At 53.0% G+C, this 58586-nt stretch overlaps 3 protein-coding genes and 1 pseudogene across 8 annotated transcripts; 2 read left to right on the top strand and 2 right to left on the bottom strand.

Moving 5' to 3' along the window:
* Positions 1–5162: 5162 nt before the first annotated feature.
* Positions 5163–18197, top strand: Nudt18 (nudix hydrolase 18). Of its 2 annotated transcripts, XM_042667240.1 has the most exons (5): positions 5163–5387; positions 6287–6500; positions 6668–7269; positions 8686–8689; positions 18187–18197. In XM_042667240.1, the coding sequence occupies exons 1-3, from the start codon at positions 5226–5228 to the stop codon at positions 7261–7263; spliced, it is 972 nt and encodes a 323-aa protein (XP_042523174.1). In that variant the 5' UTR covers positions 5163–5225; the 3' UTR covers positions 7264–7269; positions 8686–8689; positions 18187–18197. The 2 variants fall into 2 exon arrangements, with proteins under 2 accessions (XP_042523174.1, XP_042523173.1); XM_042667239.1 differs by lacking the exons at positions 8686–8689; positions 18187–18197 and having other exon boundaries at positions 6668–7645.
* Fhip2b (FHF complex subunit HOOK interacting protein 2B) lies at positions 9551–24403 on the bottom strand. The gene is made up of 17 exons (XM_042667234.1): positions 24308–24403; positions 19488–19566; positions 17077–17249; positions 15915–16019; positions 15703–15825; positions 14733–14960; positions 14431–14627; positions 14073–14181; positions 13786–13862; positions 13247–13436; positions 12625–12770; positions 12403–12531; positions 12217–12307; positions 11943–12086; positions 11477–11617; positions 11207–11307; positions 9551–11103 (listed from the first exon to the last, which is right to left on the bottom strand). Exons 1-17 carry the CDS (start codon positions 24350–24352, stop codon positions 10965–10967), a joined length of 2217 nt encoding a protein of 738 aa, XP_042523168.1. The 5' UTR covers positions 24353–24403; the 3' UTR covers positions 9551–10964.
* On the bottom strand, positions 23258–56401 carry Dmtn (dematin actin binding protein). Of its 5 annotated transcripts, none has more exons than XR_006145354.1 (16): positions 44925–45075; positions 44639–44713; positions 44107–44262; positions 43341–43385; positions 42905–43004; positions 42542–42598; positions 42175–42327; positions 40499–40623; positions 39911–40016; positions 31941–32005; positions 31754–31802; positions 31623–31630; positions 31397–31462; positions 31037–31117; positions 30729–30898; positions 23258–23273 (listed from the first exon to the last, which is right to left on the bottom strand). XR_006145354.1 is itself a non-coding variant. In XM_042667235.1 (16 exons), exons 2-16 carry the CDS (start codon positions 44940–44942, stop codon positions 30785–30787), a joined length of 1218 nt encoding a protein of 405 aa, XP_042523169.1. In that variant the 5' UTR covers positions 44943–45075; positions 56240–56401; the 3' UTR covers positions 29758–30784. The 5 variants fall into 5 exon arrangements, 4 of the variants coding, with proteins under 4 accessions (XP_042523169.1, XP_042523171.1, XP_042523170.1 ...); XM_042667235.1 differs by lacking the exon at positions 23258–23273 and adding an exon at positions 56240–56401 and having other exon boundaries at positions 29758–30898; XM_042667237.1 differs by lacking the exons at positions 23258–23273; positions 44639–44713 and having other exon boundaries at positions 29758–30898.
* LOC122096649 lies at positions 37268–37344 on the top strand (annotated as a pseudogene).
* Positions 56402–58586: the final 2185 nt, after the last annotated feature.

Genomic DNA, 58586 nt, shown 5'->3' on the forward strand with positions numbered 1-58586 from the left:
TACTCATCCCTTCCCCCAACTCAACCTCTCAGGATTTGACTGTTTATTATTTTTGTGGTTGTTGCTGTTGTTGGTTGTGGATCTTGAACTCATGGCCTGGGTGCTGTCCCTAAGCTCTTTTTGCTCAAGGCTAGTGCTCTACCACTTAAGCCACAGTGCCACTTTCATTCTTCTGGTGGTTAATTGGAGATTTCCTGCCTGGGCTTCAAACTGCAATCCTTAGATCTCAGCCTCCTGAGTAGCTAGGATTATAGGCATGAGCCACTGGCACCCAGCTCTTAGTACTTTTGTGAGTTACCTTCTAATGTTTTCTCCAGGGATCTGTTGTGCACATGGTTAGTATATCTTGTATGTGGTTTCTTCCTTAATTTTGTCCCATCATCATTTTCTATCTTGTTAGCTATCCCTAACATTTAAAATAGCTGCTTAGCCTGGCACCATGGGCCATGCCTGTAATCCTAGCTAGGATTACTCAGGAAGCTGAGATCTGCCAGTCCAGGCAAGAAAGCCTATGAGACTCTTAAGTCTATAGTTAACCAACAAAACCAGAAGTGGAACTGTGGCTCAAGTGGTAAGTACCAATCTTGAGTAAACAACAACAACAAACAACTAAAGGATGGTTCGCAGGTCCTGAGTTCAAGCTTCAGTCCTGGAACACACACACACACACACAGATAAAATTGCTACTTGTATACCATTAAATGGCTATTCCGTGATTTAAATAACCATCACTTGTTTAAAAAACTTTATCAGACTTCATTAACAGTTTATTTTCACTTTTTCTCAGAGCTGAAAAAATAAGAGAACATATGTTTTATCATGCTATTCTTTTTATTTACTTGATTTAATCCCTTACATGGAAATGTGCTCAATCCCTTATGACTATTTTGATATAAGTTATGATAAGTTTTGATATAAGTTATGGCTATTTTGAGGTAGATAGAAGTTATTTCCATCTTACAGAAGTTACAGGCAATCTGGGGTTAAATAAGTCACTCAAGGCCACACAATAATTTCAGGGGCAGAACTGGGATTTGAACCAAGTTTTCTGACTTAAGCCACCTTGTTAATATTAAGGTCTTAGCGCTGCATGGAATTTAAATGGGCTTGCCTTCTTCTCTGTCCTAATTCATGCACTTTATAGCTGGTCATATTCCAAGTAGCACTCAGTAAAGGATACATTTCTACCTACACTTCACCTTCTACAGCCGTGTCCCAATGTCACCCCAGAACCCCAAATTCAAGATCCTTCCTGGTCAAGCTGTGGCTCTGAATTTTGTCCACTAGGGTGACCTCTTACCTCCCCCCCCCCCCAAAGACCTCATCTCTTCTGCCCCATTCCCCCCTCCCATGACAGGCCACAGCTCTCTTGAGGGTGTATTTGGTCTGGCCCTTTATAAACAATAGGTAGATCAATGTCCATTTGTTCCAGGACTAGGCCAAGAATGGAGCCAGTCCTGGTGGGATTAACCCTGAAACTCAGGCTGGCACTCAGCAGCCCTGTTACTCACGGAGGCCCTTGGGCCTCTACTTCTGCCAGGGTCAGCCACTCACTGCTCCCTTCTGCCCCTCTCTCTGGCACAGATACCACACAGTGTCATGAGCTAAAAAGCTGGCAGTGAGCTCAGCTCTGCACATCCAAGGCCTTGCTTTTCTATTTTTCTTAAACAAATCTCACTCTTCTTAATTTTGGAGAAATGTTAGATTTACATTTGAGTCATAAATACAGCATAAAAGATGCCCAGTTACCCTTCACTCAGCTTCTCCTAGAGGGATTACAGAAACATGGCGCCTTTATCAAAACTAAGACTAACATTGACATCCCATAATGAAACAAAAGAGTCTTCATCGGAAATCTTTCTGTTAATGTTCCATTTCCTTTTTTTTTTTTTTTTTTAATTGTTCATGGAGCTTGAACTCAAGGCCTGGGCGCTGTCCCTCAGCTTTTCAGCACAAGTCTAGTGCTCTACTACTTGAGCCACAGTGCCACTTCCGGTTTTCTGGTGGTTTATCGGAGATAAAAGTCTCACAGACTTTCCTGCCCAGGCTGACTTTGAACCCTGATCCTCAGATCTCAGCCTCCTGAGTAGCTAGGATTACAGACGTGAGCTACTGGCACCCGGCTCCCTGAGCTCTTTCAAGGTTAGCATGCTACCACTTTGAACCAACAACCCCACTTCTGGTTTTCTGGTGGTTAATTAGAGGTAAGAGTCTCATGGACTTTCCTATCCAGGCTGGTTTTAAACCATGATCCTCAGAGCTCAGCCTCCTGAGTAGCTAGGGTTACAGGTGTGAGCTGCCAGTATGAAGCTTTAATGTTTCATTTTCTACTCCAGTGCTTTCATTTGACATGGCCTAGATGATAGATGATCAAGGTCACAGAGGATGCTATCCTCCTCCTGTAGTTCAGGCCCTTGCCCTACTTTGTCAAGGGACAGGGTTTGCTGCTCTGTACATTGCCCGAGCATCACACACAACCTTCCCCACCCTGCTTGTCCATCCCTATTCTCATGTCTCCAAAGCTGCCTGCCCCAGGCTTCCCCATTCATGTGCTCACATGTACATGTGTCTGTGCATGCTCCCAGACGGCTCAGGTTCTGCTCGGTGGGTGCTGGGAGAGCTGTGCACAGCATGATACAGACACTCAGTCCAGAAGTATTTTTCATCCTAGGACACACTTGAATGTTTCTAGTTCATTCTCCTCTCCCTCAATGTCCCTCTTCCGTCTTGGCTGACTGCTGTTCCCTCACCCTAAAGGCTTCTAAGAAACTCATTCTAAGCCAGGTGCGCGTGACTCGTGTCTGCAATCCTAGCCACTCAGGAGGCTGAGATCTCAGGATCATAGTTCTGAGCCAGCTCAAGCAGGAACGTTCGTGAGACTCGTCTCAATTTAACCACCAAAAGCCTGGAAATGAAGATGGACTCAAGTTGGTAAAGTGCCGCCCTTGAGCAAAAAAGCTAAGAGACAGCACCCAGACCCTGAGACCGGTCCCCAGGCGCCAGCCAGCGCACACCGAACCACCTGCTTGCTGTGTCCCTCGGCACTCTGGGAAGGGCCAGGGAGAGTCCTTGAGGACCTTCTGCATGTGCTTTATGGGAGGCTTTTTTGTGTGCTGTTGCCTCAAGTGTGGCTCCACGATGGGAATGATTAGGCCCACTTGACCGAAGGCGGCTCTTCCCCAGCGACAGTGGGGAAAGGAGCTGCGGTTTGTGGCAGCCTTGCTCTTCCAGGCAGTTAGGTTGTCTGGTGTTTATCTTAGGACGCCTCTAAAGCTCTCAGAGCCCAGCCGAGACATGACCTCACCGTCTCAAATCATCCCTAGGAGGCAGAAAGGAGTCTAGGACCAACGCTGCCCCCACTTCACAGATGGGAAAACTGAGGGATAAAAACACACTCACATACAGCAAAGACTCTGACAAGCTGCCAATCAGCCCGACTTCAGTGGTTTGGAGGAAAGTGTTTCCATGGGGGGGTTGGGGTCAGCGGCATTGTGGATCACTGGTATGCCCCAAAGCCTCTCCCAGGTCTTGTCTCCAGGGTCCTTGCTCAACACCAGCATGTGAAATGAGCCCAGGGGGCCAGTCCAATGGGCCTAGGATTACTGAAAGCAAAGTCCAGTTCCACTACAGCATCTTTCATAAGGGGAGGTCTCCATGTGGTAGCAACAAGTTACTGTGGCCAAGAGGCTCAGGCTGGAGGGTTGGCAACTGTACCCAGTGTTGGACAATTCAGTCAGCTCCTCCCCTCATGTCTTGGCTGTCCAACAGCTCTGTAAAAGGAGGGCTGTTGTGACCCTCCATGACAGATGAAGAACTGGGGTCACAACTTACCCAGGGGCACAGAACAAGCCAGTCAGCAGTTGGCTAGATGTCTAGCTTGAGGTCTAAAGCCTTGTCAGTACCACCAAGCCACTGTCCCCGTGACGGCAGGCACAGAGCCAGCAGGAGGGAGAGGAAAGGGATAGCTTGGGTAGGGCGAGGAGTCCAGACTTGGCCTGCTTCAAAGATTCCTCCCAGCTGGCTCTGCCTAGCTTTCCTCAGAGGAGGCTAGAGGAAGCTCTGAGGAGGAAAGGTCAGGCTCAGAGAGAAGCAGGAGCTGGCCAGACAAACCCACACCCTGTTTCCCATACTCCAGGCCCTACGTGCTGGGCAGGAGGGCACTGCTTCTGCCCTCCAAGGCTCTAGTCTGCAGCAGAGAGGCCTTGAGACGTTATGGGAAATGTAGTGAGCAGGGGGACTCTGATGGCAGCTAGGCCACTGATTCCCAGGCCCTCTCTCAGCTCCAAATCCCTCCTCCCAGCCCTTGCCCTGCCCCACCTTCCCATCAGCCTGGACCTCCCTCCCCTCACATATCTCCTCAGACCAGTCATTTAGCACTTAGCCTCTCCCCTTGAGTTCACTTTTTAGGTCTATGTCCAGCTCTCCAAACAGATCAGAATCTCCAAGATAGAAGTCTATGGGAAAGGAGGTTCTAGTAACTCACGCCTGTAATTCCAGCCCTTCTGGAGGTTGAGATCTGAGGATCTAGGTTTGAAGCCAGCTGTGGCAGAAAGAGTTCCAGTTAACCAGCAAAAAGTCAGAAGTGGAGGTGCTCAAGTGGTAGAGCACCAACCTTGAGCGGAAAAGAGCCAAACAGGAGTGCCAGGCGCTGAGCTCAAACCCCAGGACTGGCCGCACAAAGAAGCCCGCGCTCTGGCTACGTGGTGACATTCAGGACAGTTTAATGCAGCAAGAAACTGACTTGGGAAGTGATCATCTCCGGTAATTCCCGACTTTATGGCACATGGTAGGTAAACAGTGTCCAAGGGACCGGCCTAGGCCGGTGTGACGTCACCGTGCAGTGACGCCACCGACGCTCTGCACCCCGCCATCTAAATGACGTCACCGTCAGAACCTGTGCGGGCAAGTGCGCCCTTGGGGGAATTAGTAAGAAAGCTGGCGGCCCGAGGCGTCCAGAGAGCTGGAGAACGGAAAAGACAGCAAAACTGGCAGGTCCCGGTGGCCGGTGCGCGGCGCCCCGCCTCTTACCGGGCTGGCTCCACCCCCCCCTGTGATTGACGCGCAGGCCTGGATGACGCGCAGCCTATCAGCAGCCGGGGCTCGCCGGGCACTTCCGCGTTAGCGCCGGCCGGAGGCCGCAGGGGCGGGGCGAGGGCGTGGCCTACGCCGTCCCGCATCCCCGCAGGGTCCGCAGGGTCTCCGCTCGCCGCCTCCAGGGGCGTCTGATGGCCTCGGAAAGCCCGGCGGGGGCTCTGGCGGCCGTGCTGGGGGGCCAGGGGCTACTCGTGCACAGGTATGACTCAGAGCCCGCCGGCCACCCGCCGGTGCCGGTGAGGCTGCGGAAGAACGTCTGCTACGTGGTGGTGGCCGTGTTCCTCAACGAGCAGGTGAGCCTCCACCCGCCGGCCTCCGCCCGCCGGCCTCCGCCCGCCAGGCCTGGGGCGCGCGCCGCCGCTCAGCCCCCGAGGGGACCGGCGAGCAAACAGCCAACGGCAGGCCGCACTCGCATCCCCAGTGTTGCAAAGCACTCTGACATTGGCGTCCGGAAAAACGGGAGGAGGCGGAGGGCGGCCGAGGCCTGAGAGGGCATCCGTCCCATCCGCTAGGCCTGAGCTCCCCAAGGGGAGGGCTGAGCTATGCCTCCCTAGTCCAGTTCGGTGCCCCAGCCTAGAAGTCGCTGCAATGGCTACCCAGGGCTTCTCAGACCTCGCTTGGTTCCCCAGATAGTAATGGGAAGCTTACGCTCCAGCTGGCCCCGGGCCCCTTCCCCGCCCCCCTCCCCCCCAGCACCTGTTGGTGCCCCTCACTGTAGGAGTCAGTGTGATAGCAACTCTAAGGACCAGGGTAATCGGGTGGTGTGGGCGGTGGGAGTGAGTTTCAAAGCTCTGACGCCAGAGTGGAGACCACCATAAGCAGTTTGTAAGCCCCACAGGGAGTGAAGCTACACCACCACCTACACAGAAGTGGGTCTGTGAACAGGTGGCACCCCCTCCGGTCTCTGCCCCTGTCAGTTCCTAGGGATCTCAGGTCATTTCCTACAACAGAAATCTCTCTGAACCCAAAGAGGGAGGTAGGCAGGAGCTAGTTGCAGCCTCTGGCCACCCAGGGACCCACTTCCTGGACATCCTGAAGGTGTCCATCAGGAAGGGAGTCTTGGGCCCTTGCTTTTGAAAACAGGGCCCCCAGGGCAAAGCAGGCTGCTTGTGGGACTGCTCTCCTGGAGCGCTCAGCCTGGCGGTGGTGGAGGCATGAAGACTTTCTCTCTGCTCTCCACCCCCCCCCTCAGGATGAGGTGCTATTGATCCAGGAAGCCAAGAGGGAGTGCCGGGGGTCCTGGTACCTCCCAGCAGGGAGGATGGAACCTGGGGAGACCATCGTGGAGGCAATGCGGCGGGAAGTGAAGGAGGAGGCTGGACTGCACTGTGACCCTGTGACTCTGCTGTCTGTGGAGGAGCGGGGTCCCTCCTGGATCCGCTTTGTGTTCCTCGCTCGCCCCACAGGTACAGCCCAACTGGTGGCATGCGAACAGGGGTCCATTGCCACGTTCCCCCTGGTTTGTCCTCTGGTGAGCGGAGTCCCCCCCTCTGCAGGCGGCCTCCGCACTAACCCGCCTAGATGCATATTTAGGCATTTCTCTTAACACACAAACACCTTCCACCTCCTTTAGGTGGAACTCTCAAGACTTCCAAGGAAGCAGATGCAGAGTCCCTGCAGGCTGGCTGGTACCCTCGGCTGTCCCTGCCCGCTCCACTGCGGGCCCGTGACGTCCTGTATGTGGTAGAGTTAGCCGCTCAGTACCTGCAGCAGGCCAGCCATCCCCTTGTTCTGCCCCAGGAGCTCCCGTGCAGTCTGGTCTGCCAGCGGCTCGTAGCCACCTTCACCAGTGTCCAGACAGTGTGGGTGTTGGTGGGTACATCGGGGGTACCTCACTTACCCATCACCGCCTGTGGCTTTACCCCCATGGAGCAGAGGGGAGGCATTAAGGTAGCCATCCTGCGCTTGCTACAGGAGTGTCTGACGTTGCACAATTTGGCAGTAGAGACCAAGGGCTTGCTGGGACTGCAGCATCTGGGCAGAGAGAATATAGACGGCATCTGCATGAATGTGCTGGTGACCGTGGCTTTTCGGAACCCAGGAATGGAAGATGAGCCGCCAAAGGTTCGGAGTGAGAACTACTTTTGGTGGAAGGTGATGGAGGAAGATCTACAGAAACAGCTCCTACAGAGACTCCAGGACTCCTCTGTTGTCCCAGTGAGCAGATAGGGTGATGTGGGCAGTGATTGCAGCAGCCCTGGTCTCCTTGCCGGGCAGGCGGGCAGGCAGGCAGGCGGCTACCCAAGTCAGGGATCTTAATGCACTGGATGCAGGGGTGCCACTCCAGGTTCCCAGGAGACAGACCCACACTGCATCCGATTGGACAGTGCCTTCTACCCAGCATATGGGCCAGAGCTCAAGGACTGAATTGCCCTGAGGACACATGATGTTTGTTTCTCCTCAAGGGAGAGGGGAGCTTTCTAAAATGCAGATGGATTTCCCTTATTTTCTGTATCTGTATTCTTCATAAAGGCTGCATGCTGAGCCTTTGGGGCATTTAGAACTTGGCGGAGGGTTTTCCTTACTGAGTAAACAGTGCTGTTTACAACCATTTCTTGCCTAAATGCCTATAGGGAGCAGGCTGTCTTGGAGAACTGCTGTCCCCTGGTCTTGCCCACAGCCACCCAGACACCGCTGGGGAACAGTGTCCCGGTGCCCCTATGTGTACAGATGCTCTTGCATGGCCACTGGGCTGTGGGTGCAAGTGACCCATGCTCTCCACGGTGATCTCGGCCCACCAGTGCTCGTGCCAGCTCTCCTGTCCTGCTGGGATGGGCCCCCTTAGGGGGGGGTCTTTCCCAGGAAAGACCTTGCTAGGGGCTGAGTGGTGGGGAACACTAAGTGTAGCCTTCTGCCCACATTTCCTTCCCCTTGAGCTTCCTAGGGCTTTCATCCTACTGGTTTCCTATCCTGCCTTCTGCCTTTGACAATTTTAATCCAAACCAGATGGCACCCTCCCGCCCCCCCCCCTTTTTTCCCCAGTTCCCTCAGCCCAGTGGAATCATGGCAGAATTATTTTTTGGGGGAAGGGTCAGTCATGGGGCTTCAACTCTGGGCCTGGGCGCTGTCCCTCAGCTTTTCAGCTCAAGGCTAGTACTCTACCACTTGAGCCACAGCACCAATTCTGGTTTTCTGGTAGTTAATTGGAGATAAGTCTCACGGACTTTCCTACCGGGACTGGCTTTGAACCATGATCCTCAGATCTCAGTCTCCTGAGTAGCTAGGATTATAGGCGTGAGCCACCAGCACCCGGCTAGGATTTTTTTTTTAAGTAAAAGAATTAGGGGGAAAAAAATGAAGTTGACGGCCAAACAAAAATATATGATGTGCTGATCACGGCCTCTAAGGTGACTGAGCATCCTCTGAGTGTCACTATAGACTGAGGAGCCAGGTAGGAGTTCTTGGCCCCTCTGAGGACATTCTTTCTTAGTGTCTGGGGAAACCTGTCACACACACACACCCCTCCCAATTCCCAGCCCACACCACTTAGATGATACTACCACTATTTAGCCTGTTGGGCCTTATTCTGGAGTTCATTCTGATAAATATTTTATATGATCAGAGGCACATAGGCCTTGTGCCTTTGTGTAGCCTGGTAGTTTTCAATACTGGGCACACATTAGAATCACCCAGAGAGCTACTGGACCACACAGTCCTGCCTGTGTCGGCCAAACTGCTGGAGGAGACGGGGCATTTTCCAAAGCTCCCTGGGTGAATTGTGTACGCAGGTGAAAGGAGGCCATTGGAGGGACCCTCTCCAACTTCTCAGCCTGCCTTACCCTGGTAGATCCTCAGAGTACCCTTTCCCCCTCCGCATACATTTTTTTCTTTACTGGTCATGGGGCTTGACTCAGGGCCTGGGCGCTGTCCCTGAGCTCTCTTGCTCAAAACTACTGCTCTATCACTTTGAGCCACAGCTCGACTTCCGGTTTTCTGGTGGTTAATTGGAGATAAGAGACTCCCAGACTTTCTTGCTTGGGGTGGCTTTGAACCACAATCCTCAGATCTCAGCCTCCTAAGTAGCTAGGATTACAGGCGTGAGCCACCACCACCTGGCCACACATTATTTCTTATGGTGCTTGGGATAAAGCCAAGGTCGTTGCCCATGCTGAACAAGTGCCTTACTGCAAAGTGCTCTCTCCTCTACATCTATGGACAAGGTTAGGTAGCAGGCCCACTGTTCTCTGCTGAAAGTTATGCAGCACGCAGACATTGCCACTTAGCCTTGCCCTTCAGGGTGGCTCTGTGACAGCTGGGCTGAGTCCTAGGTGAGCCAGGAATCTGGTTCCCAGGTTGGGGAGAAGAGTATTGGGTTTGTACTGCCAGAGCCCACTCCTCTTTCTAGGTCTGGACATTGAGTTTCTTGGGGTAGAAGATGAGTCAAAAGCAGCAGAGACATCTTAGTTTCTGAGTATCAGAGAAATCTCAGGCAGGGGTCAGGCAGAGCCACGGTGTCCACACAATCACACATTTATTGCTGTGCTGTCTGGGGACACCATACAAATGCCAAAGTGCTTTGATTACAGAGGCGAGGGTCTATGATGCCCAGATACCCCTGAATATTTTAAGAACGTTAAGAGTCCAGATTCAGTTTATCCTCCAGATCGGCTCCCATCACCTACCAGCACCCGGATGCGCGCACGCGCGCACACGTGTGTGCTTCACAGCAGCATGAAGTCCTCCCCCGCTGGGAGGAATGTGGGAGAGGTAGAGGTCATTGAGTTTCCTCCTCTTTCATGTCACCTCTTGGCAACCTGTGCCCAGCTTGTAGAAGCGGCATGGGCAGGAAAAGGAAGCGAAAGGGGCTCTGGCCTGCTCCTCCTTGCCCAGGAGCCCAGCCAGCAACTGCAGTCCCGCTGTGAGGTAATGCCTGGCGCCGCCCAAGTGTTCTTGCAGGTCGAGACAGATTCGGGCGGGGTGGGGTGGCAGCCCCAGCCGCGGAGGGCACACAGGGAGAACACCACCAGAACAAGCCTCCCGTGTCGTGGCTCCTCCCCACCAGACCTCAGGGGTCTAGAGTTAGGGGGTGTCCTGCCTCATCTGCACCCCAAGAGCTAATGCCCTCCTAGGAGGGCTCTCCATCGGGAACCCTGGGGTCTAGGCAGGATCTGGAGGGGAAAGTCCACCTCCTCTGGTCTCTGACCTCTCTGCCCAGGTGTTGTAGACCTGCTGAGACGGGTTCAGAAGGCGCCAGAGAGGAACCAGCTGGAGCTGGAGCCTGGCATCCAGCTCCCAGGCCCTCGCCCGCCCTGGCTGCAGCTGCGCCAAGGTTCTCATTAGCAGCTGCCCCCGCCTGGGCGCGGAACACGCTTTGGGCATTTGCCATGAGGCGGTTGGGAATCTTGCAAGTCTCCAGGAAGGCTGAGTAGGAAAGGGGGGCTTTGTCTGCAGCCTCTCCATGCTGCCACTTAAACCAAGAAGACGGGAGAGGAACCTGTCACACTTCAGCAGCTTCCCGGGTACCTAGTGTGACACAGACAACTCTGTGGCCCCTCTCTCTCTCGGGCTGGGGTTCTGGCCAGCCTTGGAGCCAACATCTCATTCTCTGTTGCCCCTGGATTGGTATAGGTCAGGGCCCCGCCCACACACAGTCAATACAGGGGGATGGTCATACAACACGCGAGGGTCGGGTCTGGGGCTCATTAGCCATCACCTGGCTGTTCCAAGACTTCAAGGGCACCTTGCCTCCTGGAAAGCCAGCTCTTTTGTCTCTTGACATGTCCCTGAAGCCCAGGCCTGGGTGGGAGTAGGCCAAGGTGGTCTGGAGTCAGGCACCAAAGCCCCCAATCCAGAGGCCAGCAGGGCCAGGCAGGAGGCCGCTCTGGGGCAGAGGTGCAGACAAGAGTCTCCCCGCCCGTGCTGCTCCGGGCTCAGACTTGCCCTTCCGGGGGTGGGGAGAGGTTCAGGTGAGGACCATGTGGGGGAAACTTGACAAACGCGATGGCAGCCAGCTCCTTGCAGAATTCCTCCAGCACAACCACGCCCTGGAGGAGGGTCTGGTGGTCCAGCCTGAGGGGGGGACACAGAAAAGCGGGGCTGGGCATCCGTGGGCCCATGGCCACAGGACTTGACTCAAGTGGCCAGACACCTTCCCGTCCCCTCAATTACTTACTGTTCCCCAGGCACCTGGCCCATGAGCTGCTTTCGTACCAGGAGCAGTTTGCCCGGGAACTGGGGTACCCTGTGAATTCTCTGCATCAAGTCCCCAATCACCTACAGCAGGAATCAGAGAGGACTGAGATGAAGACCAGCTCGGGACTTTCCTGGCTCTGTCATGCCTTGGGAGGTGGGGGGCGGGAGACCTGTGCTTTCCCTGGCACTGGCAAGTGTGCCCCACCCCCCAGCCTTGACCCCTCCCCTCCTTGGCCCACCAGATCCTCACCCTGACCAGCACAGAGAACAAGCTCCTGCAGCCAGGGGCCAGGTTGATGTAGGGATCCAGAAGGTACTCGTGGATATGGGGGTGGGGGAAGAGGGCGAGCCGGGACAGGACGGAGGTCACTTGCAGGTTCAGGCTGTATGGCTGTAGGGAACAAGATGGACCATGGTGAGGGGTGGTTGGCAGGGGTGGTGAGCATTTCTGCACTCCCCCAGCCAGGCGCCTGGCTGGTGTGAATGTGTGCGGGGGTGGGAGATTCACGTGATGTGTGTATGTGTCATGGATTCCCTGGGGCTGAGGGCCAGAGCGTGTTAGGGCGTGTGGAGCAGAGGCGAGATGGGGCTTCCTGCCCGGGGAAAGGTGAAGGGTGGGGGCTAGGGGAGAAGGCTGGGGTGCTGGGAAGCCCATGAGGGGTGACTCTGGAAAGACCCAACCTGGAATCTTCCTAGGGCCCAGTCCTGCAGGCTACCTGATCCAAAATCCGGGACATGCGGTCAAACAGCACTTGGAGGAAGTGACCCTCAAAGAAAGGCCGTTCCGGCTCATGGGGGTCCAAGGGTGCAGGGCCCAGGGGCCAGCCCCAAGGGGCAACGCGGGAGCTACATTCCTGGAACTGAAGCAGAGTTGGGGGAAGGCAGGGTGACTCTCCGGGACATGGGTTCAGGGCCACGTAGGCAGACTGAAGGGTTTTCACTCCCAGAGCTTGCAAGAACAAGGAGAGGAACATAGGAGTCGCCACTTACCAGTCCATAGGCATCATGGACGTACGTGTCATACCCAGTCTCTTCTAGGAAGGCTGAGGTCTTGGCTTCCTCGGGGACCAGGCAGAGGAAGCTGAGAGACAGGAGCCTCAGTGTAGAGTTGCTTCCTAGGCTCCACCCACTCCCCCTGGACCCCAAAGATAACACACACATGCCTGACCTCCTCACCTGTTGACAATCTCTGTAACGGCTGTTTTACCATCAGAGCTGGTGGTGGGAGCTGGGCGAGGCTTTGCGGAGGGCTGAAGGCCAGAATCGAGGAAGCCATCTGTGAAGTAGGGGTCTTCCTCCAGGTCCCTGTAGCCCGGGGACCAGCATGCATGAATGAATGGACGGATGTGCACAGGTGTGGGCCCAGGGCAGCCCCAGGCTCCTCTCAGTTATACTTACAAGGTGTCCTCATAGCTCTCAGGCTCGGGTGAGCTCCGAGCCACATACAGGCGGCCCTCGAGGTTGCACAGGACCAAAGCACGGACAATCTGCTCGTGGGGCTTCTGGAGTAGCTCTTCAAAGAGCCGCAGCGTAGCGATGCTGATCTGGGGCGAGAGGGGTCAGCAGGATCTGGGCTAGCAGTTCCCTCCCAGCTCCCGGGTGCCTAGGAACTACGGATCCTGTGAGTCTGAGAGTCAGCTCTCTTGGCCAGGGACTTTCAAAGGGTGGGGAAGTGGGGGGAAGGAGGCAGGTAGCAGGAAGTCTGGATAGTCCTACTGGCTTCTCTGTGATTCCATTTCCGCATTAAAAACAAAACAAAACTGGACTGCTTCCTCTAGGTCTCTGAACGCTGCAGTCTCTAAGTCAAATAAGTGAGAAAGCAGTTTGCAAAATACACAGGGCCACAAAGCGCATGCGATCATAGAGCATTACTATGACCAGAACAGTCTGGCCACTTGCTTTGAGAGGCCCAAGGTCTCAGAGGTGGAAACACCTGGGCAAGCTAGCAAAAGTGTGAAGAAGTGCTCAGGAAATGTCTGGGGGAGGTAGGCAAGCAGAGATGAGGGTCCTCCTGCCTCACCTCATCAGAGAGATGGTCACAGTGTGCAATGAGGTGGGCACACAGGGTACGAGGGCTATCTTCCGTATCTGCAGGCTGAGAGTCGGTGCCTAGGAGGAAGACCACCGCCTCCTGAAGCAGCCCAGGGGAGCAGAGCTGGCGCAGCATGGCCGTGAGCAGGGCAGTGGAGGTCAGGATGCTCTGCTCAGATCTGTGGAGAGAGAAGGCACTTTAGCCAGGCTAGCAATGTGCCAAGCCAAGGAGAGAGTGAAGAGGAACACAGAGCAAACCGATGTAGGGGTGCGGAACCCTTCACGCCTGTCCATTCATCTTTGGTGCCTCCCACTCCTACTGAGAACATCATTTAGCCCAAGTGGCTCGGAGCCACATCGTGCACATGGGGGAAAGGCCTGGCTAACACCGGCCAGTGGAGTCCACAGATGTAACTCTGATCAAGCTGCTCCCCAGCCTTTGGGCTGGAAAGGGACTTGAGGCAGTGGTGGAATGGGTGAGCCTGGTGCAGACCAAGGTTATGGACAGGGAACTAGACAGACACTTACACGTGCAGGAGCTGGGGCTGCAGAATCCCCACAAACAGCTTCTCAACCACGGCTTTGGCTAAAGCAGCTGCAACCACCTGGAAGCCAGAGCCAGACTGCAGTGAGTTTACACCTCTCACAATCAACCTAAAGACCCACTACGTTTTCACACAGCACCAAACACGCCAGAGGGGCCTGGTGAGTCCTGGTAACTCCCAGGTTACCATGCATCTGCTGCAGTAGTCTTCAAGACAAGACAGCAAGGCAGAGCCCCAGGAGAGCCCTGGCCCAATCCCGCCCTTGCTTACCGACTGTGCCTCTGTGATAAGGTGGTCGCAGTAATCAAACCAGCCCAAGACGGCAGCCAGAGCCTCCCTGCCAGGGAAGGAAGCCTCATCCGACGGTGCACTGGGCAGCCTGCAGGAGAAGAAGCAGGCTGTCAGAAGCTTCAAGGCCCTCCTCAAGGATATCTTACTTCTGGAACCTTTGGTGACAGGGGTCAGTTAGTTGGGCTTTGTAGTCAGAAACAAAAATAATGCTTTCAGGGGGCAAAGGGGGCCCTTGGGGACTGGCTGGAACTCAGGAAGAAGGTGGCTAATAGGAGCCCCCATCCCAGACAGCAACCAGCCCTGGATGTGGTCCGGCCTTCTCAGGCCAACGACCCACCTCCAGCTGATGCCTTCTAAAGTGGCGATGTCTGCGGGGTCCAGGAAGGCAGGCAGGGACCGGTACAGCTGGCACAGGTGCTCCGCGATTGCGATGCAACAGGGGGTGCTCTGGGCCAGGTAGGCGGCAGCCGCTGGGGAAGCCACGCTCAGGAGAAGCAGCAGGTTCTCCTGGGCCTTCAGGGCCACGCGACTCTTCTAAGGGATGGGAAGACAACTTGAGGGACTGGCATCGAGCCCCCCCATACCACCTCCAGTTTCCCCCGCCCTTGCCATGCCGCCCTTGCCCTCTCTGCAGCACACCTTGCTCTTACACAGCCCAAGGAGGGAGGTGATTAGGTTGCTGTCCCCAGGGCCACCATCTGGCCCTTCCATCTCAGCAGGCAGGTGGCTGTTCAAGGACCGGGCTCCATGGGGCACCGCATCCATTTGGGGACGTCCGTCAGGAAAACTGTTGTGGGAATAGTCCTTGTCCCTGTGGCTGCTTGGGTCCGGAGGCCCAGCTTTCTTCTTGCTTATGATCTTCTTACCCTGAAAAGACGGTAAAAGGAGGCCAGGTTGCAGCAAACATCATTCCATTGCTTGGGGTCTTTCCTTAAAAGTGCAGGGTGACATTAAGATGGCTAGGTGCTGGTGGCTCACATCTGTAACCCTAGCTATTTGGGAGGCTGAGATCTAAGGTTTGTGGCTCAAGGCCACAGACAGTACAGGAAAGTCTGTGGGACTCTTATCTCCAGAAGTGGAGTTGTGGCTCAAATAGTAAAGTGCCAGCCTTGAGTAAAAAAAAGCCAACCAAGAGTGTGAGGCCCAGCCAGGCCCCAGTGGCTCACGCCTGTAATCCTAGCTACTCAGGAGGCTGAGATCTGAGGATCTTGGTTCAAAACCAGCCTGGGCAGGAAAGTCTGTGAGACTATCTCCAATTAACCATCAGAAAACCAGAAGTAGCGCTGTAATGCAAGTGGTAGAGTGCTAGCCTTGAGCTGAAGAGCTGAGAGACAGCGCCCAGGCCCAAAGTTCAAGCCCCACGACTGACAAAAAAAAAAAAAGAGTGTGAGGCCCTGAGTTCAAGCCCCAGTACCAGTACATAAACTAAAAAGGATGGTAACAGTGTTATGTGTGTTTACGACAACTAAAAAGACAAATGCAAGGTGAACAACAGACAGGGCCTGGGCCTAGAGTGCCTCCTGGGAACCCATCTTCCTCTGCCGCAGGGACTCAGGAGCTCCCCCTGGGTGTGGGTCCTCCCGCTCCTGTGCTCTGCAGATGCGCTTACTTCTAGGATGTAAGTGAGCAGCTCTGGGTCTTGCTGGATCTTGGAGCAGAGGACACTGGTGAACTGGACCTCCTCCTTTTCTGTGAGGGACCCGGGGACTGTCCCACCAAGCCGGAGAAGTTTCTGTTAGGGAAGCAGGACAGATACAGGGGAACAGGATGGAGGGAAGGGGGATCCTGTGCCCAGACACCCCTTGGGCTCCTGAGCCTCACCTGCACAGGCCTGTGGACGCTGAGGTAATGCAGCAGGGGGTGCTGCACCTGGGCCAGGACCTTGCTGAAGAACTGGAACACCTGCTGCCGCATGCCTGGGGGGTACTGGGTCGGGAAGGGAGCACCCGTCAGAGGCCAGGTCACTATCATCTCCCAGAACTCTTCCCCAGAGAGCTACAGGGCTCAGAACTTCCTCAGTCACAGCTCAGAGGCCTCCTTTGCTTGCCACCATGTTTGAAATGGGCCTTCCTTGGGTCCGGCCCCCACTCCTGATGATAACTGGCTCTCCTTATCTGCAGATTCTGCTTCCGTGTATTCAACCAACCTCAGATAAAAGTATTTGAACCAAGCTGGGCACGTGGTGGGTCACGTCTGTAATCCTAGCTACTCAGAAGGCTAAGATCTGAGGATCAAGGTTCAAAACCAGGCCAGACAGGAAAGTCTGTGAGACTCTTATCTCCAATAAACTACCAAAACTACCAAAAAAGAAGTGGAGCTGTAGCTCAAGTTGTAGAGTATGAGCCTTGAGCAACAAGAATTTCAGAGACAGTACCTAGGCCCTAAGTTCAAGCCCTAGGACCAGAAGAAAAGGAAAGTATTTTTGAACCAAAAATGTCAAATCTGCACTGAATATGTACAGACTTTTCTTATTGTTATTTCCTAAGTAATGCAGTGTGACAACTATTTTCATAGCAATTACACAGTACTAGGCATTGTAAGTCATCTAGACATTATTTAAAGGTATAGGAGGAGGAAGGGCTGGGAGGTAGCTTGGTGATAAGAGTATTCGCCTCACATATGCAAAGCCCTGGGTTCCATCCTTAGCACCACACATACACACACAATGCTGAGGACATCCCTCAGTGTCCATGGGGCTGGGTTCCAGGACTCTATTGATTTTGCTATCTGAGAAATGGGGTAATGGGGTGCTGGAACCAATCCCCCATGAATTATCCTGTCTACAATGATCCTGCCCCTTAATGTCTGGATCTAGAACACAGCCCAGCATGCCGTACACGTCCTAGGTGTTCAATCCATCTCTGCTAAGAGAGAAGAGCCACAGTACCCACCCCCCGGCCTGGCTTCGCACTCTCAAGTCAGAACACTGGATGGTAGAAAACTTGGCCTAGGAGGCTGGCTGGGGTCTTCAGGGCGTGCGTACCTCAGCCTTGCCCAGGGTGCACAGGGTCTCTAGGATCTTGTGCTGCAGCAGGTATTCCAAACAGGGCCCCGCCTCGCCTGCGGCCGCCTGCTGCCTCTCTTCATACACCAGGATGTCCAGCATCTGCTTCAACCGCCAGGGAATATCTGTCTTCTTGGCTGGGGTGTTCTCATCTAGATGAGTTTCACGATACAAGAATGGGTAGTGAAAGAGTTAAAAACATTACCTTTTTAGCTGGGCACCAGTGGCTCACACCTGTAATCCTAGCTACTCAGGAGGCTGAGATCTGAGGATCACAGTTCAAAGCCAGTCTGGGCAGGAAAGTCCATAAGACTCCAGTAAACCACTAGAAAACCAGAAGTGGCACTGTGGCTCAAGCCTTGAGCTGAAGAGCTAAGGGACAATGCCCAAGCCCAGGGTTCAAGCCCCATGTCCGACAAAAACAAAACAAAAAAAACCCACCTTTTTGTTGGGTGCCAGTGGCTCAGACCTGTAATTCTAGCTACTCAGGAGGCTGAGATCTGCAGATCACGGTTCAAAGCCAATCCAGGCAGAAAAGTTCCTGTGAGACTCTTGTCTCCAATTAACCACTCAAAAACCTGAAGTAGTGCCGTGGCTCAAGTGACAGAGCACCAGCCTTGATCACAAAAACTCAGGGATGGCACCCAGGCCCGATATGGACAAAAACAAACAAACCAAAAAACCCACCCACAACAAGCAAACAGCACCTTCCTCCTGCCAAGTCCAGAAGGGAGAAATCATGCCTGGCAGTTGCGGGGAGGGGCTGAGGGCCCCCAAGAAGTGAAAGTTTACAATTGATCCTAATGCGTTTGAAAATACAGAAGTCCCTGTGGACAAGGCTCAGGACGTGGCCCTCTGCTTGTCCCAGGACGGTATCAGAAGGCACCAGCATCATTTTCTTCCACACTGGGGACAGGGATACATGGTGAGCACAAAGAATGGAAAGTCTTGAGAGCTGCCTGTCAGACGTAGGCCCAGGCTGGCAACTACGGGCAAAAGATCTGTCAATAGGAATTAGCGGCTGTATTCTAGCCCCTTCCTGAGTGACACTTCTAGGGCCTATGTATACCCTCTTTCTATTCATAGAAGGCAGTGCAGTGTTATTCACAAAGCAGAGGGCAGACTGCACACCAGCCATTCCTATTCCAGCACTATGAGGAGGAGGAGGAGCTGCTGGTGGGGTGTAAGGAAGCAGTCTCACAGGGTGTAGTGCTAGAAAAAGCTCCACCAAGCTTGGGCCTGGCCTTGGAGCACCCCCTAGCTTTTCTTTAAGGCATAGGCTCTTGAGCAAGGCAGCTTGCCTCATCCTCTCCCAATGCCTCTAGTCTAGCAACCATTCTGGAAGCTAAAGGGCCAAAGCCCCACCTTAGGCAGAGCCTTAGTGCTGGCCCTTGTCCTACTCTCTTGTGGACTGGAGCTCTTCGGTAACAGATCTTTAGCCTAAAGGGGTGGCTCCCAACTGTGGAGCAATTTTATGCACTAGGGAACATTTAGCAAAGTCTGGAGACATTGGTTGTCGCTGGGGGAGGTGATACTAGTATCTCGTAGGTAGAGGCCACATTTGCTGTCCCTCAATGAGGATGCACGGGATATTCCTCCCTAGCGAGTGACGTTGTTCAAATGTCTACTGTGCCAAATCTGAGAAATTTCAAGTGACAGACCCCTTGAAGGGTTCTTTATCATGTCCAAAGACAACCACTTTGTCGGGGGGCTAACACTTTCAAAAGGAGGCCTTTAAGAAAGGGATAGGCTGGAATCAAACCCATACTCAACTGGTAGAGATGGAAAGCTAGGGATGCAGAATTTCCATTCCTAGCAACCAGTTTATATCCACCAATAAGGGTGAATTGACTACAGAGTATCCAATGAGAGCCTGTTCCTTAGTAAGTGGTTATAGTGGGCCAGACAGATGACTCAAGGCTTTGGCACTCAGAGATGTCAGCCTAGAAAGAAGGAACCAGACATGCTCTATACCTTGGTTTTCATTCTCCTATGACCTCAGCTTTCTTTAAGGCAAATGTCCTTCAGTTGGCTTAAGGAAGGGGGAAATTTGTTCCTCTTGGGGCCTGAAGGCCTGGGGGCGGGAGGGTGGGGGAGAAGCTGAGGGCAAGCGGAGCCACTTCTGCCTTACAGCAAGATCCTCAAACTCCTCGTCTCCCCACATCCTTCCTCTCCTGGAAAGGTCAGGGTGGGGCCATCAACTAATCCATGAGGACTAAAGTGACCAGAGTTCTCCACCTTCCTTCCATCCATCTGTCCCCATCTTCATTGGTCAGCCCCAACTCTAGGCAGTGGATACCTGGTGACCCTCTGCCCAGACTTTCCTCCCAGCTCCCTCCTGGGGTTCTGGTCTCTCTCCTGGGGTTCAGACTGGGCGGAGCAGGCCCTACCTGTGCTCTCGATGTAATAGTGTGTGATACCCTTCCAGTGTTCCACGAAGGCCTGCAGCAGGTCGATGCTGGGTTCCCGCTGCAGAGAGAGCAGAGACACCGCCTCAGTGAGGCCTCGAGCGAGCCCCGCTGCTGCACCGGCAGCCTGGGTGCTCTCTTGAGCTTGCTCTGCGTCACGTCAGGTGGGCACTAGGCCTCGGAGGATGAGCTCCACTCCTAGTTTTTCACAGGGAATATTGACAAGTCATCACTCCAGAACACAAAAGCCCAGTCCTCACATCTTTTTTTTGTTTGGTCTGGGCCTGGGCACCGTCCCTGAGCTCTTTAGCTGAAGGCCAGCGCTCTACCACTTGAGCCACAGCGCCACTTCTGGGTTTTGGGTGGTTTATTGGAGATAAGAGTCTCAGGGACTTTCCTGCCTGAGCTGGCTTTGAACCGCGATCCTCAGATCTCAGCCTCCTGAGTAGCTAGGATTACAGGCCACCAGAGCCTGGCCTAGCCCTCACATCTTACCCAAAGTCTCTTGGCACACTCCCCTCCTTATTCCTTAGCTCCTGACCCAGAGGAGCTAAGCACAACTGGAGGGAAAACAGACACCACACATTCCCATGTGACCCCATCAGGCTGCAGCTGCAGGAGACAGGAATGCACAGGACACTCCCCACAGGAAAACTGCTGAAATGATAGAGATGGAAAATATGGCAAAGACACAGCTTTCTGGTTTCTCTCAATTTCAGTTGCTCTACAAAAATCAGTCATCAAGGCCAAGGCAGGCTCTCTTCAGCCAAGAAGTAACACTAGCAAACTATAAAAGAAATGCCTTACTTATAACGTGCTTTATTCTTGTGTCGCAGGCTTCTAGCTTTACCTCTAACACCTTTCCTTAGCTGGCAATGCCCTGTCCTCCAGCCCCCTACTTTCTCTTCTGTTGCCCTTGGGAGTTCTAATGCTGGACATCCCTCCCCCCAAAATTTTCCACAAACACTCCATCTCCATACTCTGGCTGGAAGTGGCCTTGAACTGATAACCACCATTTTCTCTGAAAACTTTCCCAAACAAGGTCAATCTCTTTCCTGACAGAGTAAATGTTTGCAGAAGAAAAAGAATACACCATACACGGTTCCTATCCCAGAGGTATTCATTTCCACCTGTAGGTCTTTTCTCAGGACACTTATGGGGGGCCCATGGACCTCTACATTTGTCTAGTTCCTGAGAACTCCTAGTGGGCTCCAGCCAAGGACCATCTGCTCCATGGAACCTCCCAGCCTGCACGTTTCTCTCTCCAGCAATGTGCTTTCTAGTGCAACACAGCTGGCCGTCTGTTCAAATTATTCATTCCAGAAATACCTTGTGAACCCCTACTAGGTGCAGGATGCCTTGCTAGATACTGCAAGCAAATCTAAGGAAGAGTAAGCCTCAGTCCTCAGAAAACGTGCCAAGCCAAGAATGTGAAATGACACTGAATCATTTACAAAGCAGTGTGCATTCCCAGGAGAGGCAGAAGGGATCTCTCAGAAAAAAAGAGAGATCATTTCTAACAGACTACAACCAAGAAAGCTTTACTGAGGTCCCACCTGAACTCAAAGCTGAACTGGGTCACATTTCAACAGTGTAGGAGGTCATTCATTCCCTGGAGAAGAACCTGGGCAAAGGGCATCTGAGGAAAAGCCAGCAATGCCCTTGTGGGTCTCCAAGGCCAAGCCACAAAGCCCAGATATTCTCTACAAGAAGCAGGTCAATGCCACCTTCTGAGCAGTGTTGGGGAAAGATCCATCTGGTAATGTCATGACAAAGAGGAGATAAAGGGAGGGAGAATGTTTAGAAGGCCATGGTAACAGGGAGTATGGGACAGCACTGCATCAGAGAGAGGAGAGGGAGGCATTCCCACGTTGGTTGCTGGCAATCTTGACTTCTTTCAAAGATAGTTGTAGGTGCAGTGACCCTTCTTCAATGGCTGCATCCATGGTTCTTCCCGATAGTCCTGCCTTGTGACATTCGGTACGGCCTCCTTACTGCTGGGCTTCTCCAGGAGGAAGACCTCCTTGAGGATCACAGTTCTGCTTCCTACCTGTTGCTAAATAGGACTGTGCACAGCTTTTTGCCAAGTATCTCAGCAAACTGTGGATACACTGTGCCCATATTGCCTTATCTGAGGAAGACTGAGGACCCTTCACTAGCACCAGTGCTGTTTCTGGGATGAAGGTCTCATGTAGTCTCAGATTTCAGTTACAGCATCCGAAGACCTTCAGCTGGGCTGCCATCAAAGGGAGTGTTCAAATAAGGCTGGGAGGCCCAAGAGAAAGGTCAGCCAGTGCCTCCCAGAGAGGGCCGAAATCTCTACCTGAATCTACAACCAGCTACTTTAACGCCAGACCAAAGAAACGGTACCAAATGATTTCTTTTTAAAGACAATTATTATTTTTTAAATAGCCATAAAAGCAAAATGGTACTCACTAGACACTCCATTGAAAATGAACTATAGAACTTGTAGGTGGGGACAATATAGAAAACTGGGAGTGAAGGAAGGAGTGACACTGTCCCAAAAGAAATGTACTGCTTCACCCGACTTGTGACACTGTAACCCCTCTGTACATCGCTCTTATAATAACGAGAGAGAGAGAGAGAAAGAGAGAGAGAGAGAGCCAGGCACTGCTGGTGGCTTACACCTGTAATTCTAGCTACTCAGGAGGCTGAGACCTGACGATGGAGGTGTGAAGCCAGCCCCGGCATGAAAGTCCATGAGACTCATCACCAATTACCCACCAAAAACTAGAAGTGAAGATGTGGCTCAAGGTGGTAAAGCACTAGCCTTGAAAAAAAAAAATCAGGGACAGTGCCTAAGCCCTGAGTTCAAGCCCCATAACCAACAACAGGATAAAAAAAAAGAAATAGGCTGGGCGCTGGGGCTCACGCCTGTAATCCTAGCTACTCAGGAGGCTGAGATCTGAGGATCGCGGTTCAAAGCCAGCCCGGGCAGGAGAGACCGTGAGACTCCTATCTCCAATAAACTACCAGAAAACCGGAAGTGGCGCTGTAGCTCAAGTGGTAAAGCGCTCGCCTTGAGCTGAAGAGCTGAGGGACAGCGTCCAGGCCCAGAGTTCAAGCCCCACGACCGACAAAAAAAAGAAATAGCCATAAAGATTTCTACTCTGTCTGGACAGAGAAGGCAAACTGCAGCTGCAGCTTCTTCTTCCTCTCTCTCTCTCTCTCTCTCTCTCTCTCTCTCTCTCTCTCTAGTGTACACACACGTGCACTAGTGCTGGGGTTTAAACTGAGGACTTTTTAGACTTTTTCTCTCAAGGCTGGTGCTCTACCATGTGAGCCACACCTCTACTTCTGGCTTTTTGCTTATTAGTTGGAGATAAGGATTTGCCTGCCCAAGCTGGCTTTGAACCTAGATCCTCAAATCTGTCTTCTTAGTAGATTATAAGTATGAGCCCCCTGCACCAAGTAAAAGGATCCCTCTTCTTGAGTCACATCCAACTGGTGCGAGTGGAAAGATCTGGAGAAAGATCTAGACCCCAGACACGGGAGGGGAGCTGAAAAGGGGGATTCCAGTCCGGAAGAAGTCACACACAGCCAGTCAAACTTCTAGAACATCTTCTATACTCTGCCATGGAGAGTGGAAAACCTTGACTTAAAAGCATCTGCACTCCCAACATCTCCTCAGGCCATGGATGCCTGAGCTTCCCGCATTGGAAGCATAAGAAATTAGTCCCCAGGCTTAGGGCATCACACAGGTCCTGTCCATCTCTCTACCCTCCAAGTAAGTGTAGTGGTCCCCAGAGGTATGAATACATTAGATGATCAAAACACATTCTACATGTTTTGATGGGGGTAAGGAGGAAGGAAGGAAAGCTGATTTGAGAACCTCACCTCCATGGGATGCCTAAGCCTCTCCACTCCTTTCCCAGCTCAGGGCTGGTCAAGCAGAGTATTTCTTTCTTCACAAGTTTGCCTAAGGCAGAGGCTGATATCATTAAGAGCCTTGATTGAGGGGGGGTGGGGTGGGGGGAGAGGTGTTGAAGAGGAAAGGAGTGAAACCAAGGTCCTTTCTCCAGAGACAACTGATAAGCTAAACTCATCAATTAGAGGGTGGATTTAAAACTCAGACAAAATAATTAACCTTACTGCCAGCTTCTTCCAGAGAAGGGTCTGTCCCCAGTCTAGACTGCACTGTGATCATGCCGAATGGGGCGAACCACAGTGGGCTGCTGGGCCTGCCCGCATGGCCTCCCCGACCCCTACCACGGCCAAAACACACACTGACCACGTGAAAGTCAATCGTGTCCCGCACACCGGGTGGGGCGGGCTGGCCTCTCCCGAACTCAAGGTCAGTTTGGTTTGTGCGGAGGGAGATGCTTTCCGGACCCCGCGGGGCGGGGCCTGGTGGAGTCGCCCCGGAGCTCGGCGGAGAGGAGTGACGCGAGCGGGGCACCAGGGAGGAGGGCGGGCCGGAGCGCCCGCGGGGGCCCGCGGGGGACCGGCTGCGACGGCTGCGGACGGGGATCGCTCAGGGGGAGAGGGTCAGGGAGCCCGCGGAGGCTCCGGGGCGCAGGAAACATAAACAGGAAGCGGTGTGGAAGCGGAAGCGGGAGCGGGAGCGAGGAAGTGGGGCGGTCCGGGGAGGATCCGGGGTGAGGCGCGCCCCGGGGACCAGCGATCCCAGCGGGGCGCGCGGGGCGGGAGGAGCGCGACCTGGCGACCGGAGGCCCGGAAGCGGCGCCCGGGCCCGGGAAGGGTCCCCGCCCGAGGGGTGTGCGCCCGCCCGCCCCCGGCCCCCGCGCCCGCCCTTCCGGCCCGGCCAGCCCCGGGCTCACCGCCCCCACGGCCTCCTGCAGCAGCGCCCCGAGCCGGCTCAGCATGATGGCGGCCCGGCTCGGATCCTGGCCCGACTCCGGGCGGCGGCGGCGGCGGCGGCGGCGACGCAGGGCCGGCGGAGGAGGCGACCCGGTGGGGGCGGGACCCTGGGGCGGGGCCTTGGAAGGGGGCGGGGCTTGTGGGCGGGGCCGGAGCCGGAGCCCCGCCCCCGGCCGGTGGGCGAGGGTCGCTGGGCCCACGCACCCCCAGACCGCACGGACACTCGTCCCCGAGACGCCTGCGGGAGCCGCGGAGCGCGGGGTGCTGTGGGGGAGCGGGCGGACACCCCGATCCGGTCTTCAGTGAGGACTTGGAATTTCTTTTGAATTAAAGGTGTGGATTCTTAAGTCTCTGCTCCCCCGGGCCACGGAGGGCTTGCAAGGGGCTCCTAACTGAGGCCCAGGGTCAAGGGCACCCTCCCCCGCCGCCTGCCGCACCTGCTGGGGAAAGAAAGGATGCCAGCAGTTCCCTCCCTGGTCATGGATCCCATTGTGTCATGCTGAAATATAAAACACTAGAAAGACTGAGCATATAAGCGTATTTGTAAAATTAATTTCACTTGTTGCTTCGTTTTTCTAAGTGATAACTAGAAAACAATCAGCAATGTGTTCGGCTCCATTGTGTTTCGGTTCCCCAGCCTGCTCTAAGGGTCCCTCGTACCTTTCTAGCCTATTTAACAACGACGACAAAACCCAAACAGAACTCTGGTCTCTGTGCAAGGAGCAACTCGGAAGCCCTAGGAAAGGAGCCTGTGTGTGTGTGTGTGTAAGCACAGTAGAGAAAAAGCCTTTGAAAGGTAGGCAGGAGACCTGAGTTCCAATCCAGCCTCACACTCTTCAGGTCCTCAGGTCTACTTCCTGCTTTTCTCCCCTCCCTGTGTTTCAGGTAACTCCAGGGAATCATGAGTGTGCACTAGGAGTTCATGACCTTTAACTTGACTTTTTAAATGTTAATAAGGGGCCTGGTCTAGAGAGTTGTGGTTAGGGTCCCAGGCCCGCCTAAGGGAAATGAGACACAATGCATTAGTATTAATTGACTGGAACGGAGATGTGGCTCAAGTGGTTGAGAAAGTGCTGCCTAACAAGCACAAAACCCTATGTTCAAACCCCAGTACTGCCAAAAATAATAATAAAATAGCGTGCGCGCACACACACACACACACACACACAAGCGCGCGCACACACACACACGCAAGCCAAAGAACTGGGAGTGATGGTACATGACTCTAGTCCCAGTGCTTTTGAGGCAAATGCAGGAAGATTATTAGTTCAAGGCCAGCCTACGCGATAGAGACCTTGCCTCAAAACAAACAAAAAATCAACTGAAAAATAGTAGTGCTAGCTACTACTCAGGAAACATCCATCCAGATAATAGTTTGAAGCCAGCTGGAGCAGCAAGGTATCCAATTAGCCAGTAAAATGCCAGATTGGAGGCATGGCTTAAGTGGTAGAGTGCCAGCCATGAGCAAGAAAACCCGTAGTTTACACCCAGGTATCAGGGCAAAACCAAAACAAATATTCACACTGTATGTGTTACGCCAAAAAAAAAAAAAAAAGTGTTGGTGATTTCCTTTAAAAAAATATACTGGGATTTGAATTCAGGCCTTAGCTACTTTCTACTCAGATGGTGCTAACCATTTGAACTATGTTCTCAACCTGTTAGTGTCTTTTCTGATGTATTGGATTTTGCTGCCACTGTTAGTTCATTTGGGGATGACCTTTGCAGAAAGCTTATTCTGTCACTCCAGGTAGAATGAAGGTCACTGACAGCTGGCTCTTTCAAATGCAAAGGTGCTAAGCCCACAGACATGGAGAGGACCCTAGCACTGCCTTGCTTTTTCCTTCCTTCCTTCCTTCCTTCCTTCCTTCCTTCCTTCCTTCCTTCCTTCCTTCCTTCCTTCCTTCCTTCCTTCCTTCCTTGTTTTGTGCCTGTACTGTGTGGCTTGAACTAGGGTCTGGATACTCCTTTAGCTCTTCACTCAAGGCTGGCACTCTACCACTTGAGCCACAGCTCCACTTCTGGCTTTTTGATGGATTAGTTGGAGATAAAAGAATCTCACAGACTTTCCTACCTGGGCTGGCTTTACACTGGGATCCTCAGATCTCAGCTAGGATGGATTACAGACATGAGCTAGGAGTGCTTGGCTTGGAAGAACTTTTTTTATACATCAGACAGTTTCTTTGTTCCATACTGATTACATAATTAACTACAAAATTCAACCTAAAAAACAGTAATAGATTTTAGTTTTTGACAGTCTGGGGCTTGAACTCAGGGCCTGGACACTGACCCTGAGCTTCTTTTGCTCAAGGCTAGCACTCTATCACTTGAGCCACAGTACCACTTGTGACTTTATCTGTTTGTGTGGTACTGAGGAATGGAACCCAGGGCTTCATGCACGCTAGGCAAGCACTCTACCACTAAACTACATTCCTAGCCCAAGATCTAACTTTAAAAAAAGCTTTGCTTAAAAAAAAAAGTTTGTAAATAACTGGAGGGAATATAGCAGGTTTTATGTCTGAGGAGCCTGGGGGATATTTCCTAAGGCTTTGGTTTAAGGACCTAGAGTCCTGCCTTGAGTAGCTCTAAATTCCCAGGAACTTAAAATACTCTGGGACTTGGTATCAAATGATCAAATTACACAGTATCCACTGGAGCTTGCAATGCTGACATTTCCCCTGTCAGCCGGGGAGCTTTGATAGACAGGGGTCTCCCTGGCCAGGTCATTGCTGTGTCCCTAGTGCCTAGCATGGTAATAAGTAAAGCCTGGTTTTGCTCCTTCTTGCCTGTCCTGTCCTGCTTCCCTTCAAAAACCAGCCCTACACATTGGGAAAGGTCTAGAGAGTTTGATGTTAGAGCATTTGCCCAACATGATCAATGTATTGAGTTCAACCTCTAGCAACAATAACAAAATCAGCAACCTGGAGGGTTGGTCCCCAGTCCCAGCTCATGAGTCGTATGTGAATTATCTCTGTTCCACAATTTTCTCATTTGTTGAAATGATAAAAATGACCTGTCTTACAGGATATGGTGGTGCATGCCTGTAATCCCAGCACTTAGGAGGCTGAGGCAGAAGAATCCAGAAGTCCAACAGTAGTCCAGAATCCCATGGTCCTGTCTTGAGAGAGAGGAGAGAGTGGGAGGGAGGGGGTGTTAATGGGCACCAGACCTATAATCCTAGCTACTATTCAAGAGGCTGCGATTGAGGATCACAGTTTAAGAAGCCAACCAAGGCAAGAAAGTCTCTGAGCCTCTTATCTCCAATTAACCTCAAAACAGTGGGAAGTACATCTGTGGCTCAAATGGTAGAGTGCTAGCCTTGAGCACAAAAGCTTAGGAACAGTGCCCAGGCCCAGAGTTCAAGTCCCAGGACTAGGGAGGAGCAGGGAGAGAGAGAAAGAATGAGCGAGGGGGGGGGGGATGGGCTAAAGTTCCGTGTGACTCACAGATTTGTTATAATGATAAAGAACTCTTACATAATTTAAAATATGCAACAGCACTCTTCTAAAATACTTGCTCAAGTTTGAATGATTATTATACACCTTGTACTCATTTTAGCCAAATGACAGGAAGATCGCCTGGAGCCTTGGTCTGACCTCAGCTCCTGTGCTACGGTCCTGTCTTGGACATCACCCGCTCACTGGTCCGTCAACGGCACACCTCTTCATGCACCCACTCAGCCTGTTCTAATCAGGTAATAACCAGTGTGTTCCCCCCCCCCCGCCCCTGCCCATCAGCTCCCCTCATAGACTTTGAGCCCCCAATCATATCTGCATCCCACAGCCTCCCTGCAGACATGAAGCTCCACAGCTTTTCCCCTGGGGAGGTCTTGGTTGACCAAACCGCCATCTCTTTCCCTTGGTTTCTACCTGATCTCTGCTCTTGCTGGTTTTCCTTTCCTGACTGATCCTTGACAGTCAGCTCAGGATACTGTCACACACTGGGGTTATATTGGGTGTTTGGCGTCCACAGTGAACAAGGAGCACCCTGGGCCCCATGGAGATGAACTTGACCGCCAAGGTAAGCAGAGGCCTTGGAGAAGTGTAAAGGCCCTTGTTCTTTCCAGCCCCTAGACACAAGTTTCTGTTCCCACCCTGCTACCATCACAGAGCCCTTGAAGAGGCTGCAAGGAAGCCCAGCTCCCGCATTCATAACCAGTCCCTCTGCGTCCATCATCAGCCCCCTGTAGCCATGACACAATGAATTGGGAAAGGGTAGTAGATGCCATCTGTCTATCCCCTCCAACTCTTTTTCTAGAAACATTTTTGTGTAGCTACTGGGGCTTGAATTCAGGGTCTCATGCTTTTGATTAGTTTACTCATAAAGAGATGGTAGTCAGGAGGTGAAAATCAGGAGGGTGAGAATTTAAGGCTAGTCCAGATAAAAAGATAGTGAGATACAGCCAGTATGGGATGGCTCACAACTGTAATTCTGGCTGTTCAGGAGGCTGAGATCTGAAGATCACAGTTTGGAACCAGCTGGGCAGGAAAGCCCGTGAGATTCTTATCTCCAATGTAACATCAAAAAACCTCAAGTGGAGCTGTGAATCAAGCAGTAGAGTGCTAGCCTTGAGCAAAAAAGTTCAAGGAGAACATTGGGGCCCTAAGTTCAAGCCCCAGGACTAGAACAGAAAAACGCAAACAAAAACATAATTATACCCATCTTAACCAATAATTCAGTGTGGTGTCTTACACCTGGCATCCAGCTATGTAGGATAATAAAACAAGAGGATCATGGTCCAAGCCAGATGCCAGTGGCTCACGCCTGTCATCCTAGCTACTCAGGAGGCTGAGATCTGAGGATCGTGGTTCAAAGCCAGCCCAGGCAGGAAAGTCCATGAGACTCTTATGTCCAATAAAAACCACTAGAAAACTGGAAGTGGCGCTGTGGCTCAAGCGGTAGAGCATTCATCTTGAGCTGAATAGTGTGGAGACAGCGCCCAAGCCCAGAGTTCAAGCCCCACAACCGACCAAAAAAAAAGAGGCTCATGGTCCAGGTTAGCCAGGTCAAAAAAAAAAAAAATGCAAGAACCTATATAAAAATAATGAAGGCAGGCTGGAAATTTGGCTTAGTGGTAGAGTGCTTTCCTAGCATGCATGAAGCCCTGGGTTTGATTCCTCACTACCACATAAACAGAAAAAGCCAGAAGTGGTGCTATGGCTCAAGTGGTAGAGTGCTAGCCTTGAGCAAAAGAAGCTCAGGGGTAGTGTCCAGGCCCTGAGTTCAAGCCCCAGCAGTAGCAATAATAATAATAATAATAATAATAATGAAGGCAAGAAGGGATAAGGGCATGATTCAACTGATAGAACATCTGTGTAGTAGGCTGGTGGCCCTGAGTTCAAATCCCAGTACTATCCCCACTCCATCCCACCCCACCCAAAAAAAAAACCACTAAAAGAAAACCAAATTGATGTAGGGACCCAATGCAACCTTTTAATTCCAAGCAGAGTCCTCTCAACATGATCTCACACACACAGTGGAAAGGGAATGCCAAGGTCTGGGCAGGAGCAAAACCCAGAGCTGGGCAAAAAAATATATATATAATTATATAAACATACGTATGTGAAGAGGAGAGCTGGGAGTGAGTAGTAGGGTAGGATTGGGCGAGAAAAGCTGCAGGGGGGGGGTGCCCCAATAAATTACATTCTGTAGACAGCTTAGATGGGGGGGGTGCATGGGAAAAGGTGGAGCCCTGGGAGCCAGGCCTCTCAGAGATGTCCCAAGCCTGGCCTCTTGACCCCATCCAAGGGAGGCTCGTGGCTTGGGCTCGTGGTCCCTGGGCAGGCGCTAGACGGAGGCATCCTAGCCGGCTTTGGCAGGAGGCTGGTGGTAGCTAGACATTGTATAGGCAGCATCTCCACTCTTAGCCAAGGCTTTTGGGGGAGCCCTGGAGGTAGAGCAAGGGTGGCGTTGAAGCTTGGGGTCACAAGTAGAGGACAGGGCAAGCTGGAGGGAGGATGGCCTCCTAATGGAGACCCAGCTGGAACCTGCCCCTGCCAGTCAGAGGAACAGGAAGCTCAGATACAGGGGGCTTCCAGAAAGGAGTGGAGGGGGGTCCACGTGGCAGGGAGACACAGGGTCCCACAGCCGGTCCACCTCTGTACAGGACAGCTGACAGCCTGACCACGAAGTGTCCCCTTCGTGCCCCTCACCCTCGTCACGTGGAGGAGTACAGGCAGGGAGAGGGGGCAAACATTAACTCGGTGTGTGCTGGAGTCCAGGCTGGGTTGAGTGAGGCAGTGGGGACCTGGGAGGAGCGGAGGAAGCCCCTGGCCATTGCGGGGTTCCAGGGGTCTTGGCTCCCCTTCTCCCTCAGCAGGGAGCTCTGCCCTACTTCTCACTGCTCCTACCGCCCACTGCTCCCAGCCCCCTGGGGAAGAGGATGCCCAGAGCCCTGGAGCGACAGGGAGGGACTGTCACCAAGAGGGTGGCAGGGACAGTCAGAAGAGTGCGGCCTTCTTCTTGAGCTCGTTCCGCTTCCACAGGGCCAGCTTGCTGAACTCTTCTGGAGACATGGCGAAGACCCTGGAGAAGTCCTCGGCGGACAGGTGTCTCTGTGGGGCCGGGGGGGGGGGGGGGGGAGGACATAGGCAGGTGAGGCTTGAGGCTCATCTCTGATGGCACCAAGACCCAGGTCCTCCCAAAGCGGGCATAGCCTTGTATTAGGCGGATGGAGCGCCTGCCCTGCATACCTCAAGCCTCATCCTATCCACCCCTGGGGGCAACTTGGTTCGTCCCTTGTTGGTCACCACCAGCATTTCATAGGGATAGATCTGGGGAGGAAGGGGGAGGGGCTCTGAGGCTCTTGAGAGTCTTCTGTCCATGCCAACACTCCACTGCCCGAGCCCCACCCCCTCGCCACGTCGACCTGCGGAGGAGCCATCGGGGTTCATGCCATTTCATTGCCATCCATTTCCCCAGCTTCTCGGTGATGCCACCCACCCCACCTCACCGTCTCCAGGAGGACCCCTAGCAAATGAGTTCAGCTTGCCTGCCTCGGCCCCGCCCCCGCTGCCCGCCCCCACCGTGGCAGCCAGGTCCCCTGCCCTCACCTTCTGCTCCAGCACACAGGGCAGGGAGTTCCCCCGGTCCATCCTCCCCCTCTGGCCCTCTCCGTTCTGGGGAGACCAAAGCCGAAGTGAGCCAGAGTGGGGTGGGGGACCTTCCCAGTCTTACCCCGGCTTCTTGAGTCTTCACATACACCCCTCCCCTTGTCCCCACACTGCCCCTGGCCTCCGATGATGCTCCTCCGCCTGCTCCCCTCCAGGGGGCACTCACCTGCAGGCCTGCAGAGAGAGAGCCATTGTTCAGAGCCAGCTCCCAGGGCCAGGGGGGGCTCTACACATGCCCCCTCCCCCAACAGACAGGCTGTCCAAGGAGCCTTGGACACAGGCCGCCAGGCTGCTCACCTGGGCTTCCTGCCTCACTCCCCGATGGGCTGAAGTCTGTGGACTGTAGCTAGGAAAGGCCACAAAGAGAGGAAGTTGGGATATTCTTAAGGGGTCCCTTTTGCCTCCCAGCACCCCCCAGATACTCAAGCACTTGGTCATTCGGAAGCTGGCCCCGGTCTCCCGGTCCTCTGTCAGGAGGCCTTACCCGGCTCAGGGTGGTCCTGCCATAGGAGGGAAGAGAAGATGACTTCGACGTTCCTGGGTGCAAAGCTGGAAGACAGCAAGAGGGCCTGGACTCAGTCCCTTGGTCAAGACAGTCCTTCCCAAGAAGCCTGGTTTTCCCACCCAGAACATGGCAGGAAAGGGGAGAGACTAAAAGGAGCCCAGTGGGGGCTTCTGCAGTGTCTAGAATACTTTTCCTCCTCTCTCTAACTAGAATTGTACCAAGTAAGTACACAATTGGGCCAAAGGCCTGAGTACTAAAATCTACAGCTGGAGCTGAGATTCAATGTCGTGAAATGGTGATTAGAGTGTCACTGTCACCTGTACAGTCACGTGACAGTGTAACGTGTAACTCCAGGGGTGTCACAAGTGACACTGACATACACATGTGAAATTCTAAGGTAAAAATGGAAATCTTGGGGCTGGGAATGTGGCTCAGTGGAAGACTGCTTGCCTAGCAGGCATGCAGCCCTGGGTTTGATTCCAAGTGACACTGACATACACGTGACCATTCTAAGGCAAAAATGGAAATCTTGGAGCTGGGAATGTGACTCAGTGGTAGAGTGCTTGCCTAGCAGGCATGAAGCCCTGGGTTTGATTCCTCAGTACCACATACACAGAAAAGGCCGGAAGTGGTGCTGTGGCTCAAGTGGTAGAGCGCTGGCTTTGAGCAAAAGAAGCTCAAGGACAGTGCCCAGGCCCTGAGTTCAAAGCCACAGGACTGGCTAAATAAATAATAGAAGTCGTAGAGCTCATTTCTGGATAAATAGAAGAGCTGGAAGAATCTCGTGGAACTCAGAGCTGAACCCATGCCTCAAGGCACAAATCTATCAGCTTCATTCTCCAGGCCTCAATTACTGGCTCTGCATTCTCAAAAACTGCTTTTGCAACTCTTCTCACCCACTCAGGACCTGCCAGTTGGGTCCTCTTGGTGTGGCTCAGCCACACAATCAAGCCAACAAGCAGCTTTTCTCTGCGGTCCATAGCAGACAACCCTCTCCAAGTGCCACATCCTGGCCAGAACTGCTTTGCCTACTCAGGCCCACTACCACTACCTGCTCTTTAGTCCTGTAGAGACCACCAGGTTCTTTATTTTGTTGTTTGTTGTTATTGTTCTGTTCTGTTTGGTTTTTGAAACAGCATCGGGTTATTAGCCCATGTTGATCTGGAATTCACTACTTGGCCCCAGGCTGGCCTCAAACTTGAGATCCTCTGCTTCAGTCCCCCCTCCCCCGACCCAGAATGCAGGGGTTACAGTCATACACCACCACGCCTAGTACAGATCTCTTGTTTCTTATCTCTGCATCGTCCTCATTTTCTGTCAGCGCCTTCTCAGCTTCCACCCATGGAGGGGTGTACGAACAACTTCATCAGTGCCTCCACTAGCCCGTCTGGCACTCAGTCCCTCAGCTCCTCCCTTACCAAACACTAATCCTCGATCAGCCCAAGTTCTCCCATCTAGCCCAAAGGATTTGGCAGAACTCAAGCCTTGTAGATTAACATCACTACAAAGGTAAGGCCTTGCGCCACTTCCCATCAGTAACTATTCTAAACTTCTACTAATTTTACCAAGCCATATCACGTTTTCTCAGTAGAGAGCCACAGCTTCTAACCTGGCCTGCTCTTGATGGAGACCTTGAGCAGTAGAGAAGGCCCTTCAAGCTAACCATACACATTCAAAGGGTCCGTCTCCTTCCACACACCAAGCCTTCCCACTCTACCAATCCTCCTGCTGCATCTTTACTAGACGTGTTCTCCAGGGACACCTGGGTGCCCTGCCCTTCCTTCCTATATCCAGTCTCATTTTCCTCTCCACATGACCATTATGTGTAAGTAGAGACTCCAGTGCCTAGCTCAGCCAAACTCAGCTCCCACTCTCATAACTTAGGTGGGACATTCAAACTCAACCTCTGCCCCTTTCCAGGGAAACTTGCCTTTTTTGTTATCTCAGTTCCAGGATGTCATTCTCCAGCACCCCAAAATCAAGTTCCAACATGTTTCACCCACATCCCCACATCCAATCTGCCACTGGATTCAATCCAATGGATTTGATCAATCTCTTAGATATTTCTCAGCCCCATTTCCTTTTCTCTAGATCCATGGAAGTTGTTAGACATTACACAGTGCTATTGATGGAATATTATTTTATTCCCCCTAAGTTTTCCACTGTTCAAATTTAACCCCATCATGAGGTATTAAGAAGATGGGAATGTAATCCAGGTGGTGAGGCCTTTGGAGGTGATTCAGATTAGGTAAGGTCATCATGGCAGCAGCCCCATGATTGAACCCTGGTGTCTTTACAAGAAGATGGCAGGGGGCTCAAGGAGTTTATTGCTTGTCTAGCAAGTGCAGCCCTATTACCATTACCACCTCCACAAAAAGAAAAGAAAAAAGAGAGCATTCAAATAGTCTAAGTGTTGCACCTTAAACTTCTAGAAAAACAGGAACAAGTTAAACTCAAAATTAACAATAGGAAGCAACAGTAAAGATCAGAGAAAAAAGTTAATGAAATGGAAACTTAAAAGAAAAACTATACCAGGCCAGGCACTGGTAGCGCACGCCTGTAATCCTAGCTACTTGGGAGGCTGAGATCTGAGGATCATGGTTCAAAGCCAGCCTGGGCAAGGAAAGTCTGTGAGACTCTTATCTCCAATTAACCACCAGAAAACCGGAAGTGGCACTGTGGTTCAAGTGGTAGAGTGCTAGCCTTGAGCTGAAGAGCTGAGGGACAGTGCCTAGGCCCAGAGTTCAAGCCCCACGACCAACCAAAAAATTAAAATTAAAAACAACTATGCAAAGAAATAAATTGGTTCTATGAAAAAAATAAGATTGGAAGTGGCGCTGTAGCTCAAGTGGTAGAACGCTTGCCTTGAGCTGAAGAGCTGAGGGACAGTGGCCAGGCACAGAGTTCAAGCCCCACAACTGACAAAAAAGAAAAAAATAAGATTGGTAAACCCCTACCCAACTTGACTAAAGACCCAAATGGCTAAAATTAAGAGATGAATATCATAAATCCAAAGAATCATGAGGGAATACATTGAAAACCCTATACTCAAACTGAAAATCTAGAAGAAATGGATAAATTTCTAGATATATTTGACTTACCAAAATTGAACAGGATAAATCACTTAAACAAATCTATAACAAGTGATGAAATTGAAGCAGTAATTCTCAGACCTTTAGAGAATAACTGAAACCAATATTCCCCAAACTATTCCATGAAACAGAAAGGTAAGGAACACTACTAAACACAAGTATCCCATTCATTCCAAAATCAGATACATACACACAGAAAAAAGAGAATTAAAGATCAATCTCTTTGATGAATACACCCAAAAATTTTCAATAAAATTCTTATGAACTGAATTAAAATACATTAAAAAAATTATACACCATGATGAAGTTGGTTTAATCCAAGAATGCAAGGATGGTTCACTATATGTAAATCAATAAATATAATACATCAAATAAACAGAACCAAGAACAAAAATCACATGATCATGTCAACTGATACAGAAAAACACCTTTGACAAAACATGAAACATTTGCTGGGTGCTGGTGGCTCACGTCTATAATCCTTGATACTCAGGAAGCCAAGATGTGAGGATTGTGGTTCAAAGCCAGCCCGGGCAAGAAAGTCCATGAGACTCTTATTTCCAATAAACCATCAGAAAACCAGAAGTAGCGCTGTGGCTCAAGTGGTAGAGAGCTTGCCTTGAGCTGAAGAGCTGAGGGACAACACCCAGGCCCCTCTAGAGTTCAAGCCCCATGATTGCAAAAAAATATAAATAAATAAATAAATAAGAGCTGGGAAGATGGCTCAGTGGTAGAGTGCTTGCCTTGCATGCATGAGGCCCTGGGTTCCATTCCTCAGCACCACATAAGCAGAAAAGGCTGGATGTGGCATTGTGGCTCAAGTGATAGAGCACTAGCCTTGAGCTGAAGAGCTGAGAGATAGTACCCAGGCCCAGATTTCAGGCCCCACGGCCAAATAAAATAAAATAAAGTATAAATAAATAAATAAACTCATTCAACATTTTTTAATGGTGAAACCTCTAAAGAAACTAGGACTAGAAGAACTATGCCTGCATTTAATAGTCTTTATGTGCTAAATCTATAGTCAACATCATATTGAGTAGAACAAAGTATTTTCTCTAAAGTCAAGAATGAACACAAGCCACGTGCTGGTGGCTCACACCTATAATTCTAGCTACTTAGGAGGCTGAGATCTGAGGATCACGGTTCAAAGCCAGCTTGGGCAGGAAAATCTGTGAAACTCTTATCTCCAATAAACCACCAGAAAACTGGAAGTGGCGCTGTGTCTCAAGTGGCAGAGTGCTAGCCTTGACCTGAGGAGATAATGGACAGTGCTCAGGCTCAGAGTTCAAGCCCCATGATTGAAAAAAAAAAAAAAAGAATGAATACAAAAACACCTGCCCTACTTTTGTGCAATATGATAATAGAAATCCTGCTAAAGCAATTAAGGCAGGAAAAATGAAAGGGATTCAAATTGTCACAATTTGCAAATCATCTGATCCTATATTTAACAGACTCTACAGACTCCACCAAAAAACTTATAGATCTGATAACACTTTTGGAAATATAGCAGGATATAAAATCAACACTCAAAAAATCAATAGTTTTTCTATATTCCAACAATGACTAGTCAAAGAAGTCAGGGAAATAATTCCATTCATAACTGCCTAAAAACAATCGAACACTTGAGTTATTAACTAAGGAAGTAAAGGTCTCTACAATAAAAACTATAAAACCTTGGAAGAAAGAAACTAAAGAAGACACCAGAAGATGGAGATATTCACATGTTCATGGATTTGTAGAATCAATATATCTAGACTACCAACAGCAATCTATAGATTTGATGAAATACTCAAAGTCCTGTTAGTCTTGATAGGAATAGAAAAATCAATCAAAAAATTTCATAATGAACCAGTGGCTCACACCTGTAATCCTAGGTACTCAGGGGGCTAGATCTGAGGATCAAGGTTTGAAGCCATCCTAGGCAGAAAAATCTGTGAGACTTTATCTCCAATTAACCACCAGAAAACTAGAAGTAGAGCTGTGGCTCAAAGTAGTAGAGTACTAGCCTTGAGCTCAAAGGACAGCACCCAGTCCCTGAGTTCAAGTTCAACCACTGACCAATAGAAAATTCATAAAGGACCCTGAATGGCAAGATCAATTCTGAATAAAAAGAGTAACACTGAATATATCACAATACCAGACTTCAAATTATCCCTGAACTCTCTGTTTGGGCTAATAAGTGGTTGTCCTTAAATTCAAGATCATCCTGCTAAAACTATACTTCCAGGGATCATTTCTATAGTTTGTTACTAGAGAAATCTCACTGATTGTGTAGAGTACCGCATGGTTTCCCTTATTTGTAATAACTAGTATATGTGTAGGACAAGCAGAAAAGGCCAAAAGCTATGTACATATGACCATATAAGCTAATGTTAAGCAAAATGAACCCCAAGATAGGGACACAAATATCTTTTTTCTTTCTTGTTATTGTTTCTAACGTATTTATAATGTACCATGTGGGTTTTTTTTGTTGTTGTTGCTTTGTATGTTCCCCCCCATGGTATAACCCTGCTTTCACTGTATTTGCTGTCGGTGCCCTGCATCTTGTATATACATTTCTCTAATTCGGGGAGGGGAAGGGAAAAAACCAAAATGCTTAAATAAGGATACAGGTTGGCTCATTGTAATAATGAGATGTACAAAACACTATGTTGAAAACGAACTTTACAACTTCGGTGGAGGGGGTGGGGGGAGGATAGCTGCGGAGGTGGAAGGGAAGGGATGGTAGGGGAAAACAAAGGAGGAGGCAACAATGCTCAGTTGGAAATGTACTCATTACCTTGCTTATGTAACTGTAACCCCTCTGTACAGCATTTTTACAATAAAAAATGTACAAGAAAAGATCATCCCACCTTAGTCTTCTGATATATATCATCCCATAGATAGATAGACAGACAGACAGACAGACAGACAGATAGAGATACTTATGTGATTCTAACTATGGGACTATGTAGGGGGAGAAGGAGAAGGAGAGAGGGAAAAAAGAAATATGGAGTGAGAATAACTTTGAAATATAGTGCATGGGCTGGGAATGTGGCTCAGTGGTAGAGTTCTTGCCTAGCATGATGAAGTCCTGGGTTCAATTACTCAGTACCACATAAACAGTAAAAGCAGAAGTGGTGCTGTGGCTCTAGCAGTAGAGTACTATCTTGCGCCAAAAACAAACAAACAACAACAACAACAACTTAGGGACGGTGCCTAGGTCCTGTGTCCAAGCCCCAGGACTGACAAAAAAAAAAAAGAAAAGAAAAAAGAAATATAGTGCAACTATGTATGAAGATGGCCTAAAGAAACACAGTGGGAAACTCAATGGAAGCTGTTGATCAATAGGGGATTGAAGGGAAGGGAAGGGGAAGAGAAAGCAAGAGAGGGGTGTTCTAAGCAAAACATGTACATGCACATCTGAAACACAGTGAAATCTCTTTGTCCAATTAACACACACTAAAAAAAGAATGAAACCGGGTTCTGGTGGCTCACGCCTGTAATCTTAGCTGCTCAGGAGACTGAGATTCAGTTCAAAGCCAGCCCTGGGCAGGAAAGACCGTGAGACTCTTATCTCCAGTAAACCACCAGAAAACCAGAAGTGGCACTGTGGCTCAAGTGGTAGAGCGCTCACCTTGAGCTGAAGAGCTGAGGGACAGAGCCCAGGCCCAGAGTTCAAGCTCCATGACCAACAACAAAAAAAAAAGGAAGAAAAAGAGAAAAGAAAAGAGCCCAGTGGCTCACACCTGTAATCCTAGCTACTCAGGAGTCTGAGCTCTGAGGACTGAGGATCGAAGCCAACCCAGACAGGAAAGTCTGTGAGACTCCTATCTCCAATTAAATCACAGAAAAAGCCAAAAGTGGCCCAGAGTTCAAGCCTCAGGACTGGCAGAGAAGGGGGTGGGGGAAGAGAAGGAGAAGGAGGAGAAGAGACATGAGAGTAAAACTGGCTCAGCTGGGAGGGCCGGTCCTGGGAGCAGGGAGGACTGATGAAGAGGGTAAGTGGGAATGAGTATGGCTGAGGTAGTTTATTTTCATGTCTGAAACTGAACAAGGAAATCTGTTGAAACTGTGAACAGACTCAAAGGCCTGGCCCACTGTATTCATCTCGGCCTCACTGGGGGATGCTCTCTTATTCTGTCTCCAGCTGTCCTCTGGCCATTCAGTGTTTCATGCTCCCTGCCTTTGCCCCCATGCTGTTCTGGTTATCTGCCCTGGCCTTCGCTTCCATTCCCTCAGTTGGCTTTATCTTCCTCGGAGACTCAGTTTAACCTCAGGCTTTGTTGCTGTTCTTTCCAGACACCCACTGAGCTCTCTGTACCATGCCTGCCACACTGCTCCAAACCCCAGGTTCCATGTCAGACTCCTCTGCTGACTACAAGCTACCAGAGGACACCAATGAGGATGCAGTCTTCACTGGGAATGTCCCCAGTGCCTGGCACCTGGCAGACCCTCCATAACTACCAGTTAAATGTAAAAAACCTGCCAACCCAAGTCAGGGGTGGGTGCCCCATACCTGTGAGCTTAGCTATTCTGGAGGCTGAGACCTGAGAATCGTGGTACAAAGCCAGCCTGGGTGGGAAAGTCTGTGAGACTCTTCTCTCTAATTAAACACCAAAAAGCTGGAAGTATTGCTGTGGCTCAAGTGGTAGGAGCACTCATTTTGTGCAGAAAAAAAGCTAAGGGACAGCACCCGGGTCCGGAGTACAAAAAAAGCAAGCAAGCAAACAAGCAAACCAAAAACAACACATAACTCTGCCAGCCCTACTTATGCTGGCCTCTCCTTCCATCCACTGCTGCCAGGGGCTGGTATTCTCACCCTAAGGGGGGCATGCAGTCCCCCTGGTCCCCAGCCCTCTCCAGGGTACTCACAGGTGTGGAAGGGTGTCCTGTCAGGCAGGGAGCGGGTTTTCCTCCGGATGGGCAATGACTTCTCCATCTCTTCTTTTAAGATCATCTTTCCCAAGTTGGAAGTAACCTGAGGCAGGAGAAAGGAGGATAAGGCCAAAGCCTAGGTACTGGACTGTCGGCTACAAACTGCCCAGCGTTGCTAGACTGCAGGACTAGAGATGGCGTTTCCAGGTAGATTCCCAAGCCCTGGGGCCCATGGAGCTCCTCAGCTTTACTGTAGAACCCTGCACCACGTCACCAACTATGGCCTTCCCACGCTTCCCAACCTCTCTCCCCTCCCCTGGACCAGTAACCCACACTCCCCTTTTTCCAAGACCTGGCCCACCCTTCCCTGGGCTTTAAATCCTAATATCAAGTGGTGTCGCTGTCAAAGCAGCCCACAAGCCAAGTGGCCCTTGGGAAGCAGTCTCTCAGATTCCTGAGGGAGGAGAGGAAATTCTTCCCTGTTCTGATTCAGATTTTTTTTTTTGTGACATGCACAGTTTAGACTAGCCACAGGACTAGAACATTAGTCCCCAAAGATACCAGGCTGGGGTTCTGAGATGCTACCTTACTGAGTTCTTCCTTCTGACGCTCCCTGATCGCCTTAATCTCCTCTTCTGAGTCATCATCTTCGTCTTCCTCCTCTTCTTCTGCCCCCTTGCGAGATGCTTTCCGCTTCCTCCATTCGGTCTCTAGGAGACATAGGCAAGAGAGGCAGCTCAGTCAATCATCGCTCTTTGCAGGTGCGGGGCTGGACCTCAAGCACAACCCTATTTCTTTTTATTTTCAATTTAAAACATTGTTTTGAAGATGAGGTTTTGCTGTCTCTCTTCACTGTCCCTGGGAGCTCTGCTGAGGAATCCTGTTATCACGGAGTCTAAACAGATCTGTTGCAAAGGCCAACTTGCACTTCCTGGACTGGTGATCCTCATGCCTCAGCCTCCCATGTATCTGGGACTTCAGGGGTGAACCATTATGCCCAGCAGAACAAATTATTAAAAAAAAACACACACACACAACAAAAACCTGCTTGTGGTTCATGCCTATAATCCTAGCTATTAAATAGGCTGTGGTGAGACTCTGTGTGTGTTTGTGTGTGTGTGTGTGTGTGTTGGTAACTAGGGCTTGACCTCAGGGTCTGGACACTGTCCATTAGCTTTTTCTGCTCAAGGCTGGAGCTCTAGCTCTACCATTTGACTCACAGCTTCACTTCTAGATTTTCAATGGAGGTAAGAGTCTCACAAACCACTGTTCACAAAGAAATGTACTCAATACCTGACTTATGTAACTTTAACCCCTCTGTACATCACCTTTACAATAAACATTAAAACATTTTTTTTTTTTTTTGGTCAGTCATGGGGCCTGAACTCTGGGCCTGGGCGCTGTCCCTCAGCTCTTCAGCTGTAGACTAGTGCTCTACTACTTGAGCCTCAGCCCCACTTCTGGCTTTCTCTGCTTTTGTGGTGCTGAGGAATCGAACCCAGGGCCTCATGCATGCAAGACAAGCACTCTACCACTGAGCCACCTTCCCAGCCCCTAAACATTAAAATTTATTTTTTAAAAAGAGTCTCACAAACTTTCCTGCCTGGGCTAGCTTCAAACTGTGAGCCTCAGATTTCAGCCTGCTGAGTAGTTAGGGTTACAGGTTTGAGCCCCTGGTGCCTTGCTCCAAGAGACTCTTAAAGGAAGTTAACTAGCAAAAAGCTAGAAATGAAGGTATGGCTCAACTGATAGAGTGCCAGCCCTAAACAAAAAAAGCCAAACACACCAAGCTCTGAGTTCAAGTCCTAGAACTGGTAAACAAACAAATGAATGAATAAATAAAGTAGAGGTTTGGGAGTGAAACACAGTGGCAGATTGTATCCTTGGCACATGTGAGTCCCTGGGTTCAATCCTTGGCACCAATAATTGATTCATAAGAGTATCATTTCCTCGCCTTCCTATGAAGCTGGTAGGAAACACATACACATGACTTAAATTCACTGGGGACTGAGACCTTCTCTTATTTATTTTCCTCTGGAGATCTGAGAAGTGTCTGCTGACCAGATCCATGAACAAGGCAAGGAGTAACTGGCAGGCAGGCCTCCAGAGCATCATGGCAGGAGGTAGGGCAACAAGCCTGGGTGCCGATGAAGGTGAAAACAACAACACCAACAAACCCTAAGAGGAACCCTGGGCTGTGGAGTAGGGTGGAGGAGTAGTGGGGAGGGGGCCCTTGCCTCCCCCCTCCTCAGTTTCCCTACCCACTACAGCCAGTGAAGGGGGACATGGCCAGTAGTCGGTTTCGATCTTGGCCGGCTGGTTGGGATCCGGGGGCTGTGCTGCGGGGAACTTGGACGACTCGATGATGAGGTCCTCGATGAGGTGCTTGCTCTGCGGGCTGCCTCCCATGGACTCTGAAGACAGAGGTGAGAGACAGTCCTCACACAGCCCCCCCCCCCATGCCTCGGGCTAACCTGGACCACCCAGGGTCCCCAGCTCTGTCACTGGTCCCCTCGCGCCTGTGAAATTACAGATATAAAAAGCAACACGCAGCAAAGAGCACAGGGCCAATATTCCGTGCTGTCACACACAGGTATCCATCTATCTCCCTGCCAGGCAGCCCCTTACCTCTCTGCTTATAGATGGGTGGCTTCTTGTAGATGTTGGAGTCTGGGCGGGTAGTCTCTGGGAGGGGAAATAAAGGCAGATGAGAAGGAGCATATGCTGATGGCAGGGGACGCTGGGTAGAGAAGAGGATGGGCCAAGTGGGGTGGGTCAAGAGCCAGGACAGAACTGGAGGCCCTGGCACTGTGCTTCAGAGCACTGGGGAAGACGGTGACGGGCACACTGGCACTGGGGTCCTAGCATTCTGGAGTGCACTGGTGAGCTGGTCCCTCAGGGAATGGGAGAGATGGAGAGTAAGAGACTCGGGGTGCTGAGGAGATGTAAGTCACAGGGAATAGGTGGAGTCAGGCCGACAACCAAACCTACCGGGATGGTGGAAATGGGGCAGGCTGGTCCTGGGGGTTCCTGTGGTTCTTGGGGTTGACACCTGAGAGATGATTCCAGGGGTCCGGCTGTCCGCCCACACCTGCAGAGCAGAAGCATGTTTCTCCTACATCCCCTGCCCCCACACCTCCGAACAGCCCACAGCACGCCCTTCACTCCTACCATCCGAGTGCTCCCACCTTACACCAACACCCCTGAGCCCAGGGCAAAGACTCCCAAGGCCTCAGCCCGCTCACGATGCCTGTCCAGGGACAAAGGCTTAAGCAAGGCCCCGAATCAGACAGAGCCGGCCAGTGACGGGGCAGGATCTGCTTATTCTGCTGTACTCTGGGCTCTGCAGAGCCCTTTCTGGACACAGGGAGATCTGGGACCCCATCCCTACAGGGTTGAGGAAGTCTCAGTGTTGGGGCACACTCACCTCTGGGGAGGGTGGGGGGGATGTGGATTTGGGGGACAGCGAGCGCTGTGAATGGAGAGGAGAGTGGTCAGTCACAGGATTAAACCCCACCCCAACTCCACACACTTCCCTAGCCACCCTTCTCTCTCAGGGCCTTGCCAATTCTCAGTCCAGCCTTCTGTCCTTCCTATCCCCAGCATGCTCCTGACAAGATCCTGACTCTTTCTGTATGGAGCATAAAAAAGCATAGGATCTTGGGGCAGTGTGCCCAGCGCACTGAGGGCCAGCCATGACCCTGTGCCGAGAGCCTGACAACGAAGCTCAGGAACAAGGCCACAAGCAGCCAGGGATAAAGCATAGACTTCAATCTAGGTACCTACCGCTCCACAGTCAGGCTGCACCCCACCTTTTACTTCAATACCCGCTCGGACACTGCACCATGTACTCTGACAGTTTATGGGGTGAATGGATAGGAGGGGAACCGAGGCAACCACACACCAGCACTTTAAGTTCAGCATTTCTGAGATCTCTCTACACACTCCATCCTTTTCCTACCGGGGAACCCCTCCCCCCCCCCCCCCCACTTCATGCTGTTGCTATTGAACTATGGCTGCCCTTGCTTTCTACTTCCCAGCCATACCCCAGCCTCGAGTATTGCTGTCCACTCCCCCCTCTCTCTCTCCCACATGGAGTTGACTGCACCTCCAGGGAGACTAACCCAGAGAGAGTCCATTCACCAGCCTCCCCCAGGCCCAACCCTCACTCCTGGAACTGGAAATACCCCTACCTCCCGGCTCCTGGGCAGCTCCACGTGTTCCAGAAGGGAGTAGGTGAAGTGGGGCTCGTAGATCATGAGGTCGGGCCGCTCGATGTCCAGAATGGCCTTGTCTTTGGGGATGGCAGCCAAGTCCTTGTAGCCCAGCACCTGGTTGTCCATCTTGGCCTAAGGGAAAATGGGCACAGATGGAACAGGTCCTGGGAAGGCCTCGCTTGGCACACTGGCCTCACCGGTTGAAATTTACTTTCTTACCAAGAAAGCAGTCATTCTAGGCGTTCACAAGTTACTAACTCCAGCTGTGTTCAGCCTAAACATTTAGGGTGTCACCTGAGAAATGACAGTCCTTTGCCTGGCACTTCGTGTACAGCCAGACATGACAGCGAAGGGGGCGGCGGGAAGCTTGGAGGGGCCTCCAGCTTCTGCCCACGTGCCAGGATCACCATAGGAGCGTGGGGGTGCTCTGGCGGGGGTGGGAGGAAGCTGGGGTCCGGGCCCTCCCTCCGCCCCAAATGAGGAGTGGGTGGCCTACTGGGGTACTCACCACGATGCTGGAGGGAGAGCCGGGCACACTGGAGTCTCGGGAGGAGCTGACGCTCCCGGGGGAGGTAAGAGGTTGCTGGGGAGAGCGAGAAGGGGGGCCGGGTGGGCGTGTGCGTGGCTGCGAGGGCGGGGAGGGAGGCGGGGGTCTGCCCTAGGCGGGGGAGGGCCCGGTGCGGTGCGCGGCCGAGGCCACCAGGTGGCGCCGTCGCACTCCCGGGCTGACCCCAGCGGCCCGCGGTCCACCCCCGACCCCGCACCCGGCCCGCGGGGCGCCCGGGGCACCGCACCTTCTGCAGCCGCTCCATGCGGAGGCCGAGGCCGGTACGCGCGGGGTGAGGACAGGCGTCAGGCGCGGCCCAGCTCCCACGATGCAGGCGTCCCACCGCGCCGTAGGGTCCTCATCCCTCGGCGGATGCGCGGCTAGGGCGGAGGGGGGCTCTGCGGGGCGGAAGGGGCGTCAGGCTCGGGGGCGGGGGGGGGGGTCCCCGCGCGGCGGGCCGTGCGCTCAGCCCCGGGGAGCGCGCGCCCCGCACGCGGCCCCGCGCGCTGCGTTGGCGAGCCATTGTTCTCCGGAGGAAATGACGGCAGGGGTCAGCCGGCCTGCCCGGGCTGTGGCCTCCGCATCCCCAGCCGGTGCCACCTCTGCCCCGCCCGGGGCGGGGTCCCCGCAGTCAGGTCCCCTCCCGGCCTCTATGCCCCAGCCACCCCCCCCCCCCCGCCCCTCCATCCACCGGGCCCGCTTCTTCCTTCTCCGCCCCGGGAAGGCTTGGCACACTCGGAGGGACTGAGTCATACCGGAGCCGTGGACGCACGACACACGAGGAGCAGAGGACAGAGGGACAGAGGGACAGAGGGACGGGGACGTGTCCCTCTGGGTGTGAGGTCAGCGCCCTGGACCGGCTACTCCTGCCCCCCCCCCATGGCAGCCACTCGGCAAAGCACCCCCAGGCAGGCCTGGGCTATGTCCCTGCACCCCACAAAGTCTCCGGCCCGGTGGTATTGAGAATGCCCCCCAAGGCCCACCGCCCCGCCTGGCCAGCCCTGCGCGCTTTGTAAGTGGGGACGTGAGCTCTGTCTGCGTAGGAGACAGTCGAAGGGTCAGGTCTTCCTGGGCGGCTCCCTAGGCCGCTCCCTCGGCTGCTCCCTCTCCCTCCTCCCTGCACCCAAGAAAAGCAGGGGCTGCCATCTCCCCCCCCCCCCCCCCCAAGAAGCCACAAAGTCCCTGGTGCTGGTGGCTCAGGCCTGTCATCCTAGCTATGCTCCAGAGGCTGAGAGCTGAATTGTGCAATGATAATTAAGCCTCGAGGTTGATATTAAAGAAACCTTAAAAAGAAAAATCGCAGGAGAGTAGTACTGTCCCCGCTTCAGAGGGCTGCTGGAGACCACTAGGTAAGCTGCAGCATGAGAAGTGTATAAAGCACCATGTATTCCATGAAGAAGGTTCGCTGCAATATTCCTACCTCCCAGTGACTGAGGAAGGTAGGGGGCTTTTCCAGAGTTCATTCCTAGCAACAGAGTTATACATAAAAGACCACTGGTCTCCCAGTCTGTTTTTTTCTTTTCTTTTCTTTTCTTTTTTTGGTGCTAATCCTGGAGCTTGAACTCAGGGCCTGGACGCTGTTCCTCAGCTTTTTCACTCAAGGCTAATGCTCTACCACTCGGGCCATAGTTGCACTTCCAGCTTTTTGGTGGAAGATAAGCATTTCATGGATTTTTCTGCCTGGGCCAGGCAGAACTGTGATCCTCAGATCTCAATCTCCTTAGTAGCTGGGATTATAGGTGCCCCAGCTTCCCAATCTTTTTATCTATACTTAAAAAATCAGGTATAATACTGGGGTTTGGCCCCAAAACGTTGCCCTCGCTAGGCAGGCTCTCTGACATGGAATCAACGCCTCCAGCACTTGTTGCTTTCATTTTGAGATAGGGTCTGGCTTTTTCTTCCTGGGTCAGGCTGCACAGCAGTCCTATGGATGCTTCCCTCCATAGCTGGGGAACAGGCATGGGCCATCTTGTCCAGCTTTATCTATTTGTAGTATCAGCCAGTCTGCGGCTCACCCAATCACCAAATTCTCCACCGGCAGCACAGAGTTCACTTCCCCTCCCCACCCCTCTGTTCCCAGGCCATTCATCCTTCCAGGGTCCTCAAAGCCCCCGCCCCTCCACGGCTAGTCTCTACTCTGGAGATTCAAAGCAAGGGGTATGTAAGCAAGCACTTCATCATAGGCTGAGGCATGGGAGGGACTCAGTGTGGACTTCTAGAGGCAGCAGCCATAGTACCTCGAGAACTCTCACTAGACACACAGTCTGTTAGGTACTTGGACAAACACCAGAAAGCATGATTTGGTGTGATCCTGCAAGGGTAAGCCCATTTTAAAGATGAGAACACTGAGGCTGGCCAAGGCTGAGGAGCTGAGGATGGCAGTCTCCAGCATGGTGAGATTCTCTAGGACTGCCCAAAGCTCAACCACATGTATGAGGAGAGTCCAGGACCTTCCAGATTTTTCAAGTCCCTTTGGAGTTCTAGAACCAAGGCATCTCTAAGACAAAGCTCCAACTATCACACACACCCATGCATGGGAAGATTCCAATCTAGAGGTTCAATGCCTCTCAAACTTTCTTGGTGCTCACTTGGAAATGCTTTTTATTCTGTCCATCTGCTCATCCATCCATCCATCCATCTTCCTATCTACCCATCTGTCCACCCACTCGTCTGTCCTCCCATCTATCATTCATCCATCTACCTGTTCATCCATCTATCCTATCCACCCATCATCCATTCATCCTCCTATCTGTCCATCCATCCTCTCATCCATCTTCCCATCTACCCATCTATCCACCCACTCACCTATCCATCCACCCTCCATCCATCCTTCCATCTCCCCATCCACCTGCCTATCTGCTCATCTAGCCCTCCATCCATCCTTCCATCTCCCCATCCACCTGCCTATCTGCTCATCTAGCCCTCCATCCATCCTTCCATCTCCCCATCCACCTGCCTATCTGCTCATCTAGCCCTCCATCCAGCCACTCACCCACTCACATATTGCTCTACCCACTGCATGCACACCTTCTAGCATGGATTCTGTAGGAGCACAGCCTAATCCTGTGAAGAGTGTCACAGGGAGCAGAAAGGTGAGTGGAGAGTGAGAGGCGGCCCCTCCAAGAAGAAGGCATGCTGCCCACAGATAACTGCTGTGCCAGCATAGAGGTGCTTGTGCCAGATAAGGCTGCAGGGGGGTGAAGGGGAGTCCAAGGGCTGGAGAGTTCCCAGCCGGGGAATGAAGAGGTTCTCAGAGCAAGACGTGTGTGAGGAGGGGAGGACTCGTTTTAAGCATTAAAGGGCTGGGATCCAGGACACGCTTGGGCCAAACGAACCCCCTAGCAGCCTGGGGAGCTGGGTTGGGCAGGCAGAGGTGGCCCACAGCCTGCAAGCTGGGAGAGATGAGACAGCATTCAGGCATGGGACTGTGAAGGGCCAGCCTTGGGCATGCGCCAAGCACAGGAAGCAGCTAATTGGAGAGATCCTAGAGGCAGCCTGTACAAAGCAGGACTGGATCCTAGGGCAGAGCTGGTGAGAGGAGGGAAGAGAAGAAAGAGGGAGGAGAAGGAGCATGAGGAGGAGGGGAAGGAAGAGGGGGAAGGAAGGAATGAGTTTACTTTTGCTAGGCTGACCAGCAGGAAGAACTGTTCCCAGGAAAGGAGCTGGAAATAGGGATTTGCATTTGGGAACCATTCGCTTAGAGGGGGACTCTGAACACACACACACACACACACACACACACACACACAACTAGAGGGAGGAAGTAAAATGATTAACCAGCATCCTAGAGAGCTAAGACTGTAGCTTAAGTGGCAGAGTCCGGGGTATGACAATAAACAACAAAAATAAAACTCACTTCCACCAACAGCAAAACAACCAGCATCCAGGTACCGGAAGAAAAAATAGCAGAGATGGCATGATCAGAAAGAGTCAGAAAAGAGGTGGCTCACACCTATAGTCCTGGCTACTCAGGAGTTCTGAGAATCTGGGATCTGAGGATCTCCTGAGATCTGCGGATCCTAATTTAAAGCCAGCCTGGGCAGGAAAGTCCATGAGACTATCTCCAATGAGCCACTAAAAAGCTGGCATTAGAATTGTGGTTCAAGTGGTAGAGCACCAGCCCAAGCGAAAAAGCTAAGCAACAACACTGTAGGCACTAGTACCAACACACACACACACACACACACACACACACACACACACACACACACACACACACACACACACACACACACACACACACACACACACACACACCAGGAGGCCAGCACTGGGGCACTTGTGTGTTCAGCAAAGGGCCCTGTACACGGTAAGTGTGATATCTGGGAATGGGAAGGAAAGAGGACCCAGAAACTGGAATGCCGTGGAGCCCTGGGGAGGCTGTGAGGAGAGGAACTGGGAGAAGAGCTTCGCTCCTCTTTGGAGGTCCCGTGGCCGCCTGGTGGGAAGGGCAGAGGCAGGGCCCGGCCCACGAACATAGGGCACAGGCGCACACTCAGGGCAGAGACGCAGGAAGGGAGAGAGGCTGGGAAGAGCAAGGTGTCAGCAAGGAGAACTGGTCTGAGCTGGTCTCTGCCAAGAAGTACCAAGTGGAGGCTTGGCTTTGGAACCAACCACATGCTTCTAGAAAGGAGAGGAAAGGGCAACACATTGGGTCAGAAGGACATTTAGAGGGAGCCAGCTCAGAAGCTTCCATTTCCCAGAGAGACAGGTGTGACCGAGGCGCAGCATGGCGTCCAGACGCTGCTGGCTGCAGACGGGCAGGAGAACTTCCAGACACAGCTACCCAGGGTGGCCCTGCAGCTCCAGCCTGAGCACCTAGCGTGGGGTGCAGACTTGGTCCGTGGCTATGGGCGGAGTGAGTGCTGGGAGGTGAAGGGCCACCTCGGCGGCGTTACATTCACAGTTGGTGCGTGTAGGCCCCCATGTCACAGCTGGCTCTGTGCTGCCCTTCAGAGTTGTTCTCCCTGTCCAGAGAATCAACTAGTTCCTCAGACCACGACACGTCAAATCTCTGGTCAAGGACACTGATCTGAGTCTCACCTCTAGCCAAGATCCCACCTCGCGCAGAGCAGGTCCCTGAGCCCATCTGTCCATTTGCCCCTGCCCCTCCTGAGCTATACTGCCCCCTACTGCCAGGCTTTGCTCTATAGCTTCTGGGGCTCTCCCTTGCTTCTTGAGGGTCCTACAGCTCAGCCTGGGTGTGAGACAGTTATTTCCCTGGAGGCCTGAGAGTAGAAACACAACCTTCTTCCTTGGGACATTTGCATTTTTCATTTGGAGCTCCTTAAGAAATAAAAAGTTCTTAGAGCTTGGCTCTCTCCAGTATTTTCTGCTATCTGGAAGGCAGAGATAGGAGACAAGAAGCTAGTTGAGACTACATCTCAACAAACCAGCTGAGTGTTTGGTCATGCCTATAATCCCAGCTACACAGGAAGCATAGGTAAGAGGATCACAAAAATTTGGAGACCCTATCTGAAAATTAACTATTAAAGCCAAAGGGCTAGGGGCTTAAATGATCATACCCTCCAGGCAATCTGCCTACTTCATCTCTCCATACTTTATTTCTCTCTCCAGGAGGTAGTTTGCCCCTTTTCCTATCTATGTTATACCCTTTCCTACATTTGTGCAGTCTAGGAGGTCCCAGCGTCCCTGTGGACAAAGACCAAAAGGGCAGGCTGCAGCAGGAAGGCAGGGAGGGAGAGAGTGAGCCCAGGGGAAGCCCCCCCACCCCCAGGAAGGCAGCCCAGGTGGCGGAAGGAAGGCCTGCGCAGCTCTCCTGGCTCGGGTCAGCCACCAGCGAGTTTCCCATCCTTCCATCTCAACCCCACCCACCCCCAGCAGCGAGTCTGGGCTTATCTGAGCCACCAGCCCAGCCCCACCTCACACCACCCACCCTCATCGCCAAGGCAACCGAGCCCCGCAGCTCCAGGGATGCAGGCGATAAGAGGAGCCTATGGGACCTCCGTGGGCGCAGCCACCCAGTCCAGGCAGGGGACGGAGCCCAGACCGCGTGCCCTGGACTTGCAGAAACAAAGCAAGCACCAGGGAGCCCGCAGCCTCTGGCGCTCGACGCCATCCTGAGCCAGCCATAACCTGGGCTGTGCACTTCACCCCAACCAACCTGTGCTCACTTGGAAGGACAAAAGAGGCTGAGAAATGAACTTGCTAGAAGGGTGCAGCCAAGTTGGGGTTGCTACCCAGGCCCCCCACTCAGGCCAAAGGCATGGGATGCTGTGTCCATACCAAAGATCGCTGGGATCAATCCTCACCTGTGGAGAGGGAGCTGGGAAGCGGGGGTTGGCTCTGCCGTCCAGGCTGGGTCAGGCCAGGCTGGAGGCTGTCCAAGTGGGCTGCGTCAGGTAGGGGGCACTCTGCCCCTCTAGGATTCCGTGTCATTCAGGACTGCCTTGGCCCTCTCTCCTGCTCCCCCCCCCCACTCCTCCCCCATCTCCCTTTCACCCTCTCCCCCTCCCAGCACCACCTCCACAATTGCTATGGCAACAACTCAATGCCAGAAATAAAAGCAGGATCCAGCTAGGTCACCAGTTCCCAAAACAGCATCCCAGGGAGGGGAGGAGAGGGCCTCAGGGCAGACCAGCAGGGCAAGGACCAGGCCAACCACAGAGCTGCTCTGTGTGTGGGGCAGGGCGGGGCGGGACAGACCCATGGCTCACCAGACACACATGCCTTGCTTAGGCCAAGAGGAACTCCCCGGCCTTTCTCAGGCCGGCACAGCCCTGTTACCGCTCTCTTCTTTCACCCTTCTCCCGTATGCAATGTTGTGTGTGTGTGCATGTGCATATGCCAGTCTTGGACTCAGGGCCTGGGCACTGCCCAGGCTCAAGGCTAGTAGCGCTCTATCACTCGAGCCATAGCTCCACTTCTGACTTGTGTGTGTGTGTGGTGGTGGGGGTTAATCGGAGACAAGAACCCCATGGACTTTCCTGCCCTGGCTGGCTTTGAACTTTAATCCTCACATCTCCTGTGTGGCTAGGATTACAGACATGAGCCACCAGTACCCAGCAGTGCAATCATGTCTATTCTCATTCTGCCTGCTAGCACCAGACTTTCTCTAATACGGACACTCTGCGAGGCCTGTCACCCCGAGCAATGAGGCGCTGTGTGCGGAGTCTGCCTGTTTTAGGTTGTGCCTTTCCACTGAGCCTCTTTCTCCCCACAAACGTGCAGCTCCTCATTCATTTTTTCTTCTTGAGGTTTCCCTTGCTGGGTTTGCAGACCCTGTCTCTAGGCGCGTGCCTGCAGAGAATGCCGCTTCTAGGCCCTTAGGTTTGTGCTGCTGAACAAACAAGCTGGGGGAGGCAGGAGGCCTGGCCCCCTAAATTTGGCTTTCAGATCAACCCTGGCAGTCTCTCTGTTCTCTTCTCACACGGGCTCTGAACGAATGCTGGAGACCCGGCTTGGGGTCTGTCCACAGCAAATCCAGTAGTGCTGAGACAGACCCCAAGGCGACACACGCAGAAGAGCCCCGTACCATGCACAGTTGCACACGGAATTCAGGCACACGGGTGCATGCGGGGACTCCACAGCCGGCTTGCCAGTTCACACTCCCACTCTCCTAGCAAGGCCCCCACAGGATGACACATGGTGCTGAGGACACCCACTTGTACCCACCCACCGATCCTCCCCTTGGTGCATACTTCTCCACGCGCGCAGCCCCCACGCCACGTGCTGGCACCCTGCCCGGGCTGTGCACATGTAGACCAACAGCCCCACCGCGGCCCTGCCCTTGGGGGCTCCTCCATCCCCAGGACTCCGGTGCCTTCCTTTCTCTGTTCCCCTGGCTCTCACAACCAGGCAACCTGTCTCCTGGGAGGGAAATGCCGGGGACACGGGGGAGGGGGAAGGGGAGGGAGAGGGGATGAAGTTCACTGTCCAGACCTTCCCAAACACCAGCCGCCAGGGTGGGGACAGGCAGGCTTTGCCTGCAGCCGCACCCAGACACCCCACATTCCTCCCTGGGCTTCTACCCCAGCCTCGAGCCACAGCTAGGAGGGGCCCAGAGCAGGCTCCACACCAATAGCACTGGACCCCAAGAGGATTGCTCCCACCCTGGAAAGGGGAACCCCCCCTCGCCCCCTGCAAGCTCCTCTTCCATGGTTCAGTATGGAGCAAACAGCTCCCCTGCCCCGTTCCCCATGGTGCTTGGGTCCTGGGGTGCTGGGGATGGCAGCGTGACTTCCATGGACTTGGAACACCCCAGCCTTTCTTCCGCAAATCAGAAAGAGGTTTGATCAGACCAAACCCAGCTAGTGCCAGACCTGCCCCCCACCCCAGGCCCGGCTCCCCTCTGAACAAGACACCAGAGCTGTCAGCAACCTGCTCCTGACCAAAGCCTGGAACCCTGGTAGGGGCTGTAGCTCAAAAGACACTCTGCTCCGGGAGAGGGAGGGGAAAAGAGGTGGGACACCCTGTCACGTACCTCTTCCCTGACAGTGTGGCCAGCTGCTCCGAGCCCCCCAAGAGGTATAGGCCCCGTCCACCGGCGGCGCGGTTTCTCAGGAGCCTAGGTAAGAGGCTCCTCTTCCAGGCACCCAGCCGAGCTTTCCCGAAGCACAAATAACAGGAAGAAAGCCGGCTGGGGTGGGTGGGGTGGGAGCTGGCGAAGGAGGGGAGCTGGTCGCACGGAGTGGTCTGATCTCCCCTCTTGGGCCCCCACCCCCTTTCACCCCCACCCTGCCGCTCCACGAGCCCCTGCTGCTTGGGTCCCGGGTGCTGGGGAGCCGGTGTCTGGTGGGTGGGCGGGCCGCAGGCTCCCCCACGCCCTCCTCGCCCTCCCCACCTCCGGTGAGCTGATAGTGGCCGGCTGGGCCCAGGGTGTGAGTGTGTGTGTGTGTGTGTGTGTGTGTGTGTGTGTGTGTGTGTGTGTGTTTGGATGGGCTGTGGTTCCACAGTCCACTGCAGCCGGCAGCTCAATCCATTACAGACAAGGGAGGCATTAACCGGCATCATGACGAAGCAGAATCCGCTGCGCTGTCCTTTTCCCCTTTCCCACACCCAGCTCTGTCTGCAGCGCACTCGCGCCGGCCCTCAGCCTTCAAGTCACTGGAGGAAGGGGAGATGACGGCTGAGCCAGGGGCCCCTGCATGGCTCTCCAGGAACCTATGCCTCCCCTCCCCTCCCCGGCCCCCCTATCCTCTTGCAGAAACCACCACAAAAGTCTTTGGGGGGTGGTGGGGAAACCCCACTTCTCAGGGCAGGTATGCAGGCAGAGGTACCACATTTGATCAGCAAAAGATTAAACCCACCCCTAGGAGAGGCAAATAGATGCAAGAAAGCATGGGATCCCCTGGAATCCGCCATAAGGCACCACCCCGAGAGCGCGCGGAGGACCCCACGTCTTTCGGGGAGGGCAGCTTTGGCAAAGGGAGCTTCCCGAGAGGTGGGCCAGTTCCCAATTCCACAGAATTCCACAGAATCCACAGAGGCATGCCTTCCTTCAGATCTGGCAGAACCTCAACCACCTTAGGACTCTGGGATGCCCCCTGGGAGGGGAGCTAGAGCCCCCCCCCACACACACACAGGTGCCGGCCAGCTTCCTCTCGGCCTTCACGTCCGCTGCAGACTTGCCTACCTAGCAGCCTTGCCGTTGCCCTGGTAACTGCTGCCCACAGCCGGTCAGCTGATCCTATCATCCGGCTGTTAGGAAATCTAGAATCCGAGGAGGGGGCTCTGGATACCCAAAGGGAAAAACCATATGGGGAAGGGCCTGATAGGGGTCAGGTGGGAATGTACCCCAGGCTCTTCCTCTGGGAGAGAAGGGAGGGGTGTATCTTAGTGGTAACCAGGGGAGTGGTTCCAGGTAGGGGAAAGAATGACGGCAGGTGGCTGAGAAGGGGAAAGGGTCTAGGCTTGGCTGCCCAGTGGGGTGGGGTCCTGCGAGGGTTGCGTGGAAGGTATGGAGAAAGCCGGGGGGGGGGGGAGGGAGAAACATCCCATCTACAGGGACGTGGAGGGAGGGGTATACCTTCAACTGCCGGAGGGGGCCCCGGCCTTGGGGGAGGAGCTACCTCCATCCCCACAGCCAGCTTGGCCTGGGCTAGCCCAAGGCTTTAGTGTCTTTCCACCCCACCCTTATTTTTCCAAATCAGGGTCTGAGAGACCTGGAGCAATCCCAACCCCACCCCAGTCCCAAGCCCTCTCTCTCAGTCCTCCAGGAGACCAAGCACCATCGGGGAGCTCTGGGCTCCGCCACTCAGCCGGTTAGGATTCCTGACATTCCCCTGGCTTTTACGGCTCCCCACCCCCACCCCGGACCCCACCCCAAGAGACGTCTTCCGGTACAAGGGTTCCCAGAAGTAGGGCTAGAAGGAGAGGGTGCCAAAGGAAGGACAGCTGTGAACAGGGGCCTGGAATAAGGTGGGTCTGAGCCCTGGGTGGGAAGCAGGGCTGGGAGGGGAGTCTCCTCCGATTGCCTCTGGCTTGTGATGTAGGCCAGAGGTGTGTGGGGGGGGGATGGGGGGGACCAGGAGAAGGGCGGAGAGGAGGGGAGGTGGAGGGGAGGGTTCCCGGTACCTTTAAGGGCCTGGGGCGTGGGGCAGGAGCACCGCAGCCTCGGCGGTGACATACACCTCCATCCCTCGGCGCATCTCCTCTCCGCCTCCCGTTGCCAAGACAACCTGCCGGCAGCCCAGCCTGTCTAGGCGAGGTGGGAGGGGGAAGGAGGAGGAAGCTGTAGCGCCTAGGGCCTCTGCCTTGGGTGGAGGGAGGGGACCTGCAGGAGCATCTTAGTGCTAGGGCGGCTCCCCCAGCTGCACCCCATCATGTCTGCCCCCTACTTTCTCCTAAAGCTCCGGGATTGGCTCCAGAGGTGACCTCGATACTTTGAGGGCAGACAGCATTAGCATGGCAGGTCTGGAAGGGGCATGCGGCTGTGCAGATTGCCCCAGTGGCGTAACGGAGGCAGAGACAAGGGATGGACAGCTTGGGTGTTGAAGGGCCAGAGGGCTGGTTTCCGGTAGGTGGGCCTGGCACTGTGGGCCCCTTACTTATACCATCTAGTGGGGTGCCTCAATTTAGTCCCAATCCCCTGGTCACTCTCCTAGACCCAGCGAAAGATCAGAGCACGACAGCTGTTTTCTAATCACGCAGGACACGGCCTCACCACCCCCATGCCCAGTCCCGGGGAATGTCTCTCCACTGGCCAGCCTCCTTGGCCAGAGACAGTCAGTCTTACGCCCAGCCAGCTGTGGACCCAAGAGGACACAGAGTTAGGGCTCCCTCTGTCGACCTGATGAGGTATGGTTGCTGCCAAGGTCATTCCCGGCTGGGCAGAGTCCTGTGTGGTGTGAATGTTGGTGGTATAAGTTGGCCAAACCCAGAGACCCTCCTCTCCCCTGCCAATGTCAGTGTCTGCAGTCTGCTCTCACCTGTCATGATCCTATGGAGGACCGGCTCTGCCTCCCACCCCTTCCCCCTGAGAAGACCCCAGACTCCCTTAATGCCAGCTGAGCTGAAGACTCATCTAGAGATCACCTATTCCCCCTGCTGGGCATAAACTCTCCTCCCCACCCAGGCAAAGAGCAGACAGGACCCATGTACCTTCGGAAGCTCAGGAATTCTCAGGCCTTGCATCCCCAACAGAGGGCAGGAACATCTTCCCCTCTCAGGCAGGGGTGCCAGGTCCCAGACACCCCACTTCTTGACTCCTTTCCCCAGCAAGGTCACTGGTGCCAGATGTCCTGAGCAGACGGTGACCTTGTACCTGCCCCTCCCCCAGGCCTGTGAAATAGTCTATGCCTCTGTCTCACTTCAGTGCCCAGGCCCCGCCCCACGCACCAACCTGCTGAGGAGGGGTAGTACCAAGGACACCCCTCATGCTGTATAAATATTAACCCCCAGACAGGTTGTGCCAGGGAGCCTGGACAACCAAACACAGTCAGGGACAAGGGAGAGATGACAAAGACCCAGGCCAGAGGAAGAAAAGGAAGGACGCAGGACACAAAGTGACGTTTCCTTATCAGACTGTAAGCTCTGTCCCTTCCCTCTTCCCTGTAGACACTGCTGCACTCCGGCCTCCCGGACCCTTGAGCCTCGGCCCTCAGACAGCTGCCACCACACCACCATGTCTGGGGCTCCCCTTCTCACAGCCCTGTGCATTCTCCTCCCTGTCACAGCGTCCACACCTGAATTCATAGTGTGTGTGTACACTCGTGCTAGTATTGGGGCTTGAACCCAGGGCCTCACACTCTTGCTTAACTGTTTTGCTCAAGGCTACCACTCTACAGCTGGAGTCATGCCTCTGCCTCCAGTGTTTTGCTGGAGATGAGAGTCGAATTTGTCTACCAAGATCCTCAGATCTCAGCCCCCTGCGTAGTTAGGATTACAGGACTGAGCCATTAGTGTTCAGTCCCAAACTTCCTAAAGTGACCCAACTCTTTATGCAAACTTTCACTTCCTGCCAAATGGAGCTGTGGCTCACTTTCCCCGGAGCACACCTCACGCATTCCTGCCTGTAAGCCTTTCTCATGCCCTTTTCCCTCTGTGTCTCCCCTTTTGTGCAGCCACTGGGCTTGGGCAGAGGAGCAGAGCGCATTTCTTTGGAGGCCAAAGAACCTAGACAGAATGGGACTCACATACCCATGGTCAGCCATGACATGTGGGAATAATCTTCCGGTCCTACATATGGGATCTGGGTGAGACGCCTCCGGTTGCCGCCATGTCTCTGGACCTCAGCACATTTCAGTTCTTTATTTCTAGTACTTATTTCCTCTTTCACTCTTTTGGGATGTACCAAAGGCTGATTTCCAGAAGCCCGATGAAGGAACTAAGTGCTTATGGGCATATCTCTCCAATTAAATCTCAATTGCCCTGAGAGCTCCGTCTTCTTTAGTTAACAGAAGGATCAGCACAGTGTGTATGTATATGTATTTACATATTATAATATATAGAGTAACTCCCAAAGACCTCTCCTTCCTGAGCACACCTGGGACGCTAGCTTCCTGCCCAGCCTGAACCCTGAGGACCAGCTTGCTGTCTGCCTTCCACACAAACTTCCCCTCCGTGCTGTACTGTCTTGGGCACAATGGGGGATGGCTATCTTTGAGACTTGTTGGTGACACGCATGATGGACAAACTGATACAGGCTAGGATGCAAGGGTATGTGAATGATGGCAAGGCCCAGCCACTGTAGAGATGGGGCTGGAGCAGGGGCGAGGCTGTGGTCTGGGAGAGCACGCATACAAATACAATGTGGTCTATGGGAACTTTAAAAATGCCTGGCAGTGGGCAAGCATTCTGGCTTTCCAGGGCCTGGAAGGAGAGCTGTAGCACAGGAGTGGTCTGGACAGCGGCTGAACCAGAAGGCCTGAAAAACCCTGTTAGCAGTTGGGTGTCGTGAGGCACACCTGCAATCCCAGCAATTTGGGAAGGTTAGAGGCAGTGACATTGAGAGTTTGAAATGAGCAGAGACCTTGTCTCACAACCAGAATAAAAACAGAAACTGGGGGTACAGCTCACATGACAGAATGCTTGCCTAGGAAGATTTGAGGCCTTGGGTTCAGTCTCTAGGATCCCTCTCCCCCCACCAACTGCCACACACACACAGACAAAAAGAAAATCATAGAGTGACATGACAGGCCTGGGCAGAGATGTGGCGTGTGGTAAGGCAGGAGAGGGGAGGGGTTGCAGAGGAAGGAGGGAGAGCAACTATGTGAGGCATCAGAGGGTGCAGGGCATTGGAGGGAGGGCAAAGACTCTAGGCAGATCCCAGGAAAGTGTGCTATGCATTGAGTGGCAGGGGCTGGGAGAGCGAGCAGCTGTGTGCGAGAGTGATGGCTGTGGTGTGGAGATGGTGAGGGAGAGCACTGGGGGAAGAGCACTGAGGAAGAGCACATGGAGGACCCGAGGCACGTTTCCACTGGACAAGCCAGGACAGAAGCCGGAGGGG

The sequence above is a fragment of the Dipodomys spectabilis genome, unplaced genomic scaffold, assembly GCF_019054845.1.
Source record: "Dipodomys spectabilis isolate Male_0828 unplaced genomic scaffold, ASM1905484v1 ptg000380l, whole genome shotgun sequence".
Taxonomy (NCBI): domain Eukaryota; kingdom Metazoa; phylum Chordata; class Mammalia; order Rodentia; family Heteromyidae; genus Dipodomys; species Dipodomys spectabilis.

Bases quoted from the DNA above. Each gene is read 5' to 3' on its own strand.
- Nudt18 (XM_042667240.1), top strand. From the start codon at position 5,226: ATGGCCTCGGAAAGCCCGGCGGGGGCTCTGGCGGCCGTGCTGGGGGGC. The intron at 5,388-6,286 runs GTGAGCCTCCAC...CCCCCCCCTCAG, and splicing joins CCGTGTTCCTCAACGAGCAG to GATGAGGTGCTATTGATCCA. The intron at 6,501-6,667 runs GTACAGCCCAAC...CACCTCCTTTAG, and splicing joins GTTCCTCGCTCGCCCCACAG to GTGGAACTCTCAAGACTTCC.
- Fhip2b (XM_042667234.1), bottom strand. From the start codon at position 24,352: ATGCTGAGCCGGCTCGGGGCGCTGCTGCAGGAGGCCGTGGGGGCG. The intron at 13,437-13,785 runs GTAAGTGTCTGT...CTCTCTCCACAG, and splicing joins CAGCCCCAGCTCCTGCACGT to ATCTGAGCAGAGCATCCTGA. The intron at 11,308-11,476 runs GTGAGGATCTGG...TTCCTGCTGTAG, and splicing joins TGTTCTCTGTGCTGGTCAGG to GTGATTGGGGACTTGATGCA.
- Dmtn (XM_042667235.1), bottom strand. The intron at 44,263-44,638 runs GTGAGTACCCCA...ATTTTCCCTTAG, and splicing joins GCTCTCCCTCCAGCATCGTG to GCCAAGATGGACAACCAGGT. The intron at 42,328-42,541 runs GTAAGGGGCTGC...CTCTGTCTTCAG, and splicing joins ACCCATCTATAAGCAGAGAG to AGTCCATGGGAGGCAGCCCG.